Raw genomic sequence first — 72089 nt, forward strand, 5'->3', positions numbered from 1 at the left:
CCAGACAACTTCAATAGTGAGCGGATCCGCTCAACCCCTATCGTGTCTTTGACCGCTACTTCCGCGACGAAGATGGCAAGTGCAAATGCAAGGGATGCTGTGGGTGAACTTCCTCCATAGTCATATTCATAACTAGTAAAACATGCCCATTTTTGGCAGTCCAATGACATGTATGAGAAATCCCTTATGTTATGTGCGTCAATCTAGATGAACTATGTATGTTATTTTTAACATTGCATGCAGATTGTATGGAACCTAGGGTTTTGGTATGAGAGATACGACTGTGGACGCGAACATTTGAGGGACGGCCATGTGCTAATGTACAGGAGGTCACATTTGAGAGTTGTGATGGTAGATGCTCTAACCTGGAAACCGACAAGGAAAGTTCTATCCATATCGAAAGTCCCCTTCTACTCCCGAGCTCATTTGAGCTCGAGATGAACCGTAAAAATATGAAGATAACGAAAATTCAAAATTATGAAATTTTGGTGCAAAGTCTGAAAAATGTTTTGAGTGCTTCAAAATTTTCATCATGAAATGACATTTATGCAATTTATGAAAAAAACAAAATCAGTACTCCAAAATTCTTTCGTAAATAGCATTTTTGGAGCATCAGTTTTTTTGCTAAGACTTCCAAGAATGTTATTTCATGATGAATTCCTCAGGAACACAAAACATTTGTCAAAGTTTGGCACAAAAAAACTCCATTTTTATTTTACTATTTTTTATTCTACTGTTCATCAGGGAGCATTTAAGCTTGAGATTACATACTCCACGTCCTATCTATATCTATATCTATATCTATATCTATATTCTCTATAAAAAGACCCAAAGGGGATAGATCCGACAAATCCCAGACATCAAACATTGTCAACCCGAGGACCTATATTGCTCCAATGGCGAACGCTACATGTTTAGTGCGTAATTAATATCGTAATACCAAATATGGACTATCCATGCAATTAACTTGTAATTGATATCCTACCAAATATTAAAGTGCAATTGATTTTCTACGTAATATCTACGTGCAATTACTCGTTTGCCTGATATTAACGTGCATTGCATAGTACACACTTACTAGTTTCTAAAAAAACATTGTCTTCTACTGGTGGAGATGGAGCAGCTCAACACGGTTTCTCTCATCATATTCTACTAGCAAAAGGGCCCATGTGTTGCAATGGGAGAATAAAAAATCATAATCTTCAATGGCCAAGATCACATTTTGCTGCATCATCGAGATACACTATCACTCTCAATTTCGTGAAATCTCGAACATTTTCTTAAACTTGTGAACATATTTGAAATTATGAATATTTTTCACATTCAAGAACATGTTTACAAATTTTCGAATTTTTTCTTAAATATAGATTATTTTTTAAATTCATGAACATTTTGTACTATGTGCAAACTTTTTTTAAAATTGTAAACATTTTTTTAACAATTTTCTTGAATCGGCGAACATTTCTAGAATGGACGAACATCGTTTTGGAAATTGGTGGAACAATTTTTAAAATTCACGAACATATTTTTTTATTTAATGAATATTTTTCAAAATGCATGATCATTTTTTGAACCAGCGAACATTTTATGAATGAACAAACTATTTTGTAAGTCACGAACAGTTTTTGAATTTTTACTATATTTTTCCGTTCATGATTTTTTTGAATTGGCGAAATTTTATTCAATTTCATTAGTATTTTTTAGTACATGAATTTTTTAAAAAATCATGAACATTTTTTTGTTTGCCAAACATTTTTTGTATAAGCAAACACTTTTATTTATAAAATCATGAATAATTTTTGAGTCCACAAAAATTTTATTTTTAAATTCTCATTTTTTTAATTTCGATTTTTAAAATTCCCAAATTATTTAAAGTAGAAAAAACGAAAAGGGAAAAGAAAAATAATTTGAAAAAGTCCCTACTGCAGGACCGCTCGCAGACAACGCAGAGATCGACGCCCAGGCGTCGGAGCGGGGGAGCATGGTGAGGGACCCGTCGTGCGGCTTCGAGGACTGTATCGACGTCTTTTTTTTAGAGAAAAGACTAAGCCGGGCCCGAGGAAGGCCCGAACCTAGTCCGACTTTGAATTAACAAAGCCATCAACCGGACAGGATTACAAGGGCAGTACCATACAACAGGAAAAAGAAAACGGTGCAAGATACAAGGAGCTGGAGCAGCTTACAACCAGACAACCAAGCAAGCAACACAAGAAAGTTGAAGGAGTCGCCAACATCGGAGGGCAGCCTCAAATTCCACTTCACAGGACCGGAACACGGTCGCCCTGCCATCCGTCTGCCTCCGAAGAGGGCCACTACCCTCTCGCCCTGGCTCGAAGGGCGCCGGACCGTCGGAAGGCAAAGCGCTCACCATGAGCTCGGATGAACAACGACGACAGGGTTGGCACGGGAAGGAGATCGGAGCGCCGCGGGCATAAGCACAGCCTTCCACAACCTCTCGGACCGCCCCAGCCAGGCTGCACAAGCGCAAGCAGAAACACGGCACCGTATGACGAAGACCGGCGTAGAAGATCATATCGTCTGCGAAGACGAAGAAGAGCATGAACGCCATCAGCTGTCCCAATCCCTGCAGCCGAGTGCCAACCTCACACATGCGTCCCCCAGACGACGCCTCCAAGAAGGGTAGCGACGAGCATCGACGCCGCCGTCCACAAAGGGGACAGGGTTTTCACCCAAAGCAGAGTGTGATGGTAGGAGGTAGGAGGGGACCTCGACGAAGCCTCAAAGGAGGGAACCGGCGCCAAAGGCGTCGCCAACGTCGTGGCCTCCGCCGCAAGCCAAGGGTTTCCCCCGGTCGCCCTCCGCAACGCCCTACCCCTAGGCCGAAGAGGTCGGCAGGACCGGATCTGACCAGGAGTGCACAGACTCGGGAAGGGACAGCGGTCGTCGACGCACCGGAGCACAAGGCCGCGGAGAGCCAAGCACACCACGGCGCATGGACACCGCATCCTCGCCGCCCGCGCGGCCAAGGACATAGTACAACACCCACCGACGCCGCTCGCCGCAAAGCCGACGTCGTCCACCAAGTCCAGGGCCGCCGCCCCGGCATCCACCCACCACGCACATCCCATCCGAGCTAGTCACCACGCCGACCACCACCACCAGGAGCACTACCGCAGCCACCTCCGAGCACCATGAAGAAAGAGGAGGCGCCTGCAACCGCCTCCCCACGCAGATCCGGCCAGAAAATTGGTCAACACCCGCCGGGGCGCCAGATCCGGCGACACAGGGGCGGATGCGACGGCCTGAGCAGGAGCAGGGCCACAACCCTGTCCTGGCGTGAGGTAGACGGATCGAAAGGCCCACCGCCACTGGGGCCCCCACCAACTCCAGATCTGGCGGGTGGAGCAGCAGCAGGAGCCAAATCGCTGAGAAGACGGACCCAGGCCAACACTGGCGGCCACAGCAGGCACCGCGGCGGACTAGCAGCAGGGGAGGGCGTCGCCGGGAAGGTGTCGGGGGAGGACCGGAAGCAGCGACCATGAGGGCAGGGGCGACAGGGAGGACCAGCAGATGGCGCGCGGGGAAGCCCTGCCGCCGCCTACCACCGCGCGCGCCAAGCCCGGCGGCAGTCGCCAGCGGCGGCGGGGGAGAGAGGACAGGAGGAAGGGGACCGAGGCGGCGCGAGGGTTTCGCCCCCGAGTCGCCCGATCGGGCGACGCGGGGGAAGTGGATCGAGAGGACTGTATCGACGTCTTCATCCGCCACCTCGGCCACGGCGACGCCGACGAAGAGTTCATGCGCGGCGTCGTGGACAAGCTCAGGCAGCTTCGGGCGCGCCACCAGATCGGCAAGCGGGTCGAGGCCCTCGAAGCTCGTGTCATCGAGGAGGCCGAGCGCACCAAAAGGTACAGTCTCGGCCATGGCGATCCCGGTCCCGCGGCCTCCATGGGCAGGCGGCCGGAGTCCTCCTCGGTGGACGCTCGGCTGTCCGCGCTCTACGGCGAGGTCGGGGGTCTCGTGGGGATCGAGAGGCCAAGGGACAAGATTATCCGCCTCTTGGATGACAAGGAGAAGGAGCTGAAGGCGGTGTCCGTTGTTGGATCTGGAGGGCCGAAATTTTGCATAGAACCATGGTCCAGCCGCACCTATGCTCAGCACCACACATCTCACTATAGTTTCTACAGGGATCTGTGCATGGCGGGTTCAGTAAAGCATGGCGGGAACAATCAAGAGATGGGTTACAAGGCCTACGCATGCTAATAAACCTACTGAATGCTAGCAATGTAGAGAATAAATTAGTGCACTTGCCTGGGATGTCTCCCATGCACCTGCTCTATTTATAATTGTTTAATCCCTCGCTATGCGGGCCAGCTACCAATAATGATGATTTTGACATTGAAAATGATCTTGTACTGTCATATATGATATACAAATACTCCAGTTTAGAAACTGCTATCCTTTTAAAGACATTCGTAAAAGCAAGAATAGACTGTATTACGCCGTATATTAAGTGGGTTCAGGTTCTTTCTTATAGAAGCGAGGCCAAATTTTGATTTCTCGGCAAAAAGAAAATCTAGCCACGAGTGCGGCTTGTCTTTGGGTGTGCTATGCATTTGGTTTTGTCGAGAGACAAAGATTACTGTATTGTTGGTGCCAGAACTGCATGTCTGCATGTCAAGATATGCCAACATTTAAGGAAAGTCTGAAGCAGTGCGCCATTTATTTTTGGAACCGGAATTATGACAGGGAAAGCATTTCAGTTCACATAAAGTAAGAAAAATCACCATACAAAATCCAAGGTGGACACCAAAATATTTAAAACTATTTTGTAAATACAAAACCAATGTGACATTTCCTTAATCTTGAATGTGAGACAAATGCGTGTAGCATGTTTCTTTTTCCTTTTTCTTTTTTGAGAATTGCTTGTAGCATGTTTCATAATACGAAGCTAGAAGTTTCTGCTGTAGGCACTCATACTCAGCACAGAAATATGGTGAGGGGAGATGAACAGTGCCAACGGGCCTCAAACAGAATATCATTGTTTTGAAATTATAGGCTTGGGCTCCTGTGCTACAGTAACATGGGGAGGTGAGCCAGCCCACCATGTTCATAAAAATATGTAGCTTGTGCAGGCCTAGTCAACCATGAAGGAGAAAGGGATTAAAGTAAACAATACGAGATCAAAGAAATTTGAATAGTGACAGGGCCCGGATCCACATGTGAGCTCTGCTAGATCGGACGGTGCCGAGCATAGGTTCGAGTGAGCCATGGTCCAAAAACACTCCTCTCATCTGGAGGGTTAGGGAAGACAACTCTTGCCATGGAAGTTTACCGGAAGATTGGTTTCGCCGATCAGAAACATGGGAGAAAGAACAATTGATTCGCAAGGTCACGGAATGCTTGCGACACAAGAGGTGACACTTCCTTTCATTTAGCCTGTCTTCAAGAAACCTGGTTAAAACCTGTCCGTTCAGTAGGAAGAATTTTGGGAACATTTGACATAGACCTTGTTTTGTAAGCATAAGCATGAGCAGGAACACTGAACAATATAATATACTCCTTCCGTTCCAAAATAAGAGTACAAATTTGTACTAAAGTTGGGACACTTACTTTGGGACATAAGGAGTAGTATATGATAGTAATAGAGATTATTAGAAGGTGAGATAAAACGAAGTCTCCTTGTTGGCTAACTTCCGGACAAATAGAAAATGAAGCGAGCTAATTCGAGACATCTCCTTTTTTCAAAAAAGTTCGAGACATCTCTGAGTCCGAGTCTTCCCCTACTGTACCAAGCATCAGTTGGACCAAATACCTAGTTGCCAACACCACACCTTTGCTAATTTCCTGCTCCCTGAGTCATGCTCTGCTAGAACTCCCTACTTGCTAGCTCATTTGTTTTAGTTATTTTCACAAAATTCCAAAATTTGAACATACAATTTTCTAGCAGACCGATATACAAATTAAGCAAAAGGCATGTCAAACAAGTCCAGTTTGCTAATCACATCCCACATTGCAAGAACTGTTCATTTTTACCTAGCAAGAACTAGTTATTATGACTGCATTCTTCATGTTTATCGATGTATAGCATCTGAATGATATGTTTCTTCCTATATGGCGTCATAATGAAACAATAAAGATTGAATAATGATGTCCAGTAACAACTGCAAATCCAATAGTTTCAGAAAATATTGTTTGGTTTCACAGATAATTAAGAGTGGCTCATTAAAACTAGATTATGGAGGGCAATGATTTCCCCCCTCCAAGCTCATTAGTTCCTGAGAAGTATTTAACATTTTTTTACAGAGCTTGCCTAGGTAGTACCAGCTTGGCAGATAGTTTCTCTCCAGCACCATTCTGATACTATTTGAGAATATGACAAATACTTGTTTTCATAAAATTGTCTCAGGTACCTTATTGTGATTGACGATATATGGAGTACAGAAGCTTGGAATAGTATTCAGTACATGGTTCCACAGAATGATCTTGGCAGTAGAATTATAACGACTACTCAAATTGAGAATGTAGCTGCTGCTTGTTGCAATCGTCGCCATGACCGTATTTATAAGATTGAACATCTCAACAACCAAGACTCAAGAAGATTATTTTTCAGGAGAGTTTTTGGTACAGAAGATACCTGTCCTGAGCATTTTGAGAAAATTTCAGAGGAAATTTTTAGGAAATGTGGAGGTGTTCCTTTGGCCACAATAAGCATAGCTAGCCTGTTGGCTAGTCAAGCAGTTATGCTAAGGACAAAATGGGAGATGATATTAAGTTCTTTAGGTTCCATGTTGGAGGAGAACCCTGCTTTCAGATGGATGAACCATGTCCTAAACCTTAGCTATAATGATCTCCCTCATGATCTTAAGACATGCATGCTTTATCTTGTTTCATTTCCTGAGGATTCTATCATTAGGAAGGACCATTTGTTGAGGCGATGGATCGCAGAAGGCTTCGTCATGGAAATACCTAGTCAAGATCTAGAGGATATTGCTGAAGGCTATTTAACTGAACTCATCAATAGGAGTATGATTCAACCTGCGTCTTTCGGTGAGGGTGGGGAGTTGATGTCTGTCCGGGTGCATGATCTAATGCTAGAGCTTATTACCTCAAAGTCCAGGCAGGAGAACTTCATCACTACAACAAATGACCTGAAGGCCAGGCCTGGAGCTTTGGAAATTCGTCGCCTCTCCCTTCACTTCAGCAATGCAGAAGATGACAATGTTCTGGGAAGCATGGAACTCAAGCAAACTCGATCGCTCATCTTTTCAGGCATTGTTCAAGACATACCATGTATACGGAAGTTTGAACTCGTCCGAGTTATGGATCTTGAAGCTAGCTTTTCTAGGAATATTTCATGTGACCTGACTGACATGTGCAGACTCTTTTTACTGAGATATTTGAGGATCAGAGGTAATTCCTTCAAACTGCCTGATCAAATACGAACACTGAAACATCTGAAGACACTGGAACTGAATGGCAACCTGCTTCATGTTCCGTCGGATGTCTTCGAGTTGCAGTCCTGTCGCATCTGATTGTTCCAGGCAATGCTGAGCTGCCTGACGGAATGGGTAACATGAGAGCTCTCCGCACTCTGCGTGCCTTGGATGTTGCAGGGTGTCCCATGGATAGGCTTCGAGCTTTGGGCGAGCTAACAAATCTAAGGGATCTTCAACTGAGAGCATCTCCAGCTACACCCCCAACAGGCCCCTTTTCGGCGCCGGCGCCCAAAAGACAACACAGTCACGCCGTCAGGAGCTCAGTTTTCGCCGGTTAGGGCCAAAACTGACGCCGGCGGACCCAGCCAGAACCCGACGCGCTGGGGGTGGGTGGGTGGGGGGGGGGGGGGTGGCGCCGAGGCGATCGTTTTTTGCGTGAAAGAAGGCGGGCCCGCCAAGTAAGCGACCCGCGGCTCGTCGTCCTCACATCGCCTTGGTTTCTCGCGGGAAATCAATGTCAAGGTTGCTGCCAGTCAGCCTTCCATTGATTCCTCACCGGCGGCATTATGCGGCGACGCGCCCCATCCCCGCCACACGTACACATGGCGCCACCCCCGGCCGCTATATAAAGCAGCGCCTCCCTCACCGATGGACACACCTGCCCGCAGCCCCTCTCTCCTCGTGCAAAGCCACTGCTGACGAGCCCTCTTTCCTCTCCCTCCCCGTTCACCGCCGGCGAGCCATCGTAGACGATGGGCGAAAGGTTCCCCGCGACGGGGCGGCGGCGAATGGCTTCGGCCGCCGCTCTCTGCATGAGTGGGAAGCCCATCTCCTGCACGAAGCCAACTACCCGGCGCCTCCCGACATGCGCGCGCTGGGGCGGTGGAGGCTCAGCGTCGGGGGCGTCCTCGTCCCCCCCCCCCCTGTAACACCCTCGATGCGACTATATCTCCCACGTGTCGAGGCACGACTTAGAGGCAGACTTAGGCATAATCGCATTGAAGGCATATGTCGCAAGTTAGGCAATCTTCACAACATCCCATGTAATATGATAATAAAAGGGGAGATAACATAGTTGGCTTACACTCGCCACGTCAATCAAGTACATAAGTAACAATACATCATCCAAACACTCATGGCCCGACTACGGCGCCAAAATAAAAGATAACCCAACATGCGACACGGTCCCAATCACCCCCAACTGGGCACCACTACTGATCATCAGGAAAGGAAACACAGTAACGTTGAGAGTCCTCGTCGAACTCCCACTTGAGCTCAAGTGCGTCTCCTGAAACGGAATCATCAGGCCCTGCATCTGGTGTAATAGTAATCTGTGAGCCACAGGGACTCAGCAATCTCGCACCCTTGCGATCAAGACTATTTAAGCTTATAGGTAAGGCAAGGTAACCATGTGGAGCAGCAGCAAGCGACTAGCAAATATGGTGGCTAACTTATTCGCAAAAGAGAGCGAGAAGAGGAGGCAAAGCGCGAGCGAGAAACTAGAGAACCACCTGCTCAAACATTACTCCAACACCGTGTCCGCTTCCCGCACTCCGCCGAGAAGAGGCCATCACGGTAACACACTCAGTTGATTCATTTTAATTAAGTTAAGGTTCAAGTTATCTACAACCGGACATTAACAAATTCCCATCCGCCCATAACCGCGGGCACGGCTTTCGAAAGTTCAAATCCCTGCAGGGGAGTCCCAACTTAGCCCATGACAAGCTCTCACGGTCAACGAAGGAATAGACCTCCTCCCAAGACGTTTCCGATCAGACTCGGTATCTCGGTTCTTCAAGACACTTCGACAGGTTAAAACAAGACCAGCAACACCGCCCGAATGTGCCGACAAATCCCTGATAGGAGCTGCACATATCTCGTTCTCAGGGCACACTCAGATGAGCTCTCCATACAATTAAAACCAAACCTCGAGTTTCCCCGAGGGGGCGCTGCACAAGACTCTAGTTTGGACCAACACTCAGAGGAGCACTGGCCCAGGGGGGCTAAAATAAGATGATCCTCGGGTTTCGGAAACCCAAGGAAAAAAGAGGCTAGGTGGCAAATGGTAAAACCAATGTTGGGCATTGCTGGAAAAGCTTTAAACAAGGCGAACTATCAAGGGGTTCCCATTATAACCCAACCGCGTAAGGAACGCAAAAATCCGGGAACATAACACCGATATGACGGAAACTAGGGCGGCAAGAGTGGAACAAAACACTAGGCGAGAGGCCGAGCCTTCCACCCTTTACCAAGTATATAGATGCATTAAGATAACAAGATAATATAATGATATCCCAACAAGTAAATAAATGTTCCAACAAGGAATAGCCTCCGATCTTCACCTGCAACTAGCAACGCTATAAGAGGGGCTGAGCAAAGCGGTAACATAGCCAATCAACGGTTTGCTAGGACATGGTGGGTTAGAGGTTTGACATGGCAATTTGGGAGACTTGAAAGCAAGTGGTAGGCATCGTAGCATCGGCATAGCAAAAGATCGAGCAAACTAGCATAGCAAAGATAGTAGTGATTTCGAGGGTATGATCATCTTGCCTGCACAGTTGTCAGAGTTGACTGGATTCTTGAAAGCAAACTCAACGGGCTCCTCGTTAGCGAACTCGTCTCCCGGCTCTATCCAAACAAGACAAACAAGCAACAAGGACACAAATCAACCACGTGCAACTCAAACAACATGATGCGAAGATGGTATGCTATGCGGGATGCATATGCAAGATGTGACAGGGAATGCAAGAACCTGGCCTCAACTTGGAAATCCAAGTGTGCCACTGGAAAGATGAGATGAAATCGCTTGAAAACGGTATAAAGAACGCCGGAATCGGAGTTACGGTTTGGAAATGGCAAGCGATTCAAATGGCCACGTTCTGCGATTTACAGCAAGTAGCCATCTAAATGCAATGAGATGAACATGCTACAGCACCCAAACATGACAACAAAATACATGGCAGGGATTCATTCAAGATGCTTGACAAAAGTCTAGCACTGAGCTACGGCCAAATCATCCATTAACAGGTTCAAACAAGCATGGCAAAAATGCATATGGAAAACAGGTCTCAGACTTAATGAAATTAACACTTGTCTGGAATCTCAGATCAGGTAGCACACTTCGGAGCAACAAAACTATATGCTACAGGACCTGAACATGGCAAAGTAAAGCATGGCATGGAGCTTCTCAAAGAGCTTAACAAAAGTCCCTTAGTGACCTTGAGCCAAAAGGGATCAGAAAATACAATTGCAAGCATGCGAACATAGCAAAAACATAATCAGTTTTCAGACTTAGTGAAAACTGACACATGCTGAAACATAACTCAAGTAGGCATGTTTACGAGCTCGATGCACTCAAAACGGAGCAAGTCATGATAAGCTAAGCATACATATATCAATAACACAGAAAATGCAAGCTAGACATGGCAAGAACAATAGCATAGCATGCACGGATTAACTACAACATCATCGGCAAAATTGCAAACAAGTTGACAATCTGCCCAGATTCACAAAGTAGTAAAAGTAGAGCTCGATTGACTCAAGCTAGGGTGCTCCATAAATGCAAACAAAGACATGGATGGATAGAGCACTATAATATTAACAAAACATCCTTACTGATCATCCTCAGAAGAGGCACGGATCACTAGGAAACAACATGAACATATGACAACATGAGATAAACAGATCAAGGACTTAGTGGAAATGCTAAGTCCCTGAAAACAGAATTACCAAGTGCACCATTTTGCAAGCTTGTGCTAGTCACCACACACATCACAAAAATACATGGGTTGCACCTCTGGAAAGATGGCAAAAACCCTCAACAAAACACATGTAGAGCATTAGGGCATATCATGCACACAATAATCATGGCAAAAATGACAAATATCTAAATGGAGCAGCAGATCTGACAATTATCTCAAGTAGCCCTCTTCTAGCAGCATTTCGGGCATCAAGATGAACTCAAATGAAAATGATGCAATGGAATGAAATGATGTACTCTCTGAGGCGAACATTTTGATATGCTATATGCATGAATCGGAGCTGCGGATGCAAAGTTACGAGGCTATGAACATGGGCATATGGATTAGGGTTTCGAGAGAAAAAGTCAACCCGAGGAGATATTTTCAGATCTGGATCCAGTGCACGGAAACCGAGGTCCGCCGAAATCTTCGCCGGAGTACAGCTCGAGGGCGCCGGGGGCTTGCCGGAGAAGAGGACGGGCGTGGGGCGGCGGTTGCCGGGGCGGCGAGCACCGCGGTGGCCGGCGATGGCGGCGGCGTCGCCGGGCGGCGATGGCGGCGGGCGGCCGGACTTGATGAGGTGGCGGCGGAGCGGCGGGCGCCGGCACCGGTGTCGAGGGCGAGGAGGCGCGGGGCGGCGCTGGCGGCTGCGGGCGCGCGGGCCGGGGAGGGCTCCCCGCGGGCCCTGCGGGCTTCGGCGGCGGCGCGGTGAAGTGGGGCGCGGCCCGGTGACGTGGCGTGCAGCGATTGGGCGAGGGGTCGGTGGCGGACGTGTCCGGCCGGCGTGGAGGCGATTTTTTTAGGGTTTTGAATGAGGGGGATCCGGATTTCGGGGAAGGGGTCTATATATAGGCATAGAGGGAGCTAGGAGAGTCCAAATGAGGTGCGGTTTTCGGCCATGCGATCGTGATCGAACGCTCTAGATGATGGAGAGGGTTTAGGTGGGTTTTGGGCCAAATTGGAGGGGGGTTGGGCTGCAACACACACGAGGCCTTTTCGGTCCCTCGGTTAACCGTTGGAGTATCAAACGAAGTTCAAATGATACGAAACTTGACAGGCGGTCTACCGGTAGTAAACCAAGGCCGCTTGGCAAGTCTCGGTTCAATCCGGAAATGTTTAATCCCCACACATGAAAGAAAGCTACAAAAGACCACCGGAGGAGAACGAAGCACCGGAATGCAAAACGGACAACGGGGAAAATGCTCGAATGCATGAGATGAACACGTATGAAAATGCAATGCACATGATGACATGATATGAGATGCATGACAACGATAACAACACACGGAGACAAAGACCCGAACCTGAGAAAATAAAATAACTTAACGCCGGAAATGGCAAGAGTTGGAGTACAAATTGGGAAAGTTACACCCGGGGTGTTAGAACACTCCACCCCCCTACGAAAGGATCTCGTCCCGAGATCTAGGACTGAAAGAACGCCGGGTACTCAGAACGGAGGTGATCCTCGCGTTCCCAGGTAGCTTCACGGTCGGAATGGTGTGACCACTTGACTTTGACAAATTTGATTGACTTGTTGCGAGTCTTGCGTTCAGTCTCTTCAAGAATAGCAACTGGGTGCTCACGATAAGAGAGATCTTCTTGGAGCTCAATGTCCTCGAAGTTGACGGTGTGGTCAGGAGTCTTGAAGCACTTTCGAAGCTGAGAGACATGGAACACGTCATGCACATTTGCAAAGTTTGAAGGAAGCTCGAGTTGATAGGCGAGGTCGCCTCTCTTGCTGACAATCTTGAAAGGTCCCACGTATCTAGGGGCAAGCTTCCCTTTGATACCGAAGCGACGAGTACCTTTCATAGGAGAGACGCGGAGGTAAATATGATCTCCGATCTCGAAAGCCAAATCACGGTGCTTACTATCATAGTAGTTCTTTTGGCAGGATTGGGCTGCTTTGAGGTTATCACGAATGACTTTGCACATTTCCTCTGCCTCTGTGATTAAGTCATTACCCAAAAGCTGACGTTCACCGGTTTCAGACCAGTTGAGAGGGGTACAGCACTTCCTGCCATACAGAATTTCAAATGGGGCCTTGCCCGAGCTTGCTTGAAAACTGTTGTTGTAGGAGAATTCAGCATAAGGAAGACAATCCTCCCACTTCATGCCGAAGGAGATCACACAAGCCCTGAGCATATATTCAAGAATCTGGTTGACACGCTCGACTTGACCGCTAGTTTGAGGATGGAAAGATGTGCTGAAGCGGATGTTGGTGCCCATGGCCTTCTGAAAAGAATCCCAAAACTTTAAGATAAAGATGCTTCCATGGTCTGAAGAGATCACTTGTGGAATACCGTGCAGAGAGACAATCCGAGAGGTATAGAGTTCCGCCAATTGAGCTGCGGTGATCGACTCTTTGATAGGCAGAAAGTGTGCCACTTTGGTGAGTTTGTCGATGACAACGAATATAGCATCATTGCCACGCTTGGACTTTGGAAACCCAGTCACGAAGTCCATCTCAATGTGGTCAAACTTCCATTCTGAAATGGCAAGAGGTTGGAGGAGACCAGCTGGCCTTTGGTGTTCTGCCTTCACTCTTCTGCAGACATCACATTCATTCATGAATTGAGTGATCTCGCGCTTCATTCGAATCCACCAATAAGCCTGCTTGAGGTCCTGATACATCTTCGTGCTCCCAGGGTGGATGGAGAGGAGAGAATTGTGAGCCTCGTTCATGATCACTTTACGGAGGTCACCTTTGAGTACAACAATACGATCCTCGAAGAAGAGAGTATCCTTGTCATCAAGGCGGTAGCACTTGTACTTGGGTTGACTCTTGGCAATCCCAATCTTCACCTTTTTCACCATAGCATCAAGAAGCTGGGCTTGGCGAATCTGGTCTTCCAAGGTAGGAGAGACTTGAAGGTTGGCGAGGAAACCTTGAGGAACAACTTGCAGATTAAGTTTGCGGAAAGCTTCACAAAGCTCGGGTTGATAAGGCTTGAGAATCAGACTGTTGCAGTAAGCCTTTCTGCTCAATGCGTCAGCAATCACATTGGCCTTGCCTGGAGTATACTCAATACTCGGATTATACTCTTGAATCATTTCGACCCATCGAGTTTGCCTGAGGTTGAGATTAGGCTGAGTGAAGATGTACTTGAGACTCTTGTGATCAGTGAAAATGTCCACTTTTCTTCCCAATAGAAGATGTCTCCAAGTCAAAAGAGCATGCACAACTGCCGCCAACTCGAGATCATGAGTGGGGTAGTTCTTCTCATTAGGCTTCAACTGGCGAGAGGTATAAGCAACAACTTTCTTCTCTTGCATCAACACTGCGCCAAGACCTTGAAGAGAGGCATCACAAAAGACCTCGTACGACTTGGATTCATCAGGCGGAGTCAGAACTGGAGCAGTGATCAATTTCTCTTTCAAAGTGTTGAAAGCAATGTCACACTCCGGAGACCAAACGTACTTGACGTGCTTCTGGAGAAGATTTGAGAGAGGCTTCGCGATCTTAGAAAAGTTTTCAACGAATCTTTGGCAATAGCTTGCGAGATCGAGGGAGCTACGGAGTTGCTTCACGTTCTGAGGAGGTTCCCAATTCACAATTGCAGACACCTTCTCAGGATTCACGGCAATGCCCTTGGCAGAGATGATATGACCAAGATAAAGAACCTCATCGAGCCAAAATTCGCACTTGGAGAACTTGGCGTAGAACTGATGTTCTCTGAGCTTATCAAGAACCAAACGCAAGTGCTTGGCATGATCTTCCTTGCTCTTCGAGAAAACTAGAATGTCGTCGAGATAGACCAAAACGAAGTCATTGGTGTAGGCGTTGAAGATGAAGTTCATCATGCGAGAGAAAGTCGGAGGAGCGTTGACGAGACCAAAAGACATGACAGTGTATTCGTATGAACCAAAGCTTGTCCTGAAAGCCGTCTTGGGAATATCTTGCTCACGGATTCGAATCTGATGATAACCCATACGGAGATCAAGCTTGGAGAATACTTGGGCACCTTTGAGTTGTTCGAACAGCTCATTGATGTTGGGAAGTGGGTATTTGTTCTTGACGGTCTTCTTGTTCAATGGACGGTAATCAACACAAAGTCGGCCGTTCCATCCTTCTTCTTCACAAAAAGAACACCACAACCCCACGGAGAAGAACTAGGCCGGATGAGACCCATTTTCTCTTGAATATCGAGTTGCTTATTCAGCTCCTTCAACTCTTCTGGTCCGACCTTGTAAGGACGCTTGCACACAGGTTCCCTGCCGGGCTCAAGATCAATAACGAATTCAACTGGCCGGTGCGGAGGCATTCCTGTAAGCTCTTCTGGAAAAACGTCTTGATATTCGCAAACGACTGGAATTTGAGAGATGGCATCCAATTCACCCTTCTCATTGAGAGAAAACAGACGGATAGTATCATCACGAGCGGCAAAGATAATTACATCCTCAGACGAATGAGTCAATTGAATCTGCCTGGCAGCACAATCAAGATGTGCCTTGTGCTTAGAAAGCCAATCCATTCCGACAATAAGATCAATATCCGAGTCGCCCAGAACAATAGGAGAAGCTAGAAATTTGTAGTCGCCCAACGTGATAGTAATATCCGGGACGCAGAAATTAGCTGTCATTTGCTTGCCCGGTGACACGATTTGCAAACAATTTTGCAGATACTGATAGTCGCACTCATACTTTGATGCAAAAGGTTTGGAAATGAAGCAATGCGATGCACCAGTGTCAAAAAGAACTTTTGCAGGAACATCGTTAACAGGAAGGTTACCCATGATCACATCTGACGAGTCCTCTGCCTGAGCTGCGTTCATCAAGTTGACCTTGGCGTGCTTGGGATTATGCTTGACCACAGCTGTACTTGCCGATCTGACAGGAGGAGGAGGAGGAAGACGCCTCTGGTTGAAACACTTGTTGGCATAGTGACCCTTCTGTTGGCACTTGTTGCACGTGACCTCTGAAAGCGGACGGTGGTACGGAGCACTCGATCTTGGAGCTTGAGACGAAGTCTTGTTCTGAAAGCCAGGGTTGGGTGGGTGGGAAGATCCACTGCCACCTTTGCTCTTCTGCTGATACGGCTGACGAAACGGAGGAGGAGGAAGCCAATACTTCTGCTGCTTGGCCACTTGAGTAGAGGAAGAAGGAGTAACATCTCTGACTCGCTTCTTGGAAGCATCACACCTCAACTGAGCAGCCTCTTGCTTCAGTGCCATGTTGTAGAACTCATCGTATCTCAAGGGCTCGAAGAGGACAAGAGCTAGCTGAATTTCTTCTCTGAGACCACCCCTGAACTGGTATGTCATGCTCTTCTCATCAGGTACGTCCTGCTTGGCAAAGCGGGCGAGCTTTTGAAACAACTTGTTGTAGTCATAGACAGACAAAGAGCCTTGCTTCAGGTTGCGGAATTCCTCATGCTTTCTTTCAACCACGCTCTGAGGAATATGATGAGCTCGGAAATCTCGACGGAAATCATCCCAAGTGATAACACGTCCACCTCTGGAGTCCTTGTACGGCTGGAACCATTCTGCAGCTTGATCTTTGAGTTGGAAGGAAGCGAACTTGACAAAGTCCTCAGGCCTGACGTTACTGCACTCGAAATGCTTGCACAGATCCACAAGCCAGTCGTCAGCATTGGTTGCCTCAACACAATTGCTGAAAGTCTTTGGCCCGTTAGCAAGGAACTGGTTGAGTGTAGCAAAGTGATTCTGATTGTTGCCTTGGTTCCCTTGGTTGCCTTGATTGCGCTCTTGAAGAATTTGCATGATCAACTGTGTGTTTGCATTGGTTGCGGCCATCACAGCTTGCCATGCCTCCGGAGGAGGTGGAGGTGGTGGCGGATCAGGATTCGGAGTCGTGCGTGTTGGAGGAGCCATCCTGAAGAGGTTGACATCCATTAGCACATTGATAGACAAATATTGAAGCTGAATCCAACGGAATGAAAATTGCAACCTATAGTCTTCACATTCGAACAAAATGAACGAATGCATTCCTCTTGAAATGGTCACATATCCATAAATTGAGAAGCCACTTAGAATTAAGATAGAGAAATAAATCAACAAGGTACGGATCAAGAACGAATAATCGGTAAGAAATCCCAATCTCAAACCAATATCCGTGGAAGAAGAACTAGAGCTAATAGAATTCCCACCTATGAAACTCCCGAACCTTTCCGGTTATGCAATCAGGTGTTGGGGATACAGGGGAAGCATAATATCTCACCCAATTCTAGCAAATCCTACATCCAGCTGTATCCATCCTTCAACACATAACCAAGAAAAATTTCGGAAACCATCTACCTCAACCTTCGAAAAGAATCCGTTATACAAGTTATGGCGATACTCCCGAACTCCCGCCACAGTACTGGGTGACGTCGAGGTTATCTCACCAACGAACTGCATAAAAGAGATTTTCGATGTCGGCGTACTAAACTCAGGTATTCTAGAACTGCAACGATAAAATTATGACGACAACACCTCAGAGCTCAACTCCCCGGGACACTTCCACTAAACCCCTGACAGGAGGCACCAAGACAATGTTCTCATCATAAAACCATCGGAACGATTCCAAGATACCCGCGTGATCCTAAATTTTTTTAGTGAAATTTGAGAAGAGAAGAGTTAAAACTCTACATCAGGATGCCTTACCAGAGCGATGAGGAGACTGGGAAGTAAAAAGAATTCCTAAGCTCTCCGATATATAATTCCTAAATGACTCAAAACATTTTTCTAGACACAACTCGGCCGCTAAAAACGATCAAGCAATGGGGCTCCTAAGGTCGGGGAAGGCTCTGATTACCAACTTGTAACACCCTCGATGCGACTATATCTCCCACGTGTCGAGGCATGACTTAGAGGCATAATCGCATTGAAGGCATATGTCGCAAGTTAGGCAATCTTCACAACATCCCATGTAATATGATAATAAAAGGGGAGATAACATAGTTGGCTTACACTCGCCACGTCAATCAAGTACATAAGTAACAATACATCATCCAAACACTCATGGCCCGACTACGGCGCCAAAATAAAAGATAACCCAACATGCGACACGGTCCCAATCACCCCCAACTGGGCACCACTACTGATCATCAGGAAAGGAAACACAGTAACGTTGAGAGTCCTCGTCGAACTCCCACTTGAGCTCAAGTGCGTCTCCTGAAACGGAATCATCAGGCCCTGCATCTGGTGTAATAGTAATCTGTGAGCCACAGGGACTCAGCAATCTCGCACCCTTGCGATCAAGACTATTTAAGCTTATAGGTAAGGCAAGGTAAATATATATGTGGAGCAGCAGCAAGCGACTAGCAAATATGGTGGCTAACTTATTCGCAAAAGAGAGCGAGAAGAGGAGGCAAAGCGCGAGCGAGAAACTAGAGAGCAACCTGCGCAAACATTACTCCAACACCGTGTCCACTTCCCGGACTCCGCCGAGAAGAGGCCATCACGGTAACACACTCAGTTGATTCATTTTAATTAAGTTAAGGTTCAAGTTATCTACAACCGGACATTAACAAATTCCCATCCGCCCATAACCGCGGGCACGGCTTTCGAAAGTTCAAATCCCTGCAGGGGAGTCCCAACTTAGCCCATGACAAGCTCTCACGGTCAACGAAGGAATAGACCTCCTCCCAAGACGTTTCGATCAGACTCGGTATCTCGGTTCTTAAAGACACTTCGACAGGTTAAAACAAGACCAGCAACACCGCCCGAATGTGCCGACAAATCCTGATAGGAGCTGCACATATCTCGTTCTCAGGGCACACTCAGATGAGCTCTCCATACAATTAAAACCAAACCTCGAGTTTCCCCGAGGGGGCGCTGCACAAGACTCTAGTTTGGACCAACACTCAGAGGAGCACTGGCCCAGGGGGGCTAAAATAAGATGATCCTCGGGTTTCGGAAACCCAAGGAAAAAAGAGGCTAGGTGGCAAATGGTAAAACCAATGTTGGGCATTGCTGGAAAAGCTTTAAACAAGGCGAACTATCAAGGGGTTCCCATTATAACCCAACCGCGTAAGGAACGCAAAAATCCGGGAACATAACACCGATATGACGGAAACTAGGGCGGCAAGAGTGGAACAAAACACTAGGCGAGAGGCCGAGCCTTCCACCCTTTACCAAGTATATAGATGCATTAAGATAACAAGATAATATAATGATATCCCAACAAGTAAATAAATGTTCCAACAAGGAATAGCCTCCGATCTTCACCTGCAACTAGCAACGCTATAAGAGGGGCTGAGCAAAGCGGTAACATAGCCAATCAACGGTTTGCTAGGACATGGTGGGTTAGAGGTTTGACATGGCAATTTGGGAGACTTGAAAGCAAGTGGTAGGCATCGTAGCATCGGCATAGCAAAAGATCGAGCAAACTAGCATAGCAAAGATAGTAGTGATTTCGAGGGTATGATCATCTTGCCTGCACAGTTGTCAGAGTTGACTGGATTCTCGAAAGCAAACTCAACGGGCTCCTCGTTAGCGAACTCGTCTCCCGGCTCTATCCAAACAAGACAAACAAGCAACAAGGACACAAATCAACCACGTGCAACTCAAACAACATGATGCGAAGATGGTATGCTATGCGGGATGCATATGCAAGATGTGACAGGGAATGCAAGAACCTGGCCTCAACTTGGAAATCCAAGTGTGCCACTGGAAAGATGAGATGAAATCGCTTGAAAACGGTATAAAGAACGCCGGAATCGGAGTTACGGTTTGGAAATGGCAAGCGATTCAAATGGCCACGTTCTGCGATTTACAGCAAGTAGCCATCTAAATGCAATGAGATGAACATGCTACAGCACCCAAACATGACAACAAAATACATGGCAGGGATTCATTCAAGATGCTTGACAAAAGTCTAGCACTGAGCTACGGCCAAATCATCCATTAACAGGTTCAAACAAGCATGGCAAAAATGCATATGGAAAACAGGTCTCAGACTTAATGAAATTAACACTTGTCTGGAATCTCAGATCAGGTAGCACACTTCGGAGCAACAAAACTATATGCTACAGGACCTGAACATGGCAAAGTAAAGCATGGCATGGAGCTTCTCAAAGAGCTTAACAAAAGTCCCTTAGTGACCTTGAGCCAAAAGGGATCAGAAAATACAATTGCAAGCATGCGAACATAGCAAAAACATAATCAGTTTTCAGACTTAGTGAAAACTGACACATGCTGAAACATAACTCAAGTAGGCATGTTTACGAGCTCGATGCACTCAAAACGGAGCAAATCATGATAAGCTAAGCATACATATATCAATAACACACAAAATGCAAGCTAGACATGGCAAGAACAATAGCATAGCATGCACGGATTAACTACAACATCATCGGCAAAATTGCAAACAAGTTGACAATCTGCCCAGATTCACAAAGTAGTAAAAGTAGAGCTCGATTGACTCAAGCTAGGGTGCTCCATAAATGCAAACAAAGACATGGATGGATAGAGCACTATAATATTAACAAAACATCCTTACTGATCATCCTCAGAAGAGGCACGGATCACTAGGAAACAACATGAACATATGACAACATGAGATAAACAGATCAAGGACTTAGTGGAAATGCTAAGTCCCTGAAAACAGAATTACCAAGTGCACCATTTTGCAAGCTTGTGCTAGTCACCACACACATCACAAAAATACATGGGTTGCACCTCTGGAAAGATGGCAAAAACCCTCAACAAAACACATGTAGAGCATTAGGGCATATCATGCACACAATAATCATGGCAAAAATGACAAATATCTAAATGGAGCAGCAGATCTGACAATTATCTCAAGTAGCCCTCTTCTAGCAGCATTTCGGGCATCAAGATGAACTCAAATGAAAATGATGCAATGGAATGAAATGATGTACTCTCTGAGGCGAACATTTTGATATGCTATATGCATGAATCGGAGCTGCGGATGCAAAGTTACGAGGCTATGAACATGGGCATATGGATTAGGGTTTCGAGAGAAAAAGTCAACCCGAGGAGATATTTTCAGATCTGGATCCAGTGCACGGAAACCGAGGTCCGCTGAAATCTTCGCCGGAGTACAGCTCGAGGGCGCCGGGGGCTTGCCGGAGAAGAGGACGGGCGTGGGGCGGCGGTTGCCGGGGCGGCGAGCACCGTGGTGGCCGGCGATGGCGGCGGCGTCGCCGGGCGGCGATGGCGGCGGGCGGCCGGACTTGACGAGGTGGCGGCGGAGCGGCGGGCGCCGGCACCGGTGCCGAGGGCGAGGAGGCGCGGGGCGGCGCTGGCGGCTGCGGGCGCGCGGGCCGGGGAGGGCTCCCCGCGGGCCCTGCGGGCTTCGGCGGCGGCGCGGTGAAGTGGGGCGCGGCCCGGTGACGTGGCGTGCAGCGATTAGGCGAGGGGTCGGTGGCGGACGTGTCCGGCCGGCGCGGAGGCGATTTTTTTAGGGTTTTGAATGAGGGGGATTCGGATTTCGGGGAAGGGGTCTATATATAGGCATAGAGGGAGCTAGGAGAGTCCAAATGAGGTGCGATTTTCGGCCACGCGATCGTGATCGAACGCTCTAGATGATGGAGAGGGTTTAGGTGGGTTTTGGGCCAAATTGGAGGGGGTTGGGCTGCAACACACACGAGGCCTTTTCGGTCCCTTGGTTAACCGTTGGAGTATCAAACGAAGTCCAAATGATACGAAACTTGATAGGCGGTCTACCGGTAGTAAACCAAGGCCGCTTGACAAGTCTCGGTCCAATCCGGAAATGTTTAATCCCCACACACGAAAGAAAGCTAGAAAAGACCACCGGAGGAGAACGAAGCGCCGGAATGTAAAACGGACAACGGGGAAAATGCTCGAATGCATGAGATGAACATGTATGCAAATGCAATGCACATGATGACATGATATGAGATGCATGACAACGATAACAACACACGGAGACAAAGACCCGAACCCGAGAAAATAAAATAACTTAACGCCGGAAACGGCAAGAGTTGGAGTACAAATTGGGAAAGTTACATCCGGGGTGTTACACCCCCCCCCCCCCCCCCGCTGTCTGACGTCACGCGCCTCGACTACTTCCAGACCGAGATCTAGCGTGCGCGGTCGTCGCTGACGGAGGAGCAGCGGGCCCTCCCGGAGTACGCCGCCGGTAACCACAAGGCGTGGGCGGCGTACTTCAAACGCCGGCAGGCGGAGCGGGTAGCCTCCACCAACAACGCGCTGGTGGTGCGGGGGACCAAAAACAGCGACGGTCGCCGCTTGTGGTGGGGCGCCCTCGACCGCACACTCCACGCCGTTCTCGAACACCTGGAGGGCAGCAACGAGCCTCCGCTGACATACTCGGCCGCCCCAGTCCCCCGCCGGAGTGGCGGCCAATGGATGCCGACGAGGACCGGCTCCTCTTCCTCCTCCTCCCACTCCTTCGGGTCGCCGGCGCTCTTCAGCATGAAGGCCGAGCTCGCGGAAACGTCGCTCGGCCGACACACACGCAGCACCGGCATCATCATCAACGAGGGCGGGCGTGCCTCCTCCTCCTCGGCTCCTCCCCGCTTTGTCAAGCCGAAGACGAAGCCAGGGCTCGCCGCCGTGAAGACAGAGCCGGAGCTCGACGAAGAGGCGGCCATGAAGTGGGCGCGTGAAGATTGGGCGCGGCTGGAGATGGAGCGCCAGCGCCGTGCCCTGGCAGAGATCGCCGTGCGCCGCCGTGGGCGCGAGGAAGGGGGCGTCATCGTGCTTGAAGACAGTGACGACGACGCACCGCCACCGGCCAAACCTGTCCGCCAGGGCGACCCCGGGCAGGGGTCCAGCCGCGTGAAGAAGGAGCAGGACGACGACGACTACGCCGCGCTCAGCGAGTTTTTTATTTGGTAAATTTTAAGTTTTCTATGTAAAAAAATTTAAAACGCCGAAATTTATCTCCTGTTTAGGAAAAAGGGTTTCCCCTCGCTTTGATTACAAAGCAACCATCAGTTACAACCAATGATAGATGCTGGGGCGGAAGCAACACAATCACGCCCAAAAGAAAAGAAAGAAAAAAAAGAAAGGAAACAAATGCCGATTACGGCGGATCAACAAAAACGACGAAGCATCGCGACCGCTGCGTCCACCAGAAATCGTCCCCCAAGCTCCGAGACTCCGAAGCGCCGGTACCAGTCAACACCTCCAAGAAGGGACGCGACGATGACGACGCTGTTGCCAGGGGTTTCCCCCGGTATGCGGTGAGGAGAGAGGAAGGGTAGCCCCGACGCCCTCCAGGAAGGTCCGGTGGTACCCTCAGGCGCCACCGCATTGGTGTCGGCCAAGCCAATAGGGATTTCTCCGGATCCCCTCCTCCACCTCAGGCACTCCGGAGCTCGCCACCAAACCGACCACCACCCTGCGCCAACACGGACACGAAGCTTCCCACGCTGTCTCACCACGGTACCGCAAATATGGCCTGCACGACGAAGAAGGGGAGCCGAGACTAGGGCAGCAGCACCGTCAGCATACTGGAGGGCCCCACCTCCACCGTCCATGACGGTAGCCGACCGGACGCCAAAGCAGGAGCCTACCGGGCCCGTGGCCCCACAGGCCCGGTCAGGCCCTCAGAGGCCTGGACAACTCCCGCCTCCGCGCCGCAGCTGGCACGCCGTCGGCGTCGCTGCCCCCTGTCCGAGCTGCTCCTCCTCCTCACCACACAGACGACGACGAAGCCACGCCGGAGGCCGGCCCGCTAGGACCCAGATGGGGCCCGTGGGCCCTGATCTGGGCTGGGGGGGCGCCACCATGCCGTCTGGCCGCCAAGGGGCCGCACCACCACCGCGCGAGCCGCCGGCCACCGCTGCTGGGACGCCGGGCCGACATCAAGCCGAGGAGCACCGCCGCCGCCCCCACGCCCCGGGCAGGGAGCCGCGCGCGCGGGGACAGGCAGGCCCCGCCGCCGCCAACACCACCCGGCCAGCGCCGGGGGCGCCCGTCGGCGGCGGCAGGGAGGGAAGGAGAGACGAGGGCGGCCGAAGGCAGGGCGTGGCTCGCGCCGCCCGGGCCACCTCCCGGGGAGGCGGCACGGAGCGAATCCGGGGGAAGGGAGAGGGGGGGGGGAGGGGGCGGGGGCGGTTGGCGGTTGGCGGCGGTGGCGGGGCCTAGGAAGGCCGGCGGCGGCGGGGGGAGGGCGGGAGGAACCCTAGAGCGTGCGTCTGTGTGTAACTGGTCATTTATCTCCTGTTTGCCGAATCTTTGTAATGTTTGTCAAATTTTAGCTGACTTTATTTCAAAAATATTTAAAAATGGGCGACTGGGGGCGATCCTGGGGGCGGCGGCTAGAAACCCGTTCGCCACCATGCCGATTTTTAGTGCCGGTTCGCCCCAGGCGGCGATTTTCTGAGCCTTTCGAGGGCCAACGGCTGGAGATGCTCTAAGCTATCAGGTACATAGAGGTGGCCAAGATCCTGATGCAGCTGAACGTAAGGAAGCTTTGGTGACCTCCCTAGTCAATCTCGGCTGCAACCTCCGGTCCTTGGCTTTCTCTCGTTATTCCTGGCGCATGACAAAGGATCGTCACCGCTGCTGGGTGGTTTCCTGCTATAACGAACTTCGCATTTCATCATGATAAGCCATGTCTCAGGTTTGAACCAGAGGCCATGCAGAAGATGCAAAAGTTGTCGCTTGAATTCGATGTTTCTCTAGTGAAAAATGGTGAAGATTTACCTTCTGGCATCGAGCATCTGTCAACCCTCAAAAAAGTGTTTGCATATTACAGCTTGTCCAACAGCACCTATGATATTGAGGAGCAGATGAAGACCATCATTGGCAAGCATGCAGGCCAGCCGAGTCTTGAAATCAAAAAAGCACGGGGTGCAATTAGAGTGTATATGGGAAACCCCGACTTGGTATAAACATTTTGGTGAGTTAAATTTGAAATATGTATGTGCTATTCAGCTCAGAGACGAAAAACATTGCACAAATGTCTTGAATTCATGATGTGTTATGTACTTCCTCTGTAAACTTATTTTGTTATCCAAAGAGCAGCTAACTCGTAAAAATGCTTTTTATTGACTGCTATTGAGTATTTGCATGTGTGTGCGAGCAGTTGGTAGAATTCCATTTTTATCCATATTTGTTTGCTCAAAAACCATGTTTGTTGGACTGATATTAGTAGTATTATCATTTTAACAGATGCACTTGGATGACAAAACTGATGCCTATTTTGACTGACGGTAACCATACAGAAAAAAGAGGTTGGTGTTGCGCTTCTATCAGTTTTGTTGTTTAGCTGACACATGCACATTCATGATTTAAACTGAGTATCAAGTCTGTGCCTCAAATAATATATTTTTCACTTGGGTTTGGTGTGGCGCTCAAATCAGTCATGTACAGCTCAGCTGCTCAAATGTCGCCTTGTGTTTGCATATATTCGGCGATCCATTTGATAGTCTATATGCAGTTAACTAATAGAGCTCGTGGTCCATGCCTAGAATTCAATACTGGGGCAGCCAAATTAATTTAATGTTTTTCCTTTGTCTATAGCCTCTTACAAATACTGAAATACCCATCATGGATCTGGATGCCTCGACCTGTTCACCCACCAACCCCAACTTAGCTCGAAAAATCGCCATGGCCGAAGAAGCTCAAAGCGAGAGCAACCGCAGCGGCGGCACGGACGAAGGAGGAGAGAGCCTTGTTGCGGAGGCGCGAGGAGTCTATGTCATGTATCAAGGCTGCTGGCTGCGACCCCGGGCCATGCAAAGCGTCAAGTTGGTGCAAGAGCACTTCAAGGCTCGCCCCGACGACACCCTCCTCGCCACGTTCCCGAAGTGCGGCACCGCCTGGCTCAAGGCCCTTGCCTTCACCATTACAAACCGCTTCGACCACGCCGCCACCAGTGACACCCACCCGCTGCTCACCCGCCACCCTCAGGACCTCGTGCCATTCCTCGAGATGCCCTACCGCCAGCTCCACCCTATCGCCGACCTCGAGAAGCTCGCCTCCCCGAGGCTCCTCGCCACCCACATGCCGATCACACTGCTACCTCCGTGCGTGTCCAGCCTCGGTTGCCGTGTTGTGTACCTGTTCCGCGATCCCAAGGATGTGTTCGTGTCCCTGTGGCAGTTCACCAGCAAGGTACACACGGAGTACACCATTGATAGAGCATTTGATTCGTTTTCCGAGGAGTTAATTGCAGAGAAGTACCACAGTTTAGGCACCACATGCAGATTGGTACCACGATTGCTAATTTTTACATGTCAGTACCAACATTGATCCAAGTTTTTGCAAAAAGATCTAAATTGCGTATAAATACGTATTGACAGTGTATCTGACCGAGGGGGCCCGCCTGTCGGGTGCCTATGTGGCAGTTTTTTTGCAGAAAACACCCTAGCTTTATATGTAATCACATAAATGCCCAGTATTTCGCGGCAAAATCGCTATTGAGAGGGATTTTTTTTGTTCGCAAGTTTTCCACGGACTTGTTTGAAAGTTTCCGGCGAATTGAACATTATAATAGCAGAAACGAAAAATGCCGCGCGAGGAGGGTTCGAAACTGAGCGCGCTAGCCACGCCGACAGGGACGACCCAGCGACGGATATGAGGCGAGTAGCCTTTTATAAGCGCTTTAAGACCTTGGGCCGGAAGTTGGTCTTAGCGAAGCTGCGCATCACCCAAAATTTATGTCTCTTCACTCAGGCCTAATACACAGTTTTTTTAGTTACTCGTGTATTAATTGTATTTTCTTCAATGCGCAGTTACTTGTTTCTCAAAAATTATAATTTCAATGCGCAGTTACTTGAAAAGTAGACAAAATGTATTAAAAATAATTGTGTAATCATAATAAATGTTTGAAATGCATTAAAACTGTTCAAATTTTATTAAAAAATCAACGTATTTCTTAAAATGCAAGAATTATTTTACACGCTAAGTTCTTAATACGTGCTGAAACATTTTTTGAAATATACATTGTTGAAATAATTCATCATGTCTAAGAAAATGTTCACCAAAAATTACAAAAATTTAACCTTGCATTATGTCAAATATTCATCATATCTTAAGAAAATTGTTCAACGTATATTAAAAAAATGTTAGCATGTATTGCCAAAAGTACATTATATTTAAAAATGTTCACCATTTGGAAAGAAAAATACATCATGCATTAAAACATGTTCTCTATATGCAAAAAAAAGTGCTCGGCGTACATTAGAAATTGTTCATGCGCATTTGAAAACATGTTCACAATATTACTGAAGCCGATCTTAAAAAATGTTCCAAGTGAGTGAAAAAAGAAGAATAAAAAATAAAGAAAAAGAAAGAAAACTTCATCGGTTTCTAATAAAGTTCATAAAATTTTAAAAATACTATCTATTGTGAGAAAGAGAAAAGTTTATCAAATTTTAAAAGAAAGAGAAAAGTTCATCGATTTTTAATAAAGTTCATCAAAAAAAGAAAGAGAAAAGTTCATCAAAATTTAAAAATACTATCTATTGTGAGAAAACTTCATTGTGTTTTAATAAAGTTCATCGATTTCAAAAGAACTTCAATGATTTTGATAAATTCACTGATTGTGAAGAAGTTAAATGATTTGAGAAAAAGTTCGTTAATTTTGAAACAAATTCATAATTTTGAAAAAAGTTCATCGATTTGGAAACAATGCTTGTGATTTTGAAAACAACTTAACGGATTTTGGAAAACATCTTGCGAATCTAAACAACGAAAAAAATGAAAAGAAACGAAAAAAGAAGGAAGAGTAAAAAGGCAGCAAGTGTGTAACTGAATGAAAAAAAAATATTGCAGGCTTTGCTTGGCCCAGCTGCCCGGCCCAGCGTGTATGTGGCGTTGTGGCTAGCCCGCGCAGACCTACGACGACCGCTGGCGGGTCTCAGGTTCGAATCCTCCTCGCGCGCGTTTTCTCGTTTCGGTTATTTATTATTTGTTTAGTTCGCCGGAAACTTTCAAACAAGTCCGTGGAAAACTTGCGAACGAAAAAAAAATCCCTCTTAATAGCGATTTTCCTGCGAAATAATGGGCATTTATGTGATTACATATAAAGCTAGGGGGTTTTCTGCAAAAAAACTGCCACATAGGCACCCGACAGGCGGGCCCCCTCGGTCAGATACACTGTCAATACGTATTTATACGCGATTTAGACCTTTTTGCAAAAACTTGGACCAATATTGGTACTGACATGTAAAAATTAGCAATCGTGGTACCAATCTGCATGTGATGCCTGAATTGTGGTACTTCTGTGCAATTAACTCTTTTCCGAGGGGCTATCCCCGTACGGGCCTATCTGGAAGCACAACCTTGAGTTCTGGAAGAAAAGCATAGCAGAGAGTGACAAAGTTCTTTTCTTGAAGTATGAGGAGATGAGGGCCGAACCGGTCAAGCACGCCAAGATGCTCGCCAAGTTCCTCGGTGTCCCCTTCACCGAGGAGGAGATGAGATGTGGAGTTGTAGAGGGTGCCGTGCACCTGTGTAGCTTCGATAAGCTCAGGAGCATGCCGGTCAACTCATCGGGAGTAACTGATAGAATTGATGGGGTGCCAATGGAGAACTCTTCCTACTTTAGGGCCGGGAAGGTCGGTGACTGGGCAAACCACTTGACGGAAGAGATGTCAAAGAAGCTGGATGCCATTGTTGAGGAGAAGCTGAGAGGATCAGGTCTCACATTTTGACATCTCGGTGTCATGTTGAACTATGTGCATGCTTGTGCAACCAAAATGTGTGTTCTCAATAATAATGTGAAAGACTATGTACGTGATGTTTTGTTAACCTTTTGTTTTCCCTCGTTGACTATGTTGCCTTTTGAGATACGAGCAAAACTTTTGTGCAAAAGGTGATGCGAGTTGATGGCAACTGCTATGGGGACCGTAACACCTCATGGTCCCAAAAAACTGACCGCCCAGCTCAACCAATAAACTACTACAAGAGCGGTTGCTAGCAGATCCCCTAAAATTAAAATTTCCTTAAATCGCCCCCTCCCAAAAAAAATCTCCCAGTCTCCTAGTTTTAGTCTAGCTGTAGGCGTTCTCAAGAAAAGTTCCGCACCCTCCCGCTCGGCCTCAGCTTTCCTGCCCAACACCGACGCTGCCGCCCCTTACCGCAACACTGGTCGTCCTCGGGCCCGATGACCGGCGGAACATAAAGACACTCCCCCGTTGCACCCTGGGCCACCCCCGCCGGTGCCAGAGACCTATCACCGATGAAGAATTTGGTGCCACAACACCGAAACGATGACGACAAGGGATTTACTTCATCGACAAAGGTTCGTCGTCGATGACTATTGTCACTTACACAACCGCAACCTACCTATCACCCTTTCTCGAGCCGGCTGACAAACGGCAACGTCGGCTAAGGCGAAGGACAACACGACATGGTCTCCTGCTGCCATGCCACCACCCTTTTCACCTCCGGTTTTCGAGGATGGCTTGGATCCGGACTAGACCACGAGCGAGGCCAATGTTCTTGAGGATATGCTCGAGAGTTTTTTTTCCTTTTGGTTTGCAATTACTTTAAAGAGTGATGCATGATTTGATATTAATTGCTAGGTTCCTTTTGCTTTTGTAGTGAGCAATTGAATGATGATGCCACCACTTTAATGGAAGAATTTAATGTAACCCACAACTTTGGCCTCAATGACATTGCCATGTCAATGCGACGTACCCAAACGAGAAATGCCAAGGTAGTGGAGGAGGTTGAGGAAACTCAAGTAAACAAGAAAAGGGGTGTAGGTCGTGCAACTACAAGACCGAGGAAGAAAATGTTTGTGTGAATCTTGGGTGAACATCACTCTCGATGCCACGGTCGGTGCCGACAAAATAAAGGATAAATTTTGGCAAAGGATCGACGTGTAATACAATAACAATGAGACTATTTCCATATCAAAGGATTGAGAAGGAACTTTGAAGCCACACCAAAGAGACAAAGGCTCAACACCAATGTTGATGATAATGACTTGGTAGAGAACCTATCCACTCATGTGTTTTCGGATGGATCAAAATATGGAAATAATGTCAAGAAGAATGGTGTGTCACAACATAAAAAAGAAAAGTTGATTGCAATGGTGGAGGTGAAAAGGGCATTAACGGCCGAATAGAAGGAGGAGAAGATGGCTTGTTTCTATGAGATGAAGTTGATGGAAGAGGAGAACTGGAAGGCAAAGATGACAACCGCGGATAGAAAGGTGCTACCGGAGGGAGAAACAAATTGAACTAGAGGAGAAAATATTGTTTCAATTGGAGGGTGAGAAAAAGAAAAGGGAAATATTGTGATTGAGGAGCAAAGCTTGCAATGGTGGCCGAGGAGCAACGGAACAAGAGGTTGGCTGAGGAACATGCTACCATGTGGATGGATCCTAGCAGGATGCATGACAAGGCAAGATAATATTAAGAGTTCACTCGTGGGGACATCTTGGCTAAGTTGTGTGGTGGTGGCGGCAGTAGTGCTGCCGACGGTGACGACACGAGTGATTGAGGTCCATTTGAACTACGATAGCTTTTGCTCCACCATGTATTAATGTTTATTTGGAATGTATGTGCCTTTTAGCACACATTATGGCTATGTTTGAAGGATTCAACAAACTTAATTTCCGTTCGTAGTTGAATTATGATTTGTCAGCATCTGAATTCTCTATGTTCGTATTGAAATATGATGAATTTGTTTGAGTAAACATTTTAAAGAATTGGCAAAATGATAATTTTATGATAGGGAATCTGCTAGCTAAGCAAAAGTAATTCCCTAAATAAATTAGGAAAATGGGATAAAGAAGATTTTTGACTTTTAGAATAGGGGATCTGGTAGAGATGCCCTCAGGGAAGTTTATGACAATGCAATTAGTCTTTTTCAGGGAATGTCAGTGCTATTTGTCATTTGTGGAATTATAACTGCTAGCAAAAACATGTGCACGTGTTACACAACTCGTCCAATAAGCCATGAACATGGTATGGTGGCAAGTGAGGAGTAAAATCAATCTTGCGGTTCATAGGAATGGAAGATTTAGATGAGCAACTACTAAGTTACTAAGCAACCTACAAATGATGGGTTGCGGTGGCTTCGGGCTACGGGGATCGTTCATGGGGCTTGTTTGTAAGAGTGTGCTTCGCTGTGTGAGGGGTTATGGGCATACTCGCCGGTAACTGTGGTGTTCGTGTAGGGCTCATGAGAACACCACCAGTACGCCAACGTTGCGACATGTAACAACAACACGACGACCCATCCAACGCCTTTTCTTCACCACGAAGGCCATACCCATAATGTGGAAAGAACACCGGTCAATGAAACGATATCAAAGCACATGTAAAATTTCATTTAAAAAATACAAAAACACATTTTGATTTTTTTAAAAAAATCTGAAAAAAAATTACACATGAACCTATGGATGTGTAGTACACGCCTTAAATTTTCATGAAGAAATACGTTCTGGTTCAAGCTACACACAAGAAAACATGTCTTCCTAGCACATGAAATCTATTCATTATAAAAGTCTGATTTTCTTTATACAGCTCACACTAATGCGTATTTGATCATGAAACCTTTTACAGAAATGTAGTATACATCTAAATGTTCATCTCTATTTATTTTCAGATTTTTTGAAACTTTAGAACATTATTTTTGAAGTTTTCAGAAACAGGGCTCCATGGAGCTCAGGAGCAAGAAATCCACTCTCCCCGAATAATTCATTTTTTTTACTTTGTTTGGTTTGGCTCACTGCGCTCAAGTTAATCATGTACAGCTCAACCGCTCAAGTGTCACCTTGGGTAAGCATATCCGGCGCCCACTTTGACAGTCATGTGCAATTAAACTAGTAGAGCTCGTGGTACATGCGCACAATTCAATACTACTAGGGCGGACATGCTACTTTAATGTTTTCCCTTTATCTATAGCCCCTTACAAATACCAATGCATCTGGTCGTGCTCACTATCAAAATCACCCACCAACCCCAGCTCATCTCAAAAATTGGCCATGGCAGCAGCTCAAAGCGAGAGCAACCATACCAGCATCATGGAGGAAGGACAAGCGAGCCATGTTGCAGAGGTGCAAGGAGGCTGGGTCCTGTATCAAGGCTGCTGGCTGAGACCCCACAACGTGCAAAGCATCATGCTCGTGCAAGAGTGCTTCAACGCTCGCCCCGACGACACCTTCCTTGTCACGTCCCCAAAGTGCGGCATCACCTGGCTAAAGGCCCTCGCGTTCACCATCACAAACCGTTTTCGCCATGCGGCCACCAGCGATGACCACCCGCTGCTCACCCACCACCCTCAGGACCTAGTGCCGTTTCTCGAGATGCCCTACCGCCAGCTACAGCCTCTTGCTGATCTTGAGAAGCTCGCCTCACCTAGGCTCCTCGCCACCCACATGCCGATCACATTGCTACCTCCGTCCGTGTCTAACCTTGGATGCCGTGTTGTGTACCTGTGCCGCAATCCCAAGGACGTGTTTGTGTCCTTATGGCACTTCACCAACAAGGTAGGCGTGGACTACACCATGCCCATGGATAAAGCATTTGAGTTGTTTTCTGATGGGCTATCCCCGTATGGGCCTATATGGGAACACAATCTTGGTTTATGGAAGAAAAGCATAGCGGAGAGCGACAATGTCCTTTTCTTGAAGTATGACGAGATGATGGCCGAACCAGTCAAGCACGTCAAGATGCTCGCCAAGTTCCTCTGTGTCCCCTTCACCGAGGAGGAGGTGAGCCATAGAGTCGTGGGGGATGTCGTGCACCTGTGTAGCTTCGATAAGCTCAAGAGCATGCCAATCAATTCATCAGGAGCAATTGATCGGATTGGCGGGCTGCCAATGGAGAACTCTGCCTACTTTAGGACCGGAAAGGTCGGTGACTGGGCAAACCACTTGACGGAAGAGATGGCAAAGAAGCTGGATGCCATTATTGAGGAGAAGCTGAGAGGATCTGGTCTCATATTTTTGACAGCTCGGTGTCATGCTTAACTTTGTGTGTGTGTGTGTGTGTGTGTGTGTGTGTGTGTGTTTGTGCAACCAAAATAAGCGTGAAATACTATGTACTTTGATGTTTTGTTAACCTTTTATTTTGTCTCATTTATTCCGTTGCCTTTTGAGATATGAGCAGAACCTTTGTGATGCCATTGTTGAGGAGAAGTTGAGAGGATCAGATCTCCATGTTGACTTATTGTTGTTATGCTTAACTATGCATGTGCTTGTGCAACCAAAAATGTGTGTTCTTAATAACAATGTGAAACACTGTATTTTAATGTTTTGCTAACCCTTTTGTTTTGTTTTATTTTTTTATCATTGACTATTGTCCTTTCGACATATGAGCAATAGAGCAAAACTTATGTGTAAAAGGTGATTGCGTCAATTATTATGAGATTTACAAAAAATGTACTAATGGTTAAATTTTAACTTTGAAGATTATGTTGATGGAACTACTATTGGCGAATCGGAGGGAGTAATTTGAGAATCCTTTTACGCATATCTAACACCATGTGGTCCAAAGAAGCTAAGGGGCTGTTTGGTTGGTGCCCAGAGCACCATGCCTGAGAAAATTACGTGCCTGAGTGTAGCCTGAGATTTTTGTGCTTTTAACCCAACTAGGCAGCTCCGGCCAAGTGTTGTTTGATTCGTGCCTAGCCTGAGAAAATAAAGAATGGTATGATGCAATGATTGCTAGTTGCATGCAACATGGGTGAACCATTAAAGTACACTGATCAACCATTAAAATATATTTGCGTGTGTGTGCCTGAAGCTCAGGCCTCCGATTTTGGTGGCCTGACTCCGGCTAATTGTGTGCCTGTGTGCTCAGGTCAGGCTAGCTATAAGAGTGCTCATGCTGCCAACCAAACAAGGTTCAGGCTAGTGTCCGGCTTCCCTCTGGCCAGGCAGATTTTTCTCAGGGTAGCAACCAAACAGTCCCTAATAGCCTAGCCCACCTGCGACTCATACACTCATTTGTAGTACCCCATTTTGATGAGTTGGACCAACAAAGCCTATATGTGAATAAAATGGCAGTGACTATTTTTCAATCAACTTAGGAATAGTTATTTCTCAATTAGGGTTTATAGTCATTGTGATCCACTATCTCCAATATTATTTAACATTGTCACGGGCATGCTAGATACTTTGATCGGACGCACCAAACAAAACGACCAAACTACAATAGCAGTGCCACATCTTGTAGACTCTCAATAGTACAATATGCCTGAGAACACGATTCTGTTTATGTAACATAACCTGAATAAGGATAGCAATCTAAAACTCCTGCTTTTAGCTTTAGAGCAACAGATCTTAAAATTAATATTCACAAAAGTGATTTGTTTTGTTCCACAAAGCCAATTCCCATTTAAATATGTGTGAATCCTAATGCATTATCAACTTCTCACTTGTGTAGAGTGGAAACATGTCGAAGAGTGCTTACAGAAATGTTTGAACAGTTGGAAATGCAAGTTGGCCTCCATTGATGGACAACCGGTGTTGATCAACTATGGTCTCATGAAAATGGTTCTCTACATGCTCTCAATGTTTCAACTTTCCAAAGGGGTCTGCAAAAACTGAATTCATATGCAGATTCTTTTGACAAGGAAATAGTAAAAAGAAAACATATGGACTAACCAAATGAAGTGTGGTTTGTCGACTGGAAGACCAGGGAGGTCTAGGTATCAATGACTTCCAGGTCGAGAATGACGCCTTACTCGGTAAATGTCTCTTCAAACTACTTACCGACGATGGCGTTTGAGAAACTCTACTACACAAGAAGTATCTAGGCCAGAAAGTTGTGTCACAGGCATTCTAGAAGTCTGATGATTCACATTTATTGGTTTCAACTAATGGCGACAAAGAAACATATTTTTCGCTTTGCATCTTTCATGATAAAGGAAGACTCCGAGATACACTTATGAGAGGACAAATGCCCGGAAAACATCACACTCCGGGAACATCATACAACCTTGTAGCGCATTGTTCACGTGAAAAATGATGCCCTTGCGCATGTGCTCAATCCCCCCTCCCCCCTCGGATGTTTTATTTCAGAGGAATTTTATTGGCCCCCTCCACCTTGTGTCATGGCAACATATTCAATCCCATTTGCATTCAATTAACCTGACATAAGGATATGACGTGTCTCACTGGAATCTAACTACATCTGGTTCCTTCTCAGTTGACTCTACATACCATGCACTCTCATATTAAGAGATTCTAATGGACAACAATAAACAAAATTGAAAACGCAAAGATGTCATTGAAAGTTAAAATCTTCATGTGATATCTTGGGAAGGGAGTCGTGTCAAGTAAAGACAATATCGCTCGTCGAAACTGAAAAGGAAGCAACAAGTGTTTTTTATACTCATGACAAGACAAGAAAATACCCTTTTAAATATAAGTTTGTGCGTTCTACGTGGCCAGCCATCTAAATAGAGTCCAATTCGTATCCACCGACAAGTGTTGCTAATATGTAGCATCACTGGCTGAACATGATACCAAATGGGTTTAGTAGTGTAATAAGGGTGGGAGCATCTGCCTTACTATTATTGCTTTGACAATATTGAAATGATTGTGTTTTTAATGGAAAAATCTCTTCTCCTATGCATGTTATCGTCGTACACACTAGCTTCGTATGTGGTCTATACTACACCTGATGAAGTGCCGACCTATTTGTTGGCAAAAATACAAAATTGCAAGTACAAAGTGTTTGAATAGTATGGTTAATATAGCATCAACTTTGTCTTTATTCGTTCCAGATACCACGAAAGTCATTTTATTGCGAAACTTTACAGCAGGGAGCACTACACCAGACAATTCTAATTCTAACAAAGTTCCAGATTTTTTTTATTTTTTCCTATTTTTATTTTTTTCTTCTATTCGGGTGCGCCTAGACCCAGGTTCCGTTGTGTATTTCAGGCTTTGTTGTTGCTAAGGTGTCGTGTTTCTTACTTTGTTTGAGAGATTATAGTTTGTTGTTGTATGCATCTTAGCTATGCAAAGGCCGAGGTTGATGCTATATTTAAAGTTAATATAAGTGTTCTTTATTTAAAAAAATGACTTTTGGTGATCACATTGGATATTTTTTCTTTGGGGCTGGGAGATTGGATGGTTGTTGGCATAGAACAAAATGAATTGTGATTAAACTGGTAATTTAATGCTCCCTTCATTTTTATTTACTCCGTTAGATTTGATCTAAGTCAAACTTTATAAAGTTTGGCCAAGTTTAACGAAACAATCTAGACTTTCACAATAAGAAAAAGTGGTGTGAAAGTATATTAAATAATAATTCTAGTGGTATTGAGTTGGTATTGTAGGTGTTAATTATTGTTTGTATAACTTTGGTGAAAATTTAAAAAGTTTAACCTAAGACAAAGCTAATATGCGAAGTAAATAAAAAACCCGAAGAAACTACTACTAAAGAGGGAGACGCTACAATGTAGTACATGTCTACAGAAAAAGCAACGTTCGATCAAACTACATCAAGCGTGGCTGAAACTTCCAACCGAGCATCAAGGTCTATCTTTTTTCTCCCACACAATATAAACGCAATTGCTCATACATACGCGTACATACTCATCCCTATAAATGCACACACGCACACCCTACCCATATGAGCAGCTCACTGTCCAGCGTGTTGACCATTCCAACGCTGCACTGTAGCGATTTTTTCTCCTCTCTGCTGGGACCCACATGTAAGTGAGAGGAAGGAGGTCATGTTCCGATCCCAGCTCAGCCGGCGCGCCGTCACCCCTTTCGGCACGTGGGCGATTTGCCACGTCAAAATGCGATCAAAATTTTGCTAAGTGTTTTTTGTCACTGTCAATTTTTTGGTTCGGTGCAAAGTGTCACATTTATAAAGTGGTGGTTTTTCCGAGAGCTATGACGCTAATGTGGTGGTTCTGTGCATTTTACTCTCTCAAACCCATTATATACTTTTACCTCTTGTGTGAAAAGTGCAGGTAGAAGGGACCATGTTAAAAGTTCCCAAGTAATTTTGTATACGCAAGTGGAACTCAAACTGATTTACAGCTCACTGAATGCTCAGCTGCTCAGGTGTCGCCCGCCCATTGTTGCCTTTTCATACTGCGTACGAGGAATTGTTTGGCTCTCATTTGATCCCTTTAGTGTGCTTCGCTTTTGCAGTTAAGTATTACACCTTTTGATTGCTTGGTGCTCACTTTAGTCAAGTAGACCTCGTCGTACATGTTAGTATATTGCGGTCACTTAGTTTAGTGCTGTCTTGTTTAAACACTAAAATCCTTGATAAATACCCATCCTGGATGCCTCGACCTGCTCATACCCAATTACCCACCACCCCCAACTTAGCTCCACAATTCGCCATGGCAGATGCTCAAACGGAGAGTAACCACAACGCCGGCGTCGTAGAGGGAGGAGGAGATGAGAGCTTTGTTCCAAAGACGCAAGGTTTCTGGGTGCTGTATCAAGGGTCAAGGCTGCTGGCTGAGACCCCCGGCCGTGCAGAGCGTCAAGATCGTGCAGGAGCAGTTCAAGGCGCGCCCAGACGACATCCTCCTCATCACGTACCCAAAGTGCGGCACCACCTGGCTCAAGGCCCTTGCCTTCACCGTCACCAACCGCTTTCGCCACGCCGTCACCGGCGACGACCACCCGCTGCTCACCCACCACCCTCAGGACCTCGTGCCATTTCTCGAGATGCCCTACCGTCAGCTCCACCCTCTCGCCGATCTCGAGAAGCTCCCCTCCCCAAGGATCCTCTCCACCCATATGCCGGTTACGCTGCTGCCTCCGTGCGTGGCGACCCTCGGTTGCCGAGTTGTGTACCTATGCCGCAGTCCCAAGGATGTGCTCGTGTCCTTATGGCACTTCCTCTACAAGGTAAACAAGAACTTCTCCATAGATAAAGCATTTGAGTTGTTTTCCAAGTGGGAATCCTCGTATGGGCCTATATGGGAACATAATCTCGGGTTCTGGAAGGAAAGCATATCAAACAACGATAGAGTTCTCTTCTTGAAGTATGACGAGATGATGGCCCAACCGGTCGAGCATGTCAAGATGCTCGCCGAGTTCCTCCGTGTTCCCTTCACGGAGGAGGAGGTGCGATGTGGGGTTGTGGAGGATGTCGTGCACTTGTGTAGCTTCGATAAGCTCAAAAGCATACCAATCAACTCTTCTGGGGTATCTGATAGGATTGGCGGGGTGCCAGTGAAGAATTCTTCCTTCTTTAGGACTGCGAAGGTTGGTGACCGGGCAAACCACTTGACTGTTGAGATGGGAGAGAAGCTGGATGACATTGTTGAGGAGAAGCTGAGAGGATCTGATCTTAACATTTTGACATCTTCATTACTGTCATGATTAATGCTTGCTAAGGCTACGTGCATCACTCGATGCAGAAGCCGTGGGTGTTCCCCTCTTTTCGAAAAAAGGTATGTGTGTGTGCTTGTGCAACCCAAATGTATGTCCCCAATAATAATGTGAAAGACTACGTACTTCGCTATTTTAGCAACATTTTGTTTTGTTTTCATTTACTTGGCCCTAGTTTTGAGATACTCCCTCCTTTCCGATTTATAAGGCTCAATTCAAAAATCTCACCAACCAAGGTAGATGGTGAGTGATGGAATATTTTTTATAGTTTGCAAAAGCACCTAATTAATACTCTTGTTTTCCTCAAAAAAGTATGTTTACCAATGCATTAATTGCAATGCATGCATGCATAAATTACATGCATTGGTCAATTTTCTATTAATATTTATATGCAATGATTTAATGCACCTTGAAATCTGAACATGTGATGGGAAACAACCAAATTGAGCCTTATAAAATGGAAAAACCAAAATTTTGAGATAAGCCCTATAAGGCTGGTTGTAATGGGGAGTATCATATACTAGTATCATGCATATGATACTAGTGTGTGATACTACCTCCGTAATGCATAGTATCATAAGTTAGTATCTTAGATTGCCTTATTAATTGCCATGCATGACACAAACTAGCGGAGCATTTAATATGATACGGTATCATGATATGATACTACATCCTCTCTTTCCTCATTTAATTGTGTGCCACATCATCCAAAACATCTAGTTGGCATGCATAATACTACTTATGATACTCCCACTACAACCAGCCTAAACCAGAAAAGAGGGAGTATGAACAATCATCGGAAGGCAACTACAATAATTGTTGTGAGATTTATAAATGCATAGTAATGTGAACTACTCCACGTATGTGATAAATTTAACTTTGAAGATGGTTGATGACAACTAGTCCCTTGGTGCTGTCGGATGCTGAGGTTGGGTATGCACAGGAGTGGGCGCGGAGACTGTCTCCATGGAACCTTTTCCTACATTTTTATCATCGTTTTGTGTAAGAGTTGATCCGAAAATGTTGCGTGTTGTACCACCAAAGCTTATATGGAAAGAGAATGGGAGTGACTATTTCTCAGTTGACTAAGTAATATTTTTTCCAACTTTACAGACATCCAAGGAAGATATTATGTCCCTCTATATTGAAACGAAGTCTAATGATCAGATTGGATGGTTGTTAGTGTCGACTTAAACATTGACTAAAGCTAAACTGGCAGTATAAAATACTTAAAATGGGGACGCTAGAACATACATATGAACGGTAGTTGAAAAGGCACCGCTCAATCAAACGACATCAAGCATGGCTGAAATTTTTGAGCATCAAGGCCATGCCTCTAATAATGTATTTCCCACGTGGTTTGGTCCAGCGAAGTGGAACTCAAAATATTAATAGGTCACTATTAGACTGCTCAAATCTTCTGCCTCTGTTTAGAAAAAAAGAACAGTTAGACTGCTCTCAAGTATTTGTGTATTGCGCAGTTGGAGTTGTTCGGTGTAGTACATGCATAGCATTAGCTGACTTTTGTAGTTAAGTATTAGTGCTCATGGTACATGCGTAGAACTAAAAAAAAATTATGACAATAACATCTCGATAATGGAATTCAAACTATGTTATTTCTTTTCTGTTAATTCTAAAAATGTGATACATGCTTTATTATGCGTGTGATTGTTCGACCAAAGTCTTTATCCAATAATTAAGAGTACATGCTTTGATGTTTTACAGACTTTTTTTTAATATTCATTCAATTTTCTGTACTTTACATTTGAGACATAAGCAACATATCAAACATCTTCTATTGATGTTAAAGCAACAAGTTAATACTATCTCATTTTATGACAACCCTAACACACTATTTATCATGTCAAAGATCGCCCATTGATGACCCACAAGTATAGGGGATCAATTGTAGCTCTTTTCGATAAATAAGAGTATTGAACCCAACGAGTAGCAGAAGGAAATGACAAGTGGTTTTCAGCAAGGTAATGTCTGCGAGTGCTGAAATTGTAAGTAACAGAGTAGTTTGATATCAAGATAATTTGTAACGAGCAAGTAACAATAATAGTAGCAAAGGTGCAACAAGGTAGCCCAATCCTTTTGAGACAAAGGACAGGCCAAAACGGTCTCTTATGATAAGCAAAGCGTTCTTGAGGGTACACGGGATTTTCATCATGTTCGTTTGATTTGTGTTCGCTACTTTGATAATTTGATATGTGGGTGGACCGGTGCTTGTCGGTGTCAAAACCGGCGGATCTCGGGTAGGGGGTCCTGAACTGTGCGTCTAGGGTCGATGGTAACAGGAGACAAGGAACACGATGTTTACCCAGGTTTGGGCCCTCTTTATGGAGGTAATACCCTACTTCCTGCTTGATTGATCTTGATGAATATGAGGATTACAAGAGTTGATATACCACGAGATCGTAATGGCTAAACCCTAGATGTCTAGCCAGTATGATTGTGATTGCTTCTACGGACTAAACCCTCCGGTTTATATAGACACCGGAGGGGCCTAGGGTTGTACAAAGTCGGTTTACAAAGGAAGGAATCTACATATTTGAACGCAAGCTTGCCATCCACGCAAAGGAGAGTCCCATCCGGACACGGGAGGAAGTCTTCTGTCTTATATCTTCATAGCCCATTAGTCCGGCCCATGTTACATAGTCCGGACGCCCGAGGACCCCTTAGTCCAGGACTCCCTCGGTAGCCCCTGAACCAGGCTTCAATGACGATGTGTGCGGCGCGCAGATTGTTTTCGGCATTGTAAGGCAGGTTCCTCCTCTGAATACTCCAAAATAGCCTTCGAACATAGAAGACGTGTCCGGCTCTGCAAAACGAGTACCACACACACACACACACGCGCGCGTGCGCGCAGAGAGTATAATATTTTACGAGTCCAATCCACCGACAACTTTTGTAGCATGACATCACGTCACTGCCCGGTCATTATTTCGAACCATTTTTAGCCTCCCGCTCCATGTTTCAAGATGCGGCTTTATTGACACGTCTTGTCGAAGCAGAGATCGTATCCCCTTATTGCGGGATTCTCATCAATGCAGGCGTGGGTAATCCAAGCGCGCCGTCCGCACGACCCTTGGGGAATAGGTGAGTTTTAAGGCGAGTGGGGAGGCGCTTGATATTCGCAACCTTTATAAAGGGACAAGGACTTCACCTTTTCACCCACACCCTCTTCTTCTCTGCCCATCCATTCTCGAGCTCCAGCGCCCAAGCTTCGACCTCAAAAAAGCACTCCAACCATGTCCGGATCTGGAGAGCAGGGCAAGTGGATGGTTTCCTCCGTCAAGGAGAAGGACATCAGCAAGCTTCGGGAGGCCGGGTACTTAGCCCAGGAAATCGCCCACCGGCTTCCAGCAACGGGGCTGATCATCCCCACTCCGGAGCCCCATGAGAGGGTGGTATTCATCCCCTACTTCGTCCGCGGACTCATGTTCTACTACGGGCTGGATTTCCATGATCTGGCCCCCAACTCCTTCCTCAACATCTCGGCATTTATTGTCGTGTGCGAGGCCTTCCTCCGCATCCCACCCCACTTCGGATTGTGGTTAAAGATCTTCAATGTGAAGCCGAAGGTGGTGGGCGGTCAACACGCAGAGTGCAAGAGGCGTCATGGTGAGAAAGATGCCCAATGTCTCATGGCCCAAAGGTACCTTCATGGAGACCGTTAAAGGGTGGCAACAACAATGGTTCTACGTCACAGAGCCTCGCAACGCCACCTAGGCCGCAGCTCCTGAATTCCAGTCCGGAGCTCCGATGTGGCTCACCTCCTGGCTAGAGAAGGGCCTGGACTGGTCTTCGTCGGACGAGCTGACAGCGCTTCAGACGCGCATCAGGAGCATGGTAGACAAGAACATTAAGCTTGTTAATGTGATCCAGGTGATGCTTGTTCGCCGGATCCTTCCGTGCCAAACCCCGGCTTGCCATTTCTAGGAGTTCGATCTGGCAGAGCACCAGACGTTGCAACAGTTCTACAGCACTACGCACGAAGACATCTGAAAGGTTCTCTTTAAGGCCAACGAGACGTGGCCGGCGATGACCGAGGACCATGGGCACGACCTGGCCCATCCCGCCAATCCGGTAAGTTTTTCGTATTTCAAGGTGTATCCTTTACTTGCATACTCAAGGAAGACGCCTAAGCTTCCCCATTTATTTTTTCAGGGCTAGACAAAGAAGGCGGAGCGGATCCAGTGTCCGGCTCCGCTGCTCGAAAACCCAGCAATCCTTCTGACAAAGATGCTGGTTCCGACGCCCTACCAAGCACCGGAGAAGAAGGCCAAGGAGACCTGGAGTGGTCTTTGCTGTAAGGGCACTTCAGACATGACGTTCAAAGACGCTGAGACCCACTCCTCCCACGCCGAGGACGACAAGGAGGAGGAGGAAAGCAACACTCCCCCGGAGGGGGGGGGGAAGAAAAGGGCGGCCTCCACGCATCTGGAGGCAGAGGCGTCCAAGAAGGGGAAGGTCTCTCCCACGGACAACTCCGCGTGGGACATCAATAGCAGCTCCGAGTGGTGCCTCAGGGATAAGCCCCTGGCCGAATCGTAAGTCCTCAAAGGCGCCCACATATATCCAACTCCTTTACTTCATGGTTTTAACATGTTGAATTATGTGTTGCAGTCCGGCTCGTTCCGACCTCCAGTGATCATCATGTTCTGGGAATTCGCTGGATCCAAAGGTGATGGACACGGGTCCCTTCCGGCGGCCTCTTCTCCCAAGGCCATGGTTGACACCGATGTGCTGTCCCGAAGGACCTCCCCAGGCCAGGGAGAGACGCAGGAGGCCGTCAGGGTGGCGCCAGAGGGTGAACCCTCGGTCGCCGGACACATGGGGGAGAAAATCCCCATGGTGACTGGCGATGGGGGCCATATCCAATCCGCCCCCATCCGAATACAATTCCGGAGACCTATACGGCTCTAGAATCTGGCAAGCAGCCTCCTTCGAAAGAAGGAGGTGCACCGATTCCACCAGTGACCTCTGTCCATCCAGAGGCACCGGATACTCTATTGGAAGTGCTGCGAAGTGCTTCCATTGTTGAGGAACACCATACCCTCATGGGTATGGTGGTTGAGAGGATTCAGTCCGTAAAGAGCGGATTGACCGAAGCCTGCACAAGCCTTCTAATAGGCTTTGAGGTATGAAAACGCAATTTATGCAAAAGGAATGTCATAGTATAGACAGTAGCCCCTAAGACACTGTCGGGTGTTCGAAAAGAAAAGCGGGACAGAGGATCAACTAATTTTCGCAGGAGACTAACCATACGTGTCTATGTGAATAAGCAGGCGTCTTTGCTGGCTGCGACCTCTCATGCTGCTGAGGTCTCCGGACAGAAGCAAAGTCTGGAGCGGACCGAGGAAGAGCTCGGCCGCGTGAAAAAACAGCTGGAGGACCATCAAGGTATGCAATGACCTTGTGTAGATCCAGAAAGGATGAATGATTTGTGTTGACCATAGTGCCATGATATTTTGTAGGAGCGGCGACCGAGGTGGAGACCCTCAAGAAGACGCTGGCCGAAGCCCAGGAGAGAGCGGCAAAGGAACAAGCTGCTCGCAAAAAATACGAGGCCAGGGTTGGTGAGGTCCAATAGGAGCTCCAGGACGCCGTGAGGAAGTGCGAGTCCTTGGAGCGCAATATTGCGGATCAAGAGTCCAAACTTGCCAAGGCCCGCCAAAGCGCACACGATGCCCAGGTTGAAGCCTAGGGCACCCTCCAGGAAATCCAGGAGGCCAGAAAAATCACGGCGGGTAAGGCCTTTATTATGCAGAGCAAGTGATGAAAAGGTTCCTCTTACTGACCCGGATTTGGAGTTCTCCAGGGACGTTTGCGGATCTGCCGCGCAGTGTTGCTGGCGCTGCGGAATTCTGCTGAGCCGAAGAGGGGAGCTCAACGGAGAAGCTGTTCTGGTCGCAATACCTTGCGCCAGAGCATTCGGTGCCCTTTAGTGATCAACTGAAACAGCTGACCGAACTGCATAGGGTGGCCGAACTAGCCATGAAGGATTTGATAATCCGTCTATGGCCTGTCGAAGCCATACGCCCATACCCAGCAGTTACTTCCAGCTCGTGAAGCGACTGGTCAATGCCTGCCATCGGCTTGATGCCATCAAGCGGTTGGTCTGCATTGAAGGTGCGCGGATGGCCTTCGCCCATGTCAAGGTGCAGTGGGCGAAGATGGACGCCGTCAAGCTCGCGACCGAGGGACCGCCCACGGGCAAGGAGCACCGCATGCCCGAGCGGTATTTTGATGATGTCCTGAAGGGATCTCGCATTGTAGAGGGCTAGTGTTCAAAAGACATTATTTTTGAGTGAAGTCATTCATGTTATCCCATCCTGTATTATGAAACAGAGCCGTTATGTAATATAATGTTTGTTGTTTGAAAATTTTACCTCCTGTGCGGCCGTTTTGTTAAATTTGAGAGTTGGCCAATCGTCGGCTTCAGCCCCCTGATACGTCTCTGTTGTATCTACTTTTCCAAACACGTTTGCCCTTGTTTTGGACTCTAACTTGCATGATTTGAATGGAACTAACCTGGACTGACGTAGTTTTCAGCAAAATTGCCATGGTGTTATTTTTGTGCAGAAATAAAAGTTCTTGGAATGACCTGAAAATCAACGGAGATTATTTTTGGAATATTTAAAAAATAATGGAAGAAGAATCCACGTCAGGGGGCCCACACCCTGTCCACGAGGGTGGGGGCGCGCCTACCCCATGGGCGCCCCCTGCCTCGTGGGCCCCCTGACGCTCCACCGACCTCAACTCCAACTCCATATATTCGTGTTCGTGGAGAAAACAAATCAGAGAGAAGGATTCATCACGTTTTATGATACGGAGCCGCCGCCAAGCCCTAAACTCTCTCGGGAGGGCTGATCTGGAGTCCGTTCGGGGCTCCGGAGAGGGGAATCCATCGCCATCGTCATCATCAACCTTCCTCCATCACCAATTTCATGATGCTCACCGCCGTGCGTGAGTAATTCCATCATAGGCTTGCTGGATGGTGATGGGTTGGATGAGATTTATCATGTAATCGAGTTAGTTTTGTTAGGGTTTGATCCCTAGTATCCACTATCTTCTGAGATTGATGTTGCTATGACTTTGCTATGCTTAATGCTTGTCACTAGGGCCCGAGTGCCATGATTCCAGATCTGAACCTATTATGTTTTCATGAATATATGTGAGTTCTTGATCCTATCTTGCAAGTCTATAGTCAGCTATTATGTGTTATGATCCGTTAACCCCGAAGTGACAATAACCGGGATACTTACCGGTGATGACCGTAGTTTGAGGAGTTCATGCATTCACTATGTGTTAATGCTTTGGTCTGGTACTTGATACGTCTCCAACGTATCTATAATATTTGATTGTTCCATGCTATTATATATTCTGTTTTGGATGTTTAATGGGCTTATTTATACACTTTTATATTATTTTTGGGACTAACCTATTAACCGGAGGCCCAGCCCAAATTGCTGTTTTTTTGCCTATTTCAATGTTTTGCAGAAAAAGAATATCAAACGGAGTGCAAACGGAATGAAACCTTCGGGAGCGTGATTTTTGGAACAAACGTGATCCAAAGGACTTGGAGTGGACGTCAAGCAACCAACCAGGAAGCCACGAGTCGGGTCCATAGTTATTAGCTAGATGGCTTCTTCTCTCTCTTTGGATCTCAAAACAAAGTTCTCCTCGATCTTCTTGGAGATCTATTTGATGTAACTCTTTTTGCTGTGTGTTTGTCGAGATCCGATGAATTGTGGGTTTATGATCAAGATTATCTATGAACAATATTTGAATCTTCTCTGAATTCTTTTATGTATGATTAGTTATCTTTGCAAGTCTCTTCGAATTATCAGTTTGGTTTGTCCTACTAGATTGATCTTTCTTGCAATGGGAGAAGTGCTTAGCTTTGGGTTCAATCTTACGGTGCTCGATCCCAGTGATAGTAGGGAAACGACACGTATTGTATTGTTGCCATCGAGGATAAAAATATGGGGTTTATATCATATTGCATGTTTATCCCTCTACATCATGTCATCTTGCTTAAAGCATTACTACGTTCTTATGAACTTAATACTCTAGATGCACGTTGGATAGCGGTTGATGTGTGGAGTAATAGTAGTAGATGTAGGAAGGAGTCGGTCTACTTGTCACAGACGTGATGCCTATATACATGATCATACCTAGATATTCTCATTACTATGCTCAATTCTATCAATTGGTCTATAGTAATTTGTTCACCCACCGTAATACTTATGCTATCTTGAGAGAAGCCACTAGTGAAACCTATGCCCCTCGGGTCTATTTTCCATCATACAAGTTTCCAAGCTATTTTACTTTGCAATCTTTACTTTCAATCTATATCATAAAAATACCAAAAATAGTTATCTTATTATTATTATCTCCCTCAGATCTCACTCTTGCAAGTGGCCGTGAAGGGATTGACAACCCCTTTATCGCGTTGGTTGCGAGGTTCTTATTTGTTTGTGTAGGTACGAGGTGACTCGCGCGTGGTCTCCTACTGGATTGATACCTTGGTTCTCAAAAACTGAGGGAAATACTTACGGTGCTTTGCTGCATCACCCTTTCCTCTTCAAGGGAAAACCAACGTATGCTCAAGAGGTAGCAAGAAGGATTTCTGGCGCCGTTGCCGGGGAGATCTACGCCAAGTCAATACATACCAAGTACCCATCACAAACTCTTATCCCTCGCATTACATTATTTGCCATTTGCCTCTCGTTTTCATCTCCCCCACTTCACTCATGCCGTTTTACTCGCCCTCTTTCCCGTTCGCCTCTTTTTTCCTTCCTGCCTTCTGTGTGCTCGTTATTTTTGCAATTTGTTGCCTTCATGTCTGAAACTGGGGAGGTTATCATTGATAAGGATAATAATATGGAAAACTTTGATGCTATTGATGATCCTCTTGAAAATCCTACTATTTACACACTAAAAGGTTTCAGATTGGTAGCGGTAATATTATTGGGAAGGGAGTTATTCAAGATTTCTTTACTTGTGCCGGTGCTTTGCCCACCATGAGCGGGTCTATTCTTCATAAAACTAGTAGTCTCGCTGATGCTATATCTTTGCTCATAGTTGAACTTGAAAGACAATTTTTACATATGCATCCTTCCATACAAAGGATTTTCCTAGAATTTTCTAATATTGAGCATTCTTCTGTTAAGCGAGTAGCGACCATATTTTTAGCTCATGAGTTCGGATTTATAATAAAAGAGGCCAATGAAATTTTTGCGCATTATAGGGTGGATGCCGGCCGTCCTCCCATAGAAGCAATCCTTTTTTTTATCAAGAAGACATTATGCGTTTACGATCCTTAGATTATGTTGCTTTTAATGAAAACCTTAGAAAAAATGTTCCTACCGATGTTCTTGTTGATAGGATCTCTGAATTTAATGATAATTTTTCTATCCAGAATAATGGGTTGGGTTTTTCCCTTGAACAAAGACTCATGACTTTTTGCCAAAAGAATGCTTATAATGATTGATTGGTTGTGCAATATGAGTGGCCAAAGGAGGAACCAATACCTCCCGAGCATGATCTTGGGGACTTTTGTCCCATTAAATTTAGCCCTTTTGATTACTTTTGCTTTCCAAAAAGAAAACTTGCTGCTGAACGTAGGGAGTATGATATGAGTTTTCGCGATTTACCTTATCATTATCATGGCAATACCTAGATCTACCCTCGCTTTTATGCCTAGCTAGGGGCGTTAAACGATAGCGCTTGTTGGGAGGCAACCCAACTTTATTTTTATTCCTTGCTTTTTGTTCCTGTTTAGTAATAAACAATTTATCTAGCCTCTGTTTTGGTTGTGTGTTTTGTGTTTAATTAGTGTTTGTGCCAAGTAGAACCGTTGGGAAGACTTGGGGGAAGTCTTTTTGATCTTGCTGTAAAAAACAGAAACTTTAGCGCTCACGAGATTAGCTACAACTTTTTACTGGAGAGTGATATTTAGTTAATTATTTTTTCATATGATTAATAGATAAATTCCTCACGTCCAGAAATTTATTTTAGAATTTTTGGGGTTCCAGAAGTATGCGTTTGATACAGATTACTACAGACTGTTCTTGTTTTTGACAGATTCTGTTTTTCGTGTGTTGTTTGCTTATTTTGATGAATCTATGCCTAGTAATGGAGTTTATAAACCATAGAAAAGTTGGAATACAGTAGGTTTAACACCAATATAAATAAATAATGAGTTCATTAAAATACCTTGAAGTGGTGTTTTGTTTTCTTTCGCTAACGGAGCTCACGAGATTTTCTGTTAAGTTTTGTGTTGTGAAGTTTTCAAGTTTTGGGTAAAGATTTGATGGATTATGGAACAAGGAGTGGCAAGAGCCTAAGCTTGGGGATTCCCAAGGCACCCCAAGGTAAAATCCAAGGACACCGAAAAGCCTAAGCTTGGGGATGCCCCGGAAGGCATCCCCTCTTTTGTCTTCGTTCATCGGTAACTTTACTTGGAGCTATATTTTTATTCACCACATGATATGTGTTTTTCTTGGAGCGTCTTGTATGATTTGAGTCTTTGATTTTAGTTTACCACAATCATCCTTGCTGTACACACCTTTTGAGAGAGACACACATGAATCGGAATTTATTAGAATACTCTATGTGCTTCACTTATATCTTTTGAGCTATATAGTTTTTGCTCTAGTGCTTCACTTATATCTTTTAGAGCACGGTGGTGGTTTTATTTTATAGAAATTATTGATCTCTCATGCTTCACTTATATTATTTTGAGAGTCCTTTATAACAGCATGGTAATTTTCTTTTAGGCATAATAAAAAAATTCACATAAGTGCATTGAATACTATGAGAAGTTTGATACTTGATAATTGTTTTGAGATATGGAGATGGTGATATTAGAGTCATGCTAGTTGAGTAGTTGTGAATGAAGGAAATATGCCCTAGAGGCAATAATAAAGTTATTATTTATTTCCTTATATCATGATAAATGTTTATTATTCATGCTAGAATTGTATTAACCGGAAACATAATACATGTGTGAATACATAGACAAACAGAGTGTCACTAGTATGCCTCTACTTGACTAGCTCGTTAATCAAAGATGGTTATGTTTCCTAACCATGAACAATGAGTTGTTATTTGATTAACGGGATCACATCATTAAGTGAATGATCAGATTGACATGACCCATTCCATTAGCTTAGCACCCGATCGTTTAGTATGTTGCTATTGCTTTCTTCATGACTTATACATGTTCCCATGACTATGAGATTATGCAACTCCCGTTTGCCGGAGGAACACTTTGTGTGCTACCAAACGTCACAACGTAACTGGGTGATTATAAAGGAGCTCTACAGGTGTCTCCAAAGGTACATGTTGGGTTGGCGTATTTCGAGATTAGGATTTGTCACTCCGATTGTCGGAGAGGTATCTCTGGGCCCTCTCGGTAATGCACATCACTTAAGCCTTGCAAGCATTGCAACTAATGAGTTAGTTGTGGGATGATGTATTATAGAACGAGTAAAGAGACTTGCCGGTAATGAGATTGAACTAGGTATTGGAATACCGACGATCGAATCTCGGGCAAGTAACATACCGATGACAAAGGGAACAACGTATGTTGTTATGCGGTCTGACTGATAAAGATCTTCGTAGAATATGTAGGAGACAATATGAGCATCTAGGTTCCGCTATTGGTTATTGACCGGAGACATGTCTCGGTCATGTCTACATTGTTCTCGAACCCGTAGGGTCTGCACGCTTAAGGTTACGATGACAGTTATATTATGAGTTTATGCATTTTGATGTACCAAAGTTTGTTCAGAGTCCCGGATGTGATCACGGACATGACGAGGAGTCTCGAAATGGTCGAGACATAAAAATTGATATATTGGAAGCCTATGTTTGGATATCGGAAGTGTTCCGGGTGAAATCAGGATTTTACCGGAGTACCGGGAGGTTACCGGAACCCCCCGGGAGCTATATGGGCCATAGTGGGCCTTAGTGGAAAAGAGAAGGGGCTGCCAAAAGTGGGCCGCGCGCCCCTCCCCTCCCTTGGTCCGAATAGGACAAGGAGAGGGGGCCGGCCACCCTCTCTCTTTCCCCCCCTCCGCGAATCCTATTCCAACTAGGATTGGGGGGGGGTGGGGAATCCTACTCCCAGAGGGAGTAGGACTCTCCTGGCGCGCCTCTCCTAGGCCGGCCGCACCCCACCTTGATCCTTTATATACTGAGACAGGGGAACCCCAGAGACACACAAGTTAGTCCACGTGATCTTATTCTTAGCCGTGTGCGGCGGCCCCAGCCACCATAGTCCTCGATAATATTGTAGTGGTGCTTAGGCGAAGCCCTGCGACAGTAGTATATCAAGATCGTCACCACGCCGTCGTGCTGACGGAACTCTTCCCCGACACTTTGCTGGATCGGAGTCCGGGTATCGTCATCGAGCTGAACGTGTGCTAAAACTCGGAGGTGCCGTAGTTTCGGTGCTTGATCGGTCGGGCCGTGAAGACGTACGACTACATCAACCAAACGCTTCCATTGTCGATCTACAAGGGTACGTTGATCACACTCTCCCCTCATTGCTATGCATCACCATGATCTTGCGTGTGCGTAGGAATTTTTTTGAAATTACTACGTTCCCCAACAGTGGTATCAGAGCCTAGGTTTTATATGTTGATGTTATATGCACGAGTAGAACACAAGTTAGTTGTGGGCGATATAAGTCATACTGCTTACCAGCATGTCATACTTTGGTTCGGCGGTATTGTTTGACGAAGCGGCCCGGACCGACATTACGCGTACGCTTACGCGAGACCGGTTCTCCCGACGTGCTTTGCACATAGGTGGCTTGCGGGTGACAGTTTCTCCAACTTTAGTTGAATCGAGTGTGGCTACGCCCGGTCCTTGCGAAGGTTAAAACAGCACCAACTTGACAAACTATCGTTGTGGTTTTGATGCGTATGTAAGATTGGTTCTTGCTTAAGCCCGTAGCAGCCACGTAAAACTTGCAACAACAAAGTAGAGGACGTCTAACTTGTTTTTGCAGGGCATGTTGTGATGTGATATGGTCAAAACATGATGAGATATAAGTTGTTGTATGAGATGATCATGTTTTGTTAAAGTTATCGGCAACTGGCAAAAGCCTTATGGTTGTCTCTTTATTGCATAAGATGCAAGCGCCAAATAATTGCTTTACTTTATCGCTATGCGATAGCAATAGTTGGCGAGACGACCATGTGACGACACATTGATATAGATCAAGATGATGGAGATCATGGTGTCATGCCGGTGACGATAGAGACCATGACAGTACTTTGGAGATGGAGATCAATGGCGCAAGATGATGATGGCCATATCATGTCACATATTTTGATTGCATATGATGTTTATCTTTTATACATCTTATTTTGCTTAGTTTGACGGTAGCATTTTAAGATGATCTCTCACTAATTATCAAGAAGTGTTCTCCCTGAATATGCACCGTTGCGAAAGTTCTTCGTGCTGAGACACCACGTGATGATCGGGTGTGATAGGCTCTACGTTCAAATACAACGGGTGCAAAACAGTTGCACACGCGGAATACTCAGGTTATACTTGACGAGCCAAGCATATACAGATATGGCCTCGGAACACGGAGACCAAAAGGTCGAGCGTGAATCATATAGCAGATATGATCAACATAGCGATGTTCACCAATGAAACTACTCCATCTCACGTGATGATCGGACATGGTTTAGTTGATTTGGATCACGTAATCACTTAGAGGATTAGAGGGATGTCTATCTAAGTGGGAGTTCTTAAGTAATATGATTAATTGAACTTAAATTTATCATGAACTTAGTCCTGCTAGTATTTTGCAAATTATGTTGTAGATCAATAGCTCGTGTTGTTGCTTCCCTGTGTTTATTTTGATATGTTCCTAGAAGAAAATTGTGTTTAAAAATGTTAGTAGCAAAGATGCGGATTGGATCCGTGATCTGAGGTTTATCCTCATTGCTGCACAGAAGAATTATGTCCTTGATGCACCGCTAGGTGACAGACCTATTGCAGGAGCAGATGCCGACATTATGAACGTTTGGCTAGCTCAATATGATGACTACTTGATAGTTTAGTGCACCATGCTTAATGGCTTAGAATCGGAACTTCAAAGACGTTTTGAACGTCATGGACCATATGAGATGTTCCAGGAGTTGAAGTTAATATTTCAAGCAAATACCCGAGTTGAGAAATATGAAGTCTCCAACAAGTTCTATAACTAAAAGATGGAGGAGAATCGCTCAACTAGTGAACATGTGCCCAGATTGTCTGAGTACTACAATCGCTTGAATCAAGTGGGAGTTAATCTTCCAGATAAGATAGTGATTGACAGAATTCTCTAGTCACCATCACCAAGTTAGTAGAACTTCGTGATGAACTATGATATGCAAGGGATAATGGAAACGATTCCCAAGCTCTTCGTAATGCGGAAATTGACGAAGGTAGAAATCGAGAAAAAACATCAAGTGTTGATGGTAGACAAGACCACTAGTTTCAAGAAAAGGGTAGAGGGAAGAAGGGGAACTTCAAAAAGAACAGCAAGCAAGTTGCTGCTCAAGTGAAGAAGCCCAAGTCTGATCCTAAGCCTGAGACTAAGTGCTTCTACTGCAAAGGGACTGGTCACTGGAAGCGGAACTACCCCAAGTGATTGGCAGATAAGAAGGATGGCAAAGTGAACATAAGTATATTTGATATACATGTTATTGATGTGTACTTTACTAGTGTTTATAGCAACCCCTCAGTATTTGATACTAGTTCAGTTGCTAAGATTAGTAACTCGAAACGGGAGTTGCAGAATAAACAGAGACTAGTTAAGGGTGAAGTGACGATGTGTGTTGGAAATGGTTCCAAGATTGATATGATCATCATCGCACACTCCCTATAAATTCGGGATTAGTGTTGAACCTAAATAAGTGTTATTTGGTGTTTACGTTGAGCATGAATATGATTTGATCATGTTTATTGTAATACGGTTATTCATTTAAGTAAGAGAATAAATTGTTGTTCTGTTTACATGAATAAAACCTTATATGGTTACACACCCAATGAAAATAGTTCGTTGGATCTCGATCGTAGTGATACACATAATCATAATATTGAAACCAAAAGATGCAAAGTTAATAATGATAGTGCAACTTATTTGTAGCACTGCCGTTTAGGTCATATTGGTGTAAAGAGCATGAAGAAACTCCATGCTGATGGGCTTTTGGAATCATTTGATTATGAATCAGTTGATGCTTGCGAACCATGCCTCATGGGCAAGATGACTAAGACTCTGTTCTTCGGAACAATGGAGCGAGCAACAGATTTGTTGGAAGTCATACATACTGATGTATGTGGTCCGATGAATATTGAGGCTCGCGATAGGTATCATTATTTTCTGATCTTCACAGATGATTTGAGCAGATATGAGTATATCTACTTGATGAAACAAAGGTCTGAAACATTTGAAAAGTTCAAAGAATTTTAGAGTGAAGTGGAGAATCATCGTAACAAAAATGAAAGTTTCTACGATATGATCGCAGAAGTAAAATATTTGAGTTACGAGTTTGGTCTTCAATTAAAACAATGTGGAATAGTTCACAAACTCATGCCACCTGGAACACCACAGCATAATGGTCTGTCCGAATGTCATTACCGTACTTTATTAGATATGGTGTGATCTATGATGTCTCTTACCGATCTACCACTATCGTTTTGGGGTTATGCATTAGAGACAACTGCATTCACGTTAAATAGGGCACCATCTAAGTCCGTTGAGACGACACAATCTGAACTGTGGTTTGGCAAGAAACCAAAGTTGTCGTTTCTTAAAGTTTGGGGTTGTGATGCTTATATGAAAAAGTTTCATCCTAATAAGCTCAAACCCAAATCGGAGAAATATGTCTTCATAGGATACCCAAAGGAGACTGTTGGGTACACCTTCTATCACAAATCCGAAGGCAAGACTTTTGTTGCTAAATTCAGAGTTTTTCTAGAGAAGGAGTTTCTCTCGAAAGAAGTGAGTGGGAGGAAAGTAGAACTTGATGAGGTAACTGTACCTGCTCCCTTATTGGAAAGTAGTTCATCACAGAAATCTGTTCCTGTGACTACTACACCAATTAGTGAGGAAGCTAATGATGATGATCATGTAACTTCAGATCAAGTTACTACCAAATCTCATAGGTAAACCAGAGTGAGATCCGCACCAGAGTGGTACGGTAATCCTGTTCTGGAAGTCATGTTACTAGACCATGACGAACTTGCGAACTATGAGGAAGCGATGATGAGCCCAGATTCCGCGAAATGGTTTTAGGCCATGAAATCTGAGATATGATCCATGTATGAGAACAAAGTCTGGACTTTGATGGATTTGCCCGATGATCGGCAAGCCATAGAAAATAAATGGATCTTCAAGAGGAAGACGGACGCTGATAGTAGTGTTACTATCTACAAAGCTAGAATTGTCGCAAAAGGTTTTCGACAAAGTTCAAGGTGTTGACTACGATGAGAGTTTCTCACTCGTATCTATGCTTAAGTCTGTCCGAATCATGTTAGCAATTGCCGCATTTTATGAAATCTGGCAAATGGATAAACAAAACTGCATTCCTTAATAGATTTATTAAAGAAGAGTTGTATATGATACAACCAGAAGGTTTTGTCAATCCTAAAGGTGCTAACAAAATATGCAAGCTCCAGCGATCCATCTATGGACTAGTGCAAGCATCTCGGAGTTGGAATATACGCTTTGATAAGTTGATCAAAGCATATAAGTTTTATACAGACTTGTGGTGAAGCCTGTATTTACAAGAAAGTGAGTGGGAGCACTACATCATTTCTGATAAGTATATGTGTATGACATATTGTTGATCGGAAATAATGTAGAATTATTCTGCAAAGCATAAAGGAGTGTTTGAAAGGAGTTTTTCAAAGAAAGACCTCGGTAAAGCTGCTTACATATTGAGTATCAAGATCTATAGAGATAGATCAAGACGCTTGATAAGTTTTTCAATGAGTACATACCTTGACAAGATTTTGAAGTAGTTCAAAATGGAACAGTCAAAGAAAAAGTTTCTTGCCTGTGTTACAAGGTGTGAAGTTGAGTAAGACTCAAAGCCCGACCACGGCAGAAGATAGAAAGAGAATGAAAGTCATTCCCTATGCCTCAGCCATAGGTTCTATAAAGTATGCCATGCTGTGTACCAGATCTATTGTATACCCTACACTGTGTTAAGCAAGGGAGTACAATAGTGATCTAAGAGTAGATCACTGGACATCGGTCAAAATTATCCTTAGTGGAATAAGGAAATATTTCTCAATTATGGAGGTGACAAAAAGGTTCGTCGTAAAAAGTTACGTCGATGCAAATTTTTGACACAGATCTGGATGACTCTAAGTCTCGATCTAGATACATATTGAAAGTGGGAGCAATAAGCTAGAGTAGCTCCGTGCAGAGCATTGTTGACATAGAAATTCGCAAAATACTTACGGATCTGAATGTGACAGACCCGTTGACTAAAATTATCTCACAAGCAAAACATGATCACACCTTAGTACTCTTTGGGTGTTAATCACATAGCGATGTGAAATAGATTATTGACTCTACTAAACCCTTTGGGTGTTTATCACATATCGATGTGAACTATGGGTGTTAATCACATGGTGATGTGAACTATTGCTGTTAAATCACATGGCGATGTGAACTAGATTATTGACTCTAGTGCAAGTGGGAGACTGAAGGAAATATGCCCTAGAGGCAATAATAAAGTTATTATTTATTTCCTTATATCATGATAAATGTTTATTATTCATGCTAGAATTGTATTAACCGCAAACATAATACATGTGTGAATACATAGACAAACAGAGTGTCACTAGTATGCCTCTACTTGACTAGCTCGTTAATCAAAGATGGTTATGTTTCCTAACCATGAACAATGAGTTGTTATTTGATTAACGGGATCACATCATTAAGTGAATGATCTGATTGACATGAGCCATTCCATTAGCTTAGCACCCGATCGTTTAGTATGTTGCTATTGCTTTCTTCATGACTTATACATGTTCCTATGACTATGAGATTATGCAACTCCCGTTTGCCGGAGGAAAACTTTGTCTGCTACCAAACGTCACAACGTAACTGGGTGATTATAAAGGAGCTCTACAGGTGTCTCCAAAGGTACATGTTGGGTTGGCGTATTTCGAGATTGGGATTTGTCACTCCGATTGTCGGAGAGGTATCTCTGGGCCCTCTCGGTAATGCACATCACTTAAGCCTTGCAAGCATTGCAACTAATGAGTTAGTTGCGGGATGATGTATTACAGAACGAGTAAAGAGACTTGCCGGTAACGAGATTGAACTAGGTATTGGAATACCGACGATCGAATCTCGGGCAAGTAACATACCGATGACAAAGGGAACAACGTATGTTGTTATGCGGTCTGACCAATAAAGATCTTCGTAGAATATGTAGGAGCCAATATGAGCATCCAGGTTCCGCTATTGGTTATTGACCAGAGACATGTCTCGGTCATGTCTACATTGTTCTCGAACCCGTAGGGTCCGCACGCTTAAGGTTACGATGACAGTTATATTATGAGTTTATGCATTTTGATGTACCGAAGTTTGTTCGGAGTCCCGGATGTGATCACGGACATGACGAGGAGTCTCGAAATGGTCGAGACATAAAGATTGATATATTGGAAGCCTATGTTTGGATATCGGAAATGTTCCGGGTGAAATCAGGATTTTACCGGAGTACCGGGAGGTTACCGGAACCCCCCGGGAGCTATATGGGCCATAGTGGGCCTTAGTGGAAAAGAGAAGGGGCTGCCCAAAGTGGGCCGCGTGCCCCTCCCCTCCCTTGGTCCGAATAGGACAAGGAGAGGGGGCCGGCCACCCTCTCTCTTTTCCCCCCTCCGCGAATCCTATTCCAACTAGGATTGGGGGGGGGGGCGAATCCTACTCCCAGAGGGAGTAGGACTCTCCTGGCGCGCCTCTCCTAGGCCGGCCGCACCCCCCCTTGATCCTTTATATACTGAGACAGGGGAACCCCAGAGACACACAAGTTGATCCATGTGATCTTAATCTTAGCCGTGTGCGGCGGCCCCAGCCACCATAGTCCTCGATAATATTGTAGCGGTGCTTAGGCAAAGCCCTGCGACAGTAGTACATCAAGATCATCACCACACCGTCGTGCTGACGGAACTCTTCCCCGACACTTTGCTGGATCGGAATCCGGGGATCGTCATCGAGCTGAACGTGTGCTAAAACTCGGAGGTGCCGTAGTTTCGGTGCTTGATCGGTCGGGCCGTGAAGACGTACGACTACATCAACCAAACGCTTCCGTTGTCGATCTACAAGGGTACATAGATCACACTCTCCCCTCGTTGCTATGCATCACCATGATCTTGCGTGTGCGTAGGAAATTTTTTGAAATTACTACGTTCCCCAACAGTGAATTTGAGAAATACTTGTGTTGAAGTTTGTGATTCCCATAGCATGCACGTATGGTGAACCGTTATGTGATGAAGTCGGAGCATGATTTATTTATTGATTGTCTTCCTTATGAGTGGCGGTCGGGGACGAGCGATGGTCTTTTCATACCAATCTATCCCCCTAGGAGCATGCGCATAGTACTTTATTTTGATAACTAATAGATTTTCGCAATTAGTATGTGAGTTCTTTATGACTAATATACGCACTCTCACCCTTCCACATTTGCTAGCCTCTCTTTTACCGCGCACTTTTCGCCGGTATCATACACCCACCATATACCTTCCTCAAAACAGCCACCATACCTACCTATTATGGCATTTCCATAGCCATTCCGAGATATACTGCCATGCAACTTTCCACCATTCCGTTTGTTATGACACGCTTCATCATTGTCATATCGCCATGCATGATCATATAGTTGACATCGTATTTGTGGCAAAGCCACCGTTCATAATTTTTTCATACATGTCACTCTAGATTCATTGCATATCCTGGTACACCGCCGGAGGCATTCACATGGAGTCATATTTTTTTTCTAAGTATTGAGTTGTAAGTAAAAAGATGTGTGATGATCATCATTATTAGAGAATTGTCCCAGTGAGGAAAGGATGATGGAGACTATGTTTACCCCACAAGTCGGGATGAGACTCCGGACGAAAAAAAGAAAATAAATAAAAGAGGCCAAAAGAAAACAAGAAAGAAGGCCTAAATAAAAAAAATGAGAGAAAACGAGAGAAGGGACAATGTTACTATCCTTTTTCCACACTTGTGCTTCAAAGTAGCACCATGATCATCATGATAGAGAGTCTCCTATGTTGTCACTTTCATAAACTAGTGAGAATTTTACATTATAGAACTTGGCTTGTATATTCCAATGATGGGCTTCCTCAAATTGCCCTAGGTCTTCGTGAGCAAGCAAATTGGATGCACACCCACTTAGTTTCTTTTGTTGAGCTTTCATACACTTATAGCTCTAGTGCATCCGTTGCATGGCAATCCCTACTCACTCACATTGATATATATTGATGGCATCTCCATAGCCCGTTGATACGCCTAGTTGATGCGAGACTATCTTCTCCTTTTTGTCTTCTCCACAACCACCATTCTATTCCACCTATAGTGCTATGTCCATGGCTCACGCTCATGTATTGTGTGAAAGTTGAAAAAGTTTGAGAACATCAAAAGTATGAAACAATTGCTTGGCTTGTCATCGGGGTTTTGCATGATTTAATATTTTGTGTGATGAAGATAGAGCATAGCCAAACTATATGATTTTGTAGGGATAACTTTCTTTGGCCATGTTATTTTGAGAAGAAATGGTTGCTTAGTTAGTATGCTTGAAGTATAATTATTATTTTTATGCCATGATACGTCTCCAATGTATCTATAATTTTTGATTGCTCCATGCTATATTATCTACTGTTTTGGACATTATTGGGCTTTATTACCCACTTCTATATTATTTTGGGACTAACCTACTAACCGAAGGCCCAACCCAGAATTGTTGTTTTTTTTGCCTATTTTAGTGTTTCAAAGAAAAGGAATATCAAACGGAGTCCAAACGGAATGAAACCTTCGGGAATGTGATTTTCTCAACGAACAAGACCCGGGAGACTTGGACCCTACGTCAAGAAACACAAGAGGAGGCCACGAGGTAGGGGGCGCGCCTACCCCCCCCCCCAGGCGTGCCCTCCACCCTCGTGGGCCGCCTGTTGCTCCACCGACGTACTCCTTCCTCCTATATATACCTACGTACCCCCAAACGATCAGATACGGAGCCAAAAACCTAATTCCACCGCCACAACTTTCTGTATCCACGAGATCCCATCTTGGGGCCTGTTCCGGAGCTCCGCCGGAAGAGGGCCGTCATCACGGAGGGCTTCTACATCATCATAGCCTCTCCGATGAAGTGTGAGTAGTTTACCTCAGACCTTCGGGTCCATAGTTAGTAGCTAGATGGCTTCTTCTCTCTTTTTGGATCTCAATACAAAGTTCTCCCCCTCTCTTGTGGAGATCTATTCGATGTAATCTTCTTTTTGCGGTGTGTTTGTTGAGATCGAAGAATTGTGGGTTTATGATCAAGTCTATCTATGAACAATATTTGAATCTTCTCTGAATTCTTTTATGTATGATTGGTTATCTTTGCAAGTCTCTTCAAATTATCAGTTTGGTTTGGCCTACTAGATTGATCTTTCTTGCAATGGGAGAAGTGATTAGCTTTGGGTTCAATCTTGCGGTGTCCTTTCCTAGTGACAGTAGGGGAAGCAAGGCACGTATTGTATTGTTGCCATCGAGGATAACAAGATGGGGTTTTCATCATATTGCATGAGTTTATCCCTCTACATTATGTCATATTGCTTAAGGCGTTACTCTGTTTTCATTAACTTAAGACTCTAGATGCATGCTGGATAGCGGTCGATGAGTGGAGTAATAGTAGTAGATGCAGGCAGGAGTCGGTCTACTTGTCTCAGACGTGATGCCTATATACATGATCATACCTAGATATTCTCATAACTATGCTCAATTATGTCAATTGCTCAACAGTAATACGTTCACCCACCGTAGAATACTTATGCTCTTGAGAGAAGCCACTAGTGAAACCTATGGCCCCCGGGTCTATCTTCGTCATATTAATCTTCCAATACTTAGTTATTTCCTTTGCTTTTATTTTACTTTGCATCTTATCATAAAAATACCAAAAATATTATCTTATGATATCTATCAGATCTCACTCTCGTAAGTGGTCGTGTAGGGATTGACAACCCCTTATCACGTTGGTTGCGAGGATTTATTTGTTTTGTGCAGGTATGAGGGACTCGCGCGTAGCCTCCTACTGGATTGATACCTTGGTTCTCAAAAACTGAGGGAAATACTTACGCTACTTTGCTGCATCATCCCTTCCTCTTCGGGGAAAACCAACGCAGTGCTCAAGAGGTAGCAAGAAGGATTTCTGGCGCCGTTCCCGGGGAGTCTACGCAAAAGTCAATATACCAAGTACCCATCACAATCCCTATCTCCCGCATTACATTATTTGCCATTTGCCTCTCGTTTTCCTCTCCCCCACTTCACCCTTGCCGTTTTATTCACCCCCTCTCTCTATCCTCCCTCTCTTTCTACATTTGCCTCTTTTGCCCGTTTGCTTTTTGTTTGCTTGTCGTTATGGCTAGTCCCTTATCTTCTCCATTGTCTCCCGAGAATGAAATTCTAAATTTTAAGAAAAGGGAGGGAGAAAATCTAAAAGATGCCTTTATAAGAGCGTGTTCCTCTAGTTCCTATGAAAATAAAGATGAAGATCTAAAAGTTATTGATGTGTCCCCTATTAAATCTTTGTTTTGCAATATGAATCTTAATAATGATGGGACTGAATATGATCCACCTTTACCTAGAAGACGTTCCTAGAATTCGGAGTTTTTAGATCTTGATGCTAAAATTGATGAAAGTGGGATCGAAGAAATTAAAACCCTAGATGTTGCTAAACCCACTATTTTGGATTTCAAGAAATTTAATTATGAAAATTTCTCTTTAATTGATTGTATTTCCTTGTTGCAATCCTTGCTAAATTCTCCTCACGCTTATAGTCAAAATAAAGCGTTCACTAAACATATCGTTGATGCCTTGATGCAATCTTATGAAGAAAAACTTGAGTTAGAAGTTTCTATTCCTAGAAAAATTTATGATGAGTGGGAACCAAATATTAAAATTAAAATTAAAGATCATGAATGCTATGCTTTATGTGATTTGGGTGCTAGTGTTTCCACGATTCCAAAGACTTCGTGTGATTTGTTAGGTTTTCGTGATTTTGATGATTGCTCTCTAAACTTGCACCTCGCGGATTTCACTATTAAGAAACCTATGGGAAGAATTAATGATGTTCTTATTGTTGCAAATAGGAATTATGTGCCCGTAGATTTTATTGTTCTTGACATAGATTGCAATCCTTCATGTCCTATTATTCTTGGTAGACCTTTCCTTAGAAAGATTGGTGCAATTATTGATATGAAGGAAGGAAATATTAGATTCCAATTTCCGTTAAGGAAAGGCATGGAACACTTTCCTAGAAAGAAAATTAAATTACCTTATGAATCTATTATGAGAGCCACTTATGGATTGCCTACCAAAGATGGCAATACCTAGATCTATCCTTGCTTTTTATGCCTAGCTAGGGGCGTTAAACGATAGCGCTTGTTGGGAGGCAACTAAATTTTATTTTTATTCCTTAATTTTTGCTCCTGCTTAGTAATAAATATTTTATTTATCCTCTGTTTATTTTGTGTTTTTTGTGTTTAATTAGTGTTTGTGCCAAGTAGAACCGTTGGGAAGACTTGGGGAAAGTCTTGTTAATCTTGCTGTAAAAAACAGAAACTTTAGCGCTCACGAGAACTGCTGCCATTTTTGTTTGGAAAGTTCTATTTAGTTAATTATTTTTGAAGATGATTAACAGATAAATTACTCACGTCCAGCAATTTATTTTAGAATTTTTGGGGTTTCATATCTTGCTCTAGCTATAGATTACTACAGACTGTTCTGTTTTTGATAGATTCTGTTTTTTGTGTGTTGTTTGCTTATTTTGATGAATCTATGGCTAGTAAAATAGTTTATAAACCATAGAGAAGTTGGAATACAGTAGTTTTAACACCAATATAATTAAGTAATGAGTTCATTTCAGTACCATGAAGTGGTCTTTTGTTTTCTTTCGCTAACGGAGCTCACGAGATTTTCTACTTTAAGTTTTGTGTTGTGAAGTTTTCAAGTTTTGGGTAAAGATTTGATGGATTATGGAACAAGGAGTGGCAAGAGCCTAAGCTTGGGGACGCCCATGGCACCCCCAAGATAATATAAGGACACCTAAAAGCCAAATCTTGGGGATGCCCCGGAAGGCATCCCCTCTTTTCGTCTACTTCTATCGGTAACTTTACTTGGAGCTATATTTTTATTCACCGCATGATATGTGTTTTGCTTGGAGCGTCTTGTATTATTTGAGTCTTTATTTTTTTAGTTTACCACAATCATCCTTGCTGTACACACCTTTTGAGAGAGCCATGCATGATTTGGAATTTGTTAGAATACTCTATGTGCTTCGCTTATATCCTTTGAGTTATATAGTTTTGCTCTAGTACTTCACTTATATCTTTTAGAGCATGGTGGTGGATTTGTTTTATAGAAACTATTGATCTATCATGCTTCACTTAGATTATTTTGAGAGTCTTAAATAGCATGGTAATTTGCTTAAATAATTCTAATATGCTAGGTATTCAAGATTAGTAATTTTTTTCCTAGGAGTGTTTTAAGGAAACATTTGATGCTTGATGATTGTTTTGAGATATGGAGGTAATAATATCAAAGTCGTGCTAGTTGTGTAGTTGTGAATTTGAGAAGTTCTTGTGTTGAAGTTTGCAAGTCCCGTAGCATGCACGTATGGTAAACGTTATGTAATAAATTTGAAACATGAGGTGTTTTTGATTATCTTCCTTATGAGTGGCGGTCGGGGACGAGCGATGGTCTTTTCCTACCAATCTATCCTCCTAGGAGCATGTGCGTAGTGCCGAGGTTTTTGATGACTTGTAGATTTTTGCAATAAGTATGTGAGTTCTTTATGACTAATGTTGAGTCCATGGATTATACGCACTCTCACCCTTCCATCATTGCTAGCATCTTCGGTACCGTGCATTGCCCTTTCTCACATTGAGAGTTGGTGCAAACTTCGCTGGTGCATCCAAATCCCATGATATGATACGCTCTTTCACACATAAACCTCCTTATATCTTCCTCAAAACAGCCACCATACCTACCTATTATGGCATTTCCATAGCCATTCCGAGATATATTGCCATGCAACTTTCCACCATTTCGTTTATCATGACACATTCATCATTGTCATATTGCTTAGCATGATCATGTAGTTGACATAGTATTTGTGGCAAAGCCACTGTTCATAATTCTTTCATACATCTCACTCTTGGTTCATTGCATATCCCGGTACACCGCTAGAGGCATTCATATAGAGTCATCTTTTGTTCTAGCATGGAGTTGTAACCATTGAGTTGTAAATAAATAGAAGTGTGATGATCATCATTTTCTAGAGCATTGTCCCAAGTGAGGAAATAAATAAATAAATAAAAGGAGAAAGGCCATATAAAAAAAGAGAAAGGCCTAAATAAAAAAATGAGAGAAAAAGAGAGAAGGGACAATGTTACTATCCTTTGCCACACTTGTGCTTCAAAGTAGCACCATGATCTTCATGATAGAGAGTCTCTTGTTTTGTCACTTTCATATACTAGTGGGAAATTTTCATTATAGAACTTGGCTTGTATATTCCAACAATGGGCCTCCTCAAGTGCCCTAGGTCTTCGTGAGCAAGCAAGTTGGATGCACACCCACTTAGTTTCTTTTGTTGAGCTTTCATACATTTATAGCTTTAGTGCATCCGTTGCATGGCAATCCCTACTCCTTGAATCAACATCAATCGGTGGGCATCTCCATAGCCCATTGATTAGCCTCGTTGATGTGAGACTTTCTCCCTTTTTGTCTTCTCCACATAACCCCCATCATCATATTCTATTCCGCCCATAGTGCTATGTCCATGGCTCACACTCATATATTGCGTGAAAGTTTATAGGTTTGAGATTGCTAAGGTATGAAACAATTGCTTGTCTTGTCATCGGGATTGTGCATGATGAGCGCATTCTTGTGTGACGAAAATGGAGCATGACTAAACTATATGATTTTGTAGGGATGAACTTTCTTTGGCCATGTTATTTTGAGAAGACATAATTGCTAAGTTGGTATGCTCGAAGTATTATTATTTTTATGTCAATATGAACTTTTGTGTTGAATCTTTCGGATCTGAATATTCATACCACAATTAAGAAGAATTACATTAAAATTATGCCAAGTAGCACTCTGCATCAAAAATTCTGTTTTTATCATTTACCTACTCGAGGACGAGCAGGAATTAAGCTTGGGGATGCTTGATACGTCTCCAACGTATCTATAATTTTTGATTGCTCCATGCTATATTATCTACTGTTTTGGAAATTATTGGGCTTTATTATCCACTTTTATATTATTTTTGGGACTAACCAACTAACCGAAGGCCCAGCCCAGAATTGCTATTTTTTGTGCCTATTTTAGGGTTTCGAAGAAAAGGAATATCAAACGGAGTCCAAACAGAATGAAACCTTTAGGAACGTAATTTTCTCAACGAACAAGACCCGGGAGACTTGGACCCTACATCAAGAAACACAAGAGGAGGTGAGGGAGTCCTGGATTTGGGGGTATCCGGACAGCCGGACTATAACCTTTGGCCGGACTGTTGGACTATGAAGATACAAGATTGAAGACTTCATCCCGTGTCCGGATGGGACTCTCCTTGGCGTGGAAGGCAAGCTTGGCAATACAGATATGTAGATCTCCTTCCTTGTAACTGACTCTGTGTAACCCTAGCCCCCTCCGGTGTCTATATAAACCGGAGGGTTTAGTCCGTAGGACACAATAACAACAATCATACCATAGGCTAGCTTCTAGGGTTTAGCCTCTCTGATCTCATGGTAGATCTACTCTTGTACTACCCATATCATCAATATTAATCAAGTAGGAGTAGGGTTTTACCTCCATCGAGAGGGCCTGAACCTAGGTAAAAGCATCATCTCCCTTGTCTCCTGTTACCATCCGCCTAGACACACAGTTCGGGACCCCCTACCCGAGATCCGCCGGTTTTGACACCGACATTGGTGCTTTCATTGAGAGTTCCACTGTGTCGTCGCCAGAAGGAAGGATGTCTCGTCTTGTCTTTAAAGACGGTACTACTGTTGCGGGAGCTTTGGCTGTCGGCCAAACTCTCCGGCTAGGCGGTTTCATCATGACCGCCTGTTCGGCCGCCGCGCCGACGATGACTTCTCGGGTCATCGAAAACAGCCTCCACGTCAAATCGGCACTCGCCGAACAGATGAATCCAATGGAGCTCGCTTCCTTAAACGAGCTCTTGGATCGCATTGCCGCCTTGGGAGTCGCTACGGACTATGATCGGATTGGGCTTAAACCCGATCAAAGGGAGATTAACTCTCCACCGGTCACCCATCATATTGCAGTGGTGGAGGAATAATGAGGCGACCTTTCCTCTACCTTGAGGACCAACTATGTCCGGATTCCCGAGTTCTCCGAGCCGGATGCCCGTTCACGGGAGGACAACATCCAATCCCTGAACTTAGAGTCAGGCAGCGGGCCAGGATTATCGGGTAACACCCTGGAACCGGAACTTCCAAAATTGGAAACTCCTCGGCCCCTGGATCCCAGATCGGGTAAGGGTTCGGATTCAATTCCACCCACCCACCCAAACATAAGCGATCTTTCCCACATCAGGCAAGAGCCCCAGGAAACAGTACATCACTATTGGGCCAGATTCCTCCTTGCGATGAACAAGGTTAAGGACTGTCGCGAGGAATATGCAATCCTATTTTTCTGCAATAATTGCACGGACAAGGGAATCCTTAACGCCATAAATCGCCGTGAGATAACACGCTTCGCTGACTTGGCCTCCATAGTACGAAAGTACTGTGCGATGGAAAGTGCCTGGGAAACCGAAACAAACTTTTGGGATAATCCGGCCCTGAATACAAACCCAGTCCGAAATAAAAGAGTGCATTATCACAATACACCCAGGTCAACTACAAAAAAGCAAAAACCCTCTACAGGGCATGGAACCGTACTGGAGGGATGGCTCAACGGACCCTGCAAAATTCATAGTACAGAAGGCGCCACACCAACACATAGCCTTAGAGCATGTTGGATACTCCGGCAGGTAGCCAAAAGTGGTGAAGATCTTCTCATCCCAGAGGCCACAGAGCACCATCCCAGGGATAACAATACGGTATTATCAGTCTTTGAGACCTTCGCATCAAATAATAGGCGAAAGAGAACGCTCTGCAGCCTTGCCGAAATCTGCCATGTGGCAACAATAAATCCATGGAGTGACACGGCTATTACCTTCAATGCCAGTGATGAACCTAAGTTCCGAACAGCCCGAGCACCAGCTCCATTGGTCCTCAGTCCAATTGTGGACGACTTCCGACTCACCAAGGTGCTCATGGACGGCGGCAGCGGATTAAACCTCATCTATGAGGAAACCCTTCAAAAAATTGAAATAGACTGGAGCCGCATCGAGCGAAGCAACACAACCTTTAGAGGAATAATCCCCGGTCGAGAAGTGCGCTGTACAGGCAAATCACACTAGATGTGGTGTTTGGCACGCCGGAGAATTACAGGTCCGAAGAGATTACGTTCCAAGTGGCCCCGTTCAATAGCGGATACCACGCCCTTCTAGGGCGGGAGGCGTTCACAATCTTCCAAGCCATACCCCATTACGGGTACATGAAGCTCAAAATGCCCGGGCCCAACGGAATCATCACTCTCGCTAGCGATCCGGACACATCACTCCGCGCCGAAAACAAGACAGCCGCATTGGCCCTCGAGGCATTATCCGAAGCCCTCGCGACCGAGGAACTGACTGCGCTGCGCTCCACGGTGGATAGGGACGACGTGATACTTGATAAGAGATCCAAGTCTACCTCCTTTAAACCAGCGGATGAAATAGTCAAAATCCAAGTCATTCCAACGGACCATACAAAAACAGCCACTATCGGGGCACGGTTAAGCCCCGCCGTGGACGCCGCACTACGAGATTTCCTGCGCAAGAATTGGGACATATTCGCCTGGCATCCCTCAGATATGCCATGAGTCCCACGCAGGCTGGCCGAGCACAGCCTCAATATCCTAAAAGGATTCAAGCCGGTCAAGCAGGCTCTTCGGCGTTTCTCTAGACCTAAGAGACAAGCTATGGGAGAGGAACTAGCCAAGTTATTGGAGGCCGGATTCATTAGAGAAATAAAACACCCGGACTGGCTAGCAAACCTGGTGATGGTACCAAAGAAGGATAAATCCTGGCGCCTGTGCGTCGATTTCAGGGACCTCAACAAGGCCTGCCCAAAGTATCCCTTCCCCCTCCCCCGCATCGATCAAATTATCGATGCTACCGCAAGACACGACTCATTGTGTTTCCTCGACGCATACTCCGGCTACCACCAAATTAAGATGGCGGAGCCCGACCAAGCTGCAACGGCATTCATCACACCATACGACCCCTTTTGCTTCAACACAATGCCCTTTGGGCTCAAAAACGCCGGCGCAACATATCAGCGCATGATTCAGACATGTCTGGCAAACCAGATCGGCAAAACAGTGGAGGCATACGTATATGATGTGGTCATCAAAACCAAGCATGTCGACTCTCTCGTAGACGACTTGAGACTCACATTCGATAACCTCCGAACATATGACATCAAGCTCAACCCGGAAAAATGCGTTTTCGGCGTGCCTGCCGGAAAGCTCCTGGGCTTCATTGTATCCGGCAGAGGAATTGAAGCAAATCCGGCCAAGATCTGAGCTCTGTCATAGTTGGATATCCCAACAGACCTCAAACAAATCCAGAAATTAACCGGATGCGTGGCGGCTCTAAGCCGCTTTATCTCCCGCCTGGGAGAAAAGGCATTACCCCTTTATCGCCTCCTACGGCACACCGAGCACTTCGAGTGGACGGATGCCGCCACAGCCGGATTGGAAGAAATAAAAGCCATATTAGCAACCAACCCAGTCCTGGCCGCACCAAACATTGGCGAACCAATGCTGTTATACATTGCGGCAACCCATCAAGTTGTGAGCGCAGTGCTCGTTGTCGAACGAGAAACGGACGGACATAAATTCCACCTTCAAAAGCCGGTCTACTATGTATCCACTGTCCTTACTCAATGCAAGTCACGGTATGCATTATCAAAAGATAGCATACGCGGTATTCATGGCATCCCGGAAACTGCGACACTACTTTCAAGAGTGTTCGATAACAGTAGCCTCGGAAGTGCCACTTAATGATATTATAAACAACCGCGACGCCACGGGCTGGATTGCCAAATGGGCCATTGAGCTCCTCCCGTTCGACATAACTTACAAGCCGTGGCGAGCCATTAAGTCGCAAGTACTGGCTGACTTTGTCACCGAATGGACGGAAGCCGAACTCCCTAAAGAGTACGGCGCGTATTCCTACTGGATCACGCACTTCGACGGCTCCAAAATGTTGGCTGGTCTGGGGGCTGGCGTCGTTTTGACGTCCCCAACCGGAGATACAGTTCAATACGTACTCCAGATAATGTATATGGACTCCAACAACGCAGCCGAATATGAGGCCCTTTTACATGGTCTCCGGATGGCAGTATCCATGGGCATTCAACGCCTAGAGGTGCGGGGGGATTCGAACCTCGCAATATCCCAAATAAATGGAGACTTTGATGCCAAGGATCCGAAAATGGAGGCCTATCGCAACCCCGTCCTAAAAATGTCAGCTCGGTTCGAGGGGCTCGAATTTCACCATGTAGCCCGGGAAAACAATCAGGCGGCAGATGTCCTCGCATGCATCGGTGCAAAACGCGATGCAGTCCCCCCAACATCTTTTTGGAGAGGTTGTTCAAGCCATCCGTGATATGGGAAGGGGAACCCAACAATAACAGCCCGGACCCAACCGCAATGCCCGATACCGAACACTCTGACATAATCGGAGGCTCTGCCACCGAAATAACATCTTCAGCCCTCGTTATAATGGTCGTCATCGCCCCGTGGACAGAACCATTCCTGGCCTACCTAACTAGGCAGGAACTCCCCGAGGACCAAAATGAGGCACGCTTCATAGTGCGGCGATCTAAAGCCTATAAGGTCCATGAGGGAGAGCTTTATAAGAAAAGCACCACCGGAGTCCTTCAAAGGTGCATCTCCAAAGAGGAAGGGCGGAAGCTTCTGGCTGAAATTCATGCCGGACTCGGAGGCCACCTCGCTGCAGCCCGGGCCCTTGTAAGCAAGGCCTTCCGTACAGGTTTTTATTGGCCGACGGCCCGGGCAGACGCTCAGGACTTAGTCCAACACTGTGTTGGTTGCCAGCTTTTTGCAAACCAAAGCCATATGCCACCCACCGCCCTCCAAACAATCCCCATTACCTGGCCCTTCGCGATCTGGGGGCTCGACATGGTTGGACCCCTTAAAGGGGGGACCCACAAGAGGAAATACTTGCTGGTCATGGTGGATAAATTCACCAAATGGATAGAAGCCAAACCTGTTAAAACGGCCGAATCCGGACCGGTGATAGACTTTATATCCGGGGTTGTACACCGTTATGGCGTCCCCCACAGCATCATCACAGATAACGGCACGAACTTCACGGCCGCCGAGGTAAAACTCTGGTGCAAAAACATGGGCATCAAGCTCGATTATGCTTCCGTCTATCACCCACAAACTAACAGTCAAGTCGAGCGAGCAAATGGTCTTATCATGAGCAGCATCAAACCCAGACTAGTGCGGTCCCTAAAGGAATCTAACATGCACTGGGTAGAGGAGCTTGACTCCGTACTCTGGGGGCTGCGGCCACGCCGAATCGCACTACCGGATACACACCATTCTTTATGGTATACGACGCAGAGGCGGTTCTGCCCTGCGACATAATTCATGACTCACCTCGAGTGCGCATGTACGAAGAAAGAGAAGCTGAGCTCAATCGGCAGGACAGTTTGGACGCCCTGGAGGAGGAGCGTGACGTGGCAAAAGCCCGTTCCGCATTCTATCAACAGCAGGCTCGAAGATACCAAAGCAGAGAAGTACGGGCCAAAACCTATAACGTTGGCGAGTTAGTTCTACACCTGCCGGAGAAGAAAAAGGACAAACTCAAGCCCAAATGGGAGGGTCCCTTCATTATTGACCAAGTTATGACTGGTGGAGCGTACCATCTGCAGGATGCATCGGATAATCGACTCGAGCCGAACCCATGGAACGCAACTAGGCTCCGAAGATTCTACGCCTAGCGCCGGACTCTGTGTTTGTCTCCTTCCTCTGTCCACTTTTTACTATCTGTCTTTTATTTCTCTCCTTCTCCCCTTCTTTTCTCTCACAGCCTTTAAGGGCCAATTTGTGCCTTATTTGCACACAATGGACGCGCTATCCGCGCTCATTATACCTGGCTGCTTCTCTCACAGAAGCTTATTTATCTATACGGGCTTCATGCCCAGCACATGTGTCATTCTTCCGCATGTACCTTTTATTCACCATTATATGCATCGATATGACTTAAGTTTTGGCCAAGCTGGGTTGCCTGGCTCTTGTATTTATGCCCTACGTTCCCGTTAATTCGGCTAGGGCATAAGGGGAGCACTTCTGCGATTGTTACTGCCGGGTCAGCCGGATGTGTACCTCAGACTGGGTGAAGCCGAAAGCTAGCGTTCTTAAGGGAATATTCGGTCGGTGAACAAAAGATGATTTTTTTACTTATTTATATATGTGCCCCCAGATGCTCTTTTCTGCGTCTCTTTTCGCAGTCCGGACATGCACTTTAGGGCATGCGAACCCAGGGAAAGGAACCCCTAACGGAACTATTCTCCCTGGAAGATGTTTCTTACTAACCATGTAATATAACATAACTAGTTGGGCACTTGTCTGTTCAAGCACTAATGACCCCTACGCCTGGTTTCCATGCATGCCCCGGTTCTTACATAACCGAGAGGGTATTCGGATACACTCCGGACTATCGGGTCCCGAGGTTGAAGCGGAAAGGTCCGCCATGACAAATGATCTACAATCCGGCTAGAAGGCATTATACATGTCAATTTAATTACGTAGTCAATTTGACTGGTTAAATTCCTCTTCTATACCATCCAACAAGTTGTCTAGTCTACAGTCCTGTTGGGAATACTTTGCGGCCAATTCTACTTGCCCGTACACTAAGCTCACAGGGATCTCTTTCCCATCGGGCCCCACAGGTCCGACCTCGGCCATGTGGTTTGGGTCAGCCTTGGTATACCGTGTCTTCACCATGGCCCAGGCTTCCCTGGCACCTTGACGGTAGGCCGATATATTCCATAATCGGAAGCGCCGCCGCGCTCCCTTAAGCTTCTCTGCAAGCTCTCCAAGACCTTCAGGCAGGGAGTCGGATGGCCATAAGGCCTGTGCAACACCTCGCATCACCTGCCGAACTCGTTCGTGCAGTTGTGATAGCTCTGGTAGAAGATCACCCGCAGACCCGGGCATCTCATCTGCGGGACGACCCGTCAGCATACCTACAGACATAACTCTGTTAGCAGGCTTCTTCGCCGAACTCTTTTTAACAAGTTTGTTCAAGCACTTACTGAAAATGCCGCGTCGAAGCCGCTGATTCTCCTTCACGGAGTACTACAGTTGGGCACG

At 45.4% G+C, this 72089-nt stretch overlaps 2 protein-coding genes and 1 pseudogene across 2 annotated transcripts; all 3 read left to right on the forward strand.

Annotated features, from left to right (window-relative positions):
* The first annotated feature begins 25602 nt into the window (after positions 1 to 25602).
* Positions 25603 to 28777, forward strand: LOC125545756 (cytosolic sulfotransferase 15-like). Its single transcript, XM_048709789.1, has 2 exons — positions 25603 to 26191; positions 28279 to 28777. Exons 1-2 carry the CDS (start codon positions 25651 to 25653, stop codon positions 28698 to 28700), a joined length of 963 nt encoding a protein of 320 aa, XP_048565746.1. The 5' UTR covers positions 25603 to 25650; the 3' UTR covers positions 28701 to 28777.
* A 3173-nt stretch (positions 28778 to 31950) lies between these two features.
* On the forward strand, positions 31951 to 33082 carry LOC125545755 (cytosolic sulfotransferase 15-like). The gene has a single exon (XM_048709788.1). It carries the CDS (start codon positions 31988 to 31990, stop codon positions 32972 to 32974), a length of 987 nt encoding a protein of 328 aa, XP_048565745.1. The 5' UTR covers positions 31951 to 31987; the 3' UTR covers positions 32975 to 33082.
* A 4238-nt stretch (positions 33083 to 37320) lies between these two features.
* LOC125547121 lies at positions 37321 to 38314 on the forward strand (annotated as a pseudogene).
* The last annotated feature ends 33775 nt before the right edge of the window (positions 38315 to 72089 follow it).

The sequence above is a fragment of the Triticum urartu genome, chromosome 3 (assembly GCF_003073215.2).
Source record: "Triticum urartu cultivar G1812 chromosome 3, Tu2.1, whole genome shotgun sequence".
In the NCBI taxonomy this organism is placed as follows: Eukaryota; Viridiplantae; Streptophyta; class Magnoliopsida; order Poales; family Poaceae; genus Triticum; species Triticum urartu.

What these genes read in the sequence shown, in the direction of transcription:
- LOC125545756 (XM_048709789.1), top strand. Translation starts at nt 25,651, where the DNA reads ATGGCCGAAGAAGCTCAAAGCGAGAGCAACCGCAGCGGCGGCACGGAC. An exon ending in CACCATTGATAGAGCATTTG is followed by an intron (nt 26,192 to 28,278) that starts ATTCGTTTTCCG and finishes TTCTGTGCAATT; the next exon opens with AACTCTTTTCCGAGGGGCTA.
- LOC125545755 (XM_048709788.1), top strand. Translation starts at nt 31,988, where the DNA reads ATGGCAGCAGCTCAAAGCGAGAGCAACCATACCAGCATCATGGAGGAA.